Raw genomic sequence first — 72,089 nt, 5'->3', positions numbered from 1 at the left:
CGTAATTACAGGCCCGCGGCCTCGCTCCTGTGTTTCTCCATCGCTAGGTTACGGGGTAATGCGAACCAGCCGGCGTCTGCCCCGCCGCGCGCGGCCCTGTCCCGATGTGAAGGACGCCTTTGTTCCCGGGGCCCGCGGGCGGAGGAGGGCCTCGCTACCTGCCGCCAGTCCCACAAAGCCCCGCGCTCGCCCACACACCGTCTGAGCCGCGCGTTCACAAAGGAGCCAGGCGTGACGTCGGCGCGGAGACCGAGCCAGAATTAGCTTCCCTGAAGTGTGAGAAAACGATTACGCCGCCGTCGTGCATATTTGTGTCAAAGCAGGGGCCTTGATGTGAAATGTAACGCGGCACAGGAGAGAGAGAGGCTTCTTGTTTCTTTTCTTTATTGTTTTTACACGACAAAATGACATTTTCACATGGTTTCTTTGATCAGTTATGGGAAAGGTATGTAGGCAAGATTAATGACAGGTTACATATGAACTGTATGCACACAATGGTGAAAAGGGTATTTGTTATACTATGGGGGTGGATGGGGGGTGGGTTGGTTTAGGTGGTTTTTCCCCCACACACACACCCTAGTTTTGTAGAAGGGCAGCAGTATTTTAAGATAAATTGTATTGTCTTAAGATGCACAGAATAAAATGCCATCAAACCTAAGTCAGTGCAGTGCTTTACACATTAGTGTGGCCATCACATTCATTATAAATCCCCAGCATTACAGGAAGTGAAAATGAGGGATTCAGCGAAAGTACCAATCAAAACGGTGGTGCAAACCTGTCCAAAGGGAGAACTGTATTTTTCCAGCACAGTTCTTCTTGGCTGCCCCTTCCTCTCATTGGTAGAGTGGTCATCTTGGGCCTTTTTTTTTTTTCCTTTCTTTCTTTTTTCATTTTTTGTTTTAAACTGAACCAGCAGCTGTGATTGGCCAGTGCCAGATAATTAAGGTTGTTTCAGGCAGAGAGGGGAAATTGGAATGGTGGAAAATAAAATTAGAGCCTGTTCCACTCGGTCACTTAAGCTCCCCCTCTGGCTCCCGCTCCGTTTGAGCGGAGGAAGCTCGGCCTGCAGAGGGCGTTCTGCGCCCAGCGGGAGTCCAGAGAAGGGAGTGTGCCCAGAGCGGCCGGTAACTGCACAAGTGAGGGAGGGGCGTCGTCTGGGCCGGCATCAACCAGGCCTCAGCTCTCTTCCCCTGAGGAAAGGCCATCGATCTCATCCTGGTCCCCACCAATCGCCATCCAGAACGCTTTGGCAACCTGAGGAACACAACAACTTGTCACCCGGTGGAACAGAAGACGCCCCATCCCCTCCCAGAACACACCTTCTCAACCATTACTTCAGCGTTCTCAACTTTACGGCCGTCTGACTCCCAGCGTCGCCAGAAACGCCAATAAAAGTCATTTTGGGAGTCCTGGAGCCTACTTAGCAGCACTTAGCACTCCACACTGCGGCTTTCTCTGGAACACGCAGGCAGTCGCTGGAGCCAGAGACTGTGGGAGAGTATCAGGGCGTTTGGAGCTGACTGTGGAAGTTTCCACAAGGCATCTGGGGCTGACTGGAAGAGTTTCCACAGGGTGTTTGGGACTGACTGGAAGAGTTTCCACAGGGCGTTTGGAGCTGATTGTGGAAGTTTCTAGCAGGGTGTTTGGAGCTGACTGTGGTAGAGTTTCCACACAGCGTTTGGAGCTGACTGGTAGAGTTTCCACAGGGTGTTTGGAGCTGACTGGTACAGTTTTACAGGGTGTTTGGGGCTGACTGAAAGAGTTGCCAAGGGCGTTTGGAGCTGACTGTTAAAGGGCTTCTAGCAGGGTGTCTAGAGCTGACAAAGGTTTCTAACAGGAAGTTTGGAGCTGACTGTGGAAGGGTTTCCATCAAGCGTTTGGAGCAGCAGAAAGCTGTGCCCTAATGAATCACATTTGAGTGATGGTGGACATTCCTCCTGAACTTAGGTGTTTGTGTCACCGGGCATTCCTACCTTTTCGGCGTGAACTTTCCTCTGCTCGTGAGGTAAGGATGAAGCTTTATCTGCAAAGAGAGGGGAGAAGTTGGACTTTGCCCAAACTCTACAGAATGCCCTTAGGGGTTAACCATTTATCTTCTGGTTGGACAAATACTTGAGGCAATGCAGAAATCCTAGGCCCATGTGAGCAGGTACTGAAGGGGCAGTTCGGGGCAGCCCGTATACCTAACCTCTACAGCGCTTGATCCAGCTAAAGGCATCACACATAACGGGAAACCATTACCTCCAACCTACCACTGGTCACTCCAGGAAGCCATTTCAGAAGACATGCAAGAATGTGTCTCATCCAACTTCTGCAATCGCGCTTATGAAAATTGTACAATTCAGTTGCGTTATACGCGCGTCTGTTGGAGTTCGTACCCTTCATCTCTTTAAGCTTGGTGAAGAGGCGCTCAAAGTTCTCCACGTCCGGGTCCCCTGTGGTGAGGCTGGCCAGCTCCTGGATGTCCATGTCTGTCAAGGGGTCTGGATGAGAGACCATGCTGATGGTTAACTACCCAGCGCAGCTAGCACTAGCCTAATGTAAAGCATCACAAACCAAACCAAACACTGCTGGGATTATGGCTAACCTTTCACCAAAAACTACAGATCATGGTCACTTACACCTTGAATCTCTAACTACCAAATCACAGCTGGGATGCCTTACTGTTCTCAAGCTTTTTTCAAGTTGAATTTACTTGTATATCAAAATATACTTCAGGGAGATGTGAAACAGGTTTATAAAAACTACAATATTGTATTTCAGCAGCATACTTTTCATTAAGTTCTGAGTATTATCCAGTTAGTGTAATCACAATATCTTCATACAAATGGGGTTAAGCATGGGTGTAAGCGGCTTATTATAATCGATGCCCGGGTGCATGATGGGAGATTGTAGTAGGTATGATGGGAAGGAGGCGATCAGAGCACACTCACCCACTCGCGAATCTGCCGGGGAGTCGCCGTTCACTGCCGTCTCGGCCCTCTGGAGCGCTGTGCTGGCAACGCCGCCCTCTACTGGCAGATGGGAGGACTGACACACGTGGATGTAATTAGGTGAGTCATTCCGCAAGGTTACAGAAACACAATTACACCAACAGCCCTATTCCATACATCGGATTCAAAACGATAATTTAGGACAATTATTCAAATTCTTACAGCTAACAGCTGAAGACAATGACAGTAAACATTTGCAGACTTGAGTCATTTCCACCACCTCGGTATTAAGTACTTGTGCTGGTAATTAATTAAGGCACTGGGACTTCAGTAATGTACTGCTGGTGCAAAGCAGTACATTACCGAAGGTTCAGCTGTAAATGAAATTAACTCCAGAGGATATGATGAATATGTTTAAGGGGGTGCGTCTTACTGGTGAACCGTTATATATACAGCATATACACAAAATGGTGCGCACACCAAGGTTAGAGGTGTGCAGACTAGTGGAGCATAAAAATATAAAAGATCTGAGTCACACACTCAAGTTCCCCCTTGCGGTGTTTTATTAACCAGCGTTTCGGCTTTCACCCTGACTAAGGCATCTTCTGCCCTAAACGTTGGTTAATAAAAAACAGCAAGGAGGAAATTGAGTGTGTGACTTTCTGGTGAACCTTGAAATCCTGGATGGGGTGGCGCAGTAAGGCTGGGGCGGAGGTTTGGGGGGAGGGGTTGTGGGGAGTTTAGCCACTTATAAAAACGTTTGCTGGGAAGAGGGCTGTTATTTGGAATAGGTTTTTTTGGGGGGTGGGAGCAGGTGGTAGCGTAGGTGAAGTTACAGTGGGTGCCAGCCTGAGGACGAATGGATACTAGGATTCAGAGGGTGAGAAGAGGGGGATGCATACTAGGATTCAGAGGTTGAGAATTTGGGGGATGGATACTAGGTTTCGGAGGTTGAGAATTTGGGGGATGGATACTAGGATTCGGAGGTTGAGAATTTGGGGGATGGATACTAGGATTCGGAGGTTGAGAATTTGGGGGATGGATACTAGGATTCGGAGGTTGAGAATTTGGGGGATGGGATACTAGGATTCGGAGGTTGAGAATTTGGGGGATGGATACTAGGATTCGGAGGTTGAGAATTTGGGGGATGGATACTCGGTTTCGGAGGGTGAGAAGTGGGGGATGGATACTCGGTTTCGGAGGGTGATAAGTGGGGGATGGATACTCGGTTTCGGAGGGTGAGAAGTGGGGGATGGATACTCGGTTTCGGAGGGTGAGAAGTGGGGGATGGAAACTTACCGGCGGCTCCTGGCTGGGGCGGGGGTTGTTGTGCCGGGAGGCCACGAGGCTGCTCATCAGGCCGAACCCTTGGTTGTGTTCTGGGACGGACAGAAATAGAGAGAGAGAGATTTTAAATACTGCAAACCGTGCCAAGTCCCCACTCAAAAATAGCAGCACAGTATCCACATATGACCCGAACACATCACTCAGAGGTCATGACCCCAAGACGGTTCCCACTGGAAGTGCATACAACTATCCACAACATTAGATTATTAGGAATTATTATTAGACATTAGGAATAAAACCACAGTTGTCCATTCCATTTCAATTCAGTCAATTCAGAAATTAACTGACATTGACTTCAAATGTTCTGAGGATTTTTTTAATTCATGTATTGGATTTCCTAAACCAACTTAAATGAAATGGAATTGACCTCAACTGTGGATAAGCGCAGATAAATACCGTTTAAGTGGAGTAACTGCGGTAATTATCCTTTTCTGAAGTAGCGCTGCCCTTATCGAGCCGCCTGAACTTGTGTTCGCCGTTTTGTAAAGCAGATAAGACGGCGTGTAAACGGAGGTAATATGATATAAACGGAGCTGCTGAGAAACACATGGGTTCCATTGCTGTATCTCCGCGAGCATCAGTATTCATACGCTCTCCCTCTTTGATCTCGGTGAAAAGAGAGGGAGATTTGTAAAGTGAGCTATGAGCCTTTTGAAAGGGAGAGTGAGCATTAAAATGCCACAGAACTGACCGAGCAGTAACTTCAGCGGGTCGTAGCTATAGCCCGCTTCAAAATGAAAAACAGTCAGCAAGAAGTCCCCACCAGCTCTCGCTCCCACGCTGTGGTTACCACGGAAGCAGGGCCAGCGCTTTGATGTGGGGGTCGTGCAGCACCTGTGTTTGGGGACCAGGTGTGTCGCGGACGCCCCGCCCGGTGACTCTGGGGCCAGACCGGGGGCGGGAAGCATCCCCAGAAAGCAGGGGTTTGGTGCGGACCAATCGGAAAGTGAGGGGCCTGAGAGGGAGGGCCTTCTGGGAGACGCAGGCCAACATGGCAGCGGGGTTTATATTACCTCGCCATTGTGGTTGAGGAAGAATGCAGGCTGTGGTTTGCACATCCTATAAAACCTCTATTCCCAGCAGTGTGTCCCTGTACTGTTTATTAGACTGTAAAATCCTCCCATTAGCTAGGAATCCCACTTAGCCCTGGCTGTGTCCAGACCAGAACTGATCCGCATTTCTTCTCTTTCTGGATCAATGTTTGTTATTTCACACCGTCCACAGTTTACAGTACAATCGCAAGAGAATTTGTTCTGTTCTGCATCAATGGGGGCTTAACATTTTTGGATAGATGCTGCACAGAGTCCTAAGAGTAACACTAAATCAACACCAGTGTGATGAGGAATGCAGCCAGCAGTAGGTGGGGGCTCGGGGGCGTAAAGCAACACCTCCCTACCGTCTTTCATCTCCACACTCGACCACACGTTGGCATTGAGCGCCTGGACAATCCGCTTCACTCCGGTTGATTCCGGGAAGTCATCTGGGAAGACATTGTACAGAATGGAGAGAAAAGTTAAGCTTCAGTATACGGTAAGTATGCCGTTTATGAGGTGCAGCGATACAGGCCCAACCCTGTACCTGGAGATCTACTGTCCTGTAGGTCTTCACTCCAACCCTAATAAAGCACACCTCATTCAACAGCTAGTGAGTAGAATTGGGTGTGCCACATTCGGGTTGAAATGAAAACTTACAGGATGGTAAATCTCCAGCTTCTCTAAGGCCCGTGCTTCCTCTCTGTGACCCAGTTTCTGCCTCTCACCATCCTCATCCGGCAGGTCTTCAGGGTTGAGTTCCACCAGCTCAAAGGCATGAGCCAGACACCACTGCTGCGCTTGCTGCCTCCCGACTCCTGCAAGACAACCCCACGTCAGCTCCGTAACGCCCCGACAATCAGTCCTGTACTGACACATCATCTCCATAACACCTCCGCCCTGTTCAACCCCATTACACTACCACCCTGTTCAGCCCCTGTATGCAATAACATGCTTTAATTTGTTCATTCAGTCACACAGTTATTCTTATAACACCACCACCCTGTTCAACCCCTGTATGCAATAACACACATTCATTCATTCATTCATTAATTCACACGGTCATTCTTATAACACCACCACCCTGTTCAACCCCTGTATGCAGTAACATTCATTCATTCCTTCAATAATTCACACAGTCATTCTTATAACACCACCATCCTGTTAAACCCCTGTGTGCAACAGCAAGCATTCTTTCATTCACAGTCATCCTTATAACACTACTACCCTGTTTAACCCCTGTGTGCAAAAGTAACACACATTTATTTATTCACAATTATTGCAACACTACCACTGTGTGAGACACTCAGGCCTGTCACCGGTTTCCACACTGACACACAGCCCTGAAGGAGGAAGGGCACTCACCACTGTCACACACACGGTCACACACCAGGATCAGCACCTCCGGAGCCAGATCCTCAACAATGGGCAGCCATGAAGACACCCTGTCCAAACCCCCGACCTGGAAAGCACAGGACACCCAGGGTTAAAACCTCATGTTACGGACGGCACGACGGTAGACACGACGGTAGACAAGGCTCCCATGGCTAACTCACCGTGGCACTGTCGAAGTACACGATGAAGGCCTGCATCGACTGGGCAATCTCTCTGGTCATCTGAAAGGTGCTGGGCACAACACATAGGCTGACGTCGGCTGTGTAGTACTTATTATTGATGGTCCAGGGATACCAGCTCACTGCCCCCTGCTGTTCGGAGGGCGCAGGCGACGAAGAAACACCCAAGATCTCTAGAATGAGAGAGAGCTTTAATTTATATCTCAGTTACTAACTATACATGAAAGTGTTTTATGACATCACTATCCAAATTCAAGTTCGGATCTTTTATTCAATTACAGCTCTGACATTCTGTTTGTGAGCTTCGCTTCTAAAAGTCACATGGTCTACCTAACCTAACATGCTAACTGGAAATATAATTTAGGAACACTTCAATTTGGGACATATGTCTGTACTCCTAAATTGTCCAATTAAGTGCACTTGTGCCCCTTGGACATAATTTGTTAGTGCAGTGCCCTAGCATCAACAATAGTCTTTTTCTCCTCATTTGTTAATTATAATATTCAGAATATACATATTTATTTTTTCCACATAAAAATGTTTCCCTTTCTTTTCCTTTTTGAATAAAGGCAAGTTTATGGCATTTGCCATATCTCTGGCACACAGGTTCCCACAAAAACAAGCCCTACAGGAAACAATCAGGGAGGTTGATGACATCAGAGCAGTGTGATGACATTTTGTGTCAAATAGCAATCCAATCTGACTGAGCAGAAGAAAGAACAAACTACTCCTTTAAAAATAGACGCATGAGTCAAGTATCAGTTTATGTCTGCTTGTCTGTTTTTGCAGCAGTATTGGGTCACAGTGGGTTGAGTAGTGTATTTATGCTTGTTGTGGCATGGAAAGAGGAGGGCAGTGATGGAGGAGGCCAAGTTCTGTGTGGCTACGCAGTGCACATCTGGTTTCCTTCGGTAGAGGATGAGCAGATTCACCAAAATGTTCCCAAATGGGAACTACTGAAACCACTCTTCATAAAATTATTGAAATTTAAGTTTGATTATTGCAGATTTGAGTTTCCAATAAATAACAAACAATAGGGATAGGACCACCAAACGATGTAATTAAGCCCCCAAATGTATAAATAATAACCGTTGACTGAACGGAGTAATATTTAAATGAGAACGTTCCATTTCCCAGGGTGCCAACGAACTACAATTAAATACCGCCACCTGCTGGATTCCATAGTCACTTACAAATAAAAGCAAAAAAGCTCCTGTCACGTATGTAGATTTTCAAGATGATTTACAAAGCACGAATTCAGATGTTTCAACCAGGTTCATTTGCTTGAATAACGTCAGATATTCACATCCGGAGCGTGAGCGCAAACGTTACCAGGAATAGCTGATAACATGATCAAAAAACGACAGACGTGATTTCCCAAAACACTGAACAGTTTGCTAGCCAATATAATGCAGGTTGTAACGTTAGTTGCTACATAACATAATTTCCTCCATTTCTTACTTAAGTTAGCTCCAAGCTAACTGCCCAGTACCCTTCTCGAGCTAAGCACAGTCGATTAGTTAAAGTTGACCGTGACGTAACACTTAAGCAACACTTACCTATCTCGCTAACTAGCTCGTAAACTATCTAAAGTGACAACTGCTTCTCCCAGCAGAACTAAAAAGGGTAGCTAACGTTAATGATAGCTAGCTAGGCAAGCAAGGTAGCTAGGTAAATTAACGTCAACTGGCTAGCTAACACAACATGAAATAACATTAAATGTAATTTATTGGTGAGCCATTGATAATTGCAAGTAGCCGAACTTTACGAAACCCCATGTAAATATGCTACTTTTTCGTTTAAGCTAACTAACGTTAGGTTATGTATAACCCGACCATTTGTATTCGACAGCGAGATTATGTGGCTAACCTACCTAGCATATAGCATATGATAGGTATATTGATGACTACTTACGTTTGACCAGCTCTTCCTCTTTGAACCCTGGATCACAACTCGTAATAAGGACACACGGCACTGTTGCCATTTCGTCTTCCTGTGGGGTTGACATATTTTAGGCTTTCTATTAAAACGGTAAACATAACATAACAACAAAGCGGAACTGGTAAACTTTAACCGTGCGACGGCAGAGGTATCACTTCCGAGTCTTCACTCTCGCTAGCTTGCAAACACGATAGCATAGAGCTAGTCTCCTGTCTCCCTTTGTCCAACACTGAACTCTATGCTATGGTCCATAAGCTAATCTTGTTAGGAGCATTAGTAAACTAAATAAAGATAGCAGTTTCATTTGTATAAATTAATTGCAATGGAAAATGGTGGCAAATGATCGTGTAATAAAACTTTAATATGTGGCCATGAATTAGCAAAATACATCATTAGCGAACATTAGCTTACTGGCTAGTAGAGAGTGAACTGTAGAACTGACAAGCGTCTTGTTGCCATGGTGCGGTCGTTCACGTGACCTTGTTGCTATGGGGATGACGTCTGATGGAACTGACAGGCGCACACAAGTGATGCATATTTTAGTTTAATTAGCTTGCTGCTCACTGAGAACTGAGAACCCAGTGACAGGTTATCAAAAATACAGACAAAATGGGGAAAGTATTCAGTATTGAAAAATATGAATTAAGGTAAATAACTTTTTCCTTCGCTTTTCATCTAGTTGGTTCACTGAGGAGTTACAAGCATCTCGGTTGCCTGTGTAAGATGAAGTTCACGCGCAAGCGAGAAGATGTGGGCTGTTTGCTGAAACATGGGTACCGTTGCCGTAGAAGCACAGTGCATAACGTATGGTAGCCTATTTGTATGCAGTCTATGATGGTAGCTCGCTTGCTACTAATCGCTAATGTCACTGAGCTCCAAGACCAAGTTTTCGTTTGCTCGGATCCCCTGATTTTAATTTTAAATGTAAATCTTTTTGTTTATTGTTACAATTACCCTGCCTTCTAAACTACACAATTGCTACACTATTCAGACCTGAAACTAATTTGAAATGTACATTGTTCGTATTATGTCTGTGGATGTGTTATTGGTACTGTGGCACAAGAGGACTTGTGTGTGTGTTCTGACTCATTCATCGTTCACAGAGGGCTAGAGCGACCATGAATCTCCTATCTCTTTCATGACACTATTCATAGGCTAAAGTCAGGCAGTGGGCTGATTTTATTACTATCTTCTCAGACGTATTATATAAATTATTATTATTATATAACCTAACAACTGTTAGAGAAACTATTAGCAAAGGCCATATGTGTTTTAGAGATTATATTATTGGAATTACAAGGTTGTGTACAACATATGCAACATTGTTGTGTCCACTAAGATGCATAACTACTGTAAATCAAAAATGTGATGTTGTTGCTTAGAGGTACAATTGAGGCTTTGATATCTCAAGCATTGTTGTTTTCCCTCTCTGTCTGTGTCACATGCTACAGAAAATTGTGTTCTCCTCTTGCATATGAAAATGCAATGTGTTTCGGTCACAATTGTTCTTGAGACACTATTGTGTGGCTTTTCCACTGAATTCAGCTCCACAGCTCTTAGTGCTTTGATGTATTTGAGGAATAGTTTGAACAAAGAGGCGCAGATTCCTCCCTGCGCTCAAAACCTTGAGGAGTGGAAGACCATTCAGACTGCCAAATGGTAAAAAGATGTTCAGCTGGACCGTGGTATCAGTGGTGTGCAGCAGGGCATCTCAATGAAACAAATGAAATTCAGGTTCCGGCATTATATAAACCATTACCCCTACTCTGGAACTACCAATGGTGCTCATCAGAGTTGAAAAACAGCTCTCAGGTCAGCTACCTGCAAAATGAATAGAAATGCATGCAGCCTGCTCTTGTGCTATTATATTGTAACAGATCAAGCCTTTACTGGATTCTTTCATTGATTATCCAATTTGCCCCATTTCATTTGTGACCTGCACCGTTTTATTTTCATTTGCGTTTTTTCGGTCGTTTCATAGTAAGTTCTGCGTCAGAGGATGGTAGGGCTGTGTGGGTCTTCTATTACCACTGTAACACATAATTAAGCCTGACATATAGCTGCCAGAGGTCTGCGTCACAGATTGTTCCAGAGAGGCCATGCCATGGGCTGCTTACCTGGAGAAAAGGTAGGGTAACTGCTCCGCCATTTGCTCGCCAGTCTGTCTCTCTCAGGACAAAGGGGAAGGTTGGATTGTGGTGGCCGACCCTATCTTCTAACCAGAAGGTTGCTAGTTTGAATACCTTTTGGGATGGCACTAGTTTACACCACGGGGAAGACGAGCCGAACCTGAGTTGACGGTGCCTATCCAGTTGAATAACTGAACGATATGTAAAATGGACGCCACACAAGTCACCCTGGACAAGGGCATCTGCGAAGCAAATAAATTGTGCCTCACAGCAAATAAATTGTGTAATGGAGCTGCAGTAATCTGACAGCTGATGCTAAACTTTTTGAGGTTTCTGAAATGAGAGGGGGGGGGGGGGGGGGGAGTTTAACTGTCATGGACAATGTTTTTGAATGTTCTTCATTTCGACGCTGATTTCTCTCTCGTTTAGCGCGAGGCGGCGCTGGCGTCTCTTGTGAAACTCAGATCACCCTAGAAACAGAGTTGTCATGAGCCAGAGTGATGGGATTAAACTCCCAGAGCTACGCAAGAGCCTGGGAAATGCAGTGAGTACAGATGGAGAGCGCCCTTTGTGCTCCTCCTGTGACTGTATTCACAGCCTGAAAACACCCGCCGATCTTGCCTGCATTATCCACCTAATATACACTGAAAACACCCACCACTCTCCTGCCTGCATTATCCATTTAATATACACTGAAAACATGCACCGATCTCTCCTGCCTGCATTATCCACCTACCATTCACTGAAAACACCCATCGATCTCTCCAGCCTGCATTATCCACCTAATATACACTGAAAACACCCACCAATCTCTCCTGCTCACATTCTCCACCCATAACCACCTTTCCCTCTACTCACCTGCAGGCATTCACCACCCAAGAACATAATCTGTACTCCATTCCTGCCCAGTCACACCTCCTGAAGTACATTTTACAGGTGGTCAATGCCTCCTTTTCTCTGTGAGATATTTTTATGATACAGATGAAACCCAGAATTTCGTCTCAGAACACACAACTGATGTAAATCCAATGTACCTGTATATCTGACTGCGTTCAATAGACACACAATGCTGTTGCAGCCCCCAATCAGGGCAAGATGAGTCATGCACTCCAGGATGAATCGGGGTAAATAATCCTTTTATATCGCGTGAAGTAGAACCACACCTTGTGTCTGCAAAATTTGTGCAGAGTGCTTGTGTTCCCAGGGATGAGTGTGTAATTAAGAGTTTCCTGGATGTTCTGTAATGAACATGGAATCCATCTCTTCAACAGGAAAATGAAGTGAACATTTTATTTAGCATTTTCAGAATCGTGTTTTACCATTGGTGAAATTTCATAACTGCTTGCAATACGACACAGGAAATAATTTTAAAAAAACCTGGTAATTTTTTTACTTTTAATTGGGCAATTTCTGAAATAAAGGGACAAAATACTTCTCAAGACTGCTACAGCCTGCCTTTTTCCTGCAGTAAATGGGGGGAAAAAAATCCACAATACACTTCATATTTTCTGCAGCAAAAATGGGCTTTGATTGAGAGCGTACAGTGAGAAGGGAAATTATCTGGGCTCTGCCTCAGTTGAATTAAGTGTGAAGTTTGTGCCACACATGAGGGATTATTGGGTTTGCCCGCCTGTGGTCATGTTATTGGAACACTATTCCCATTGTGTAAGCTTACTGCGTGTATGAATTTTTCTATCACAGGGTATCGACTTCCTGCTCCTTCCACTTAGCTGAGTGTAGCACATCAATAGAGGCTTGTTCATCCTACCGAGGAGATTTGATTAGGAATTATTACGGGAATTATTACAGCTAACTGAGACGAATTGGATGTTATTATAAGACGACGGGCTGAAATCCGTCGCCCGGAGCCCGGGCGGATGAGCTGGCGGTCGCTGTCACCCGCGGGCCGGCAGAGACTGATGGAGGAAGTTTAAGTTAACAGATGACTACAGTCAGCATCCTCGCAACCTGGCGAAGGTCAGCCGGGCCCAGCCCATGACAGCCAGAACATTTGTTGGTAAACAAATTAATCTTTCCAAAGGTCGCCATTTGTTTCTGTGTCCCCCCCCCCCCCCACACCTCCTCCTCCTCTCTTTTCCTCCCTTCTCTGTCCCTCCCCTTTCCTCCGCGTCCTCTTCCCCCCCCCCCCCCCGCGTCCCGGGCCTGTCAGGAGAAATGAGGCGGGGGCTGTCAGTGGCGTCCGCGGGCTGCCGGGCCTGCAGAGCTGCAGATTGCAGCGTATCAGCATTCTTCAAAGGGAGCGGGCGCCTGATTGCGATGCTATGGGCTGGTGGTTTACAGCTGTCTCAGGACAAGAGTAGGTACCTGGCCCTGCATGCCAATAGGATGGGTGCACGCTTCCCCAACTGGCGCCCACTGGCCCCCTGCCCACCACGGCAGCATCCGCCAGGCTCCTCAGCTGCCTCCTGTACCGGAGGAAAGCAACTTTCACGCCTTTTCCTTTTTTCTTTTTCTTTTTTTTTTTTTTAAGACGTTTTTGTCATTTTTAGTTTTCGGGGGTGTTTTTTTTTTTTTTTCCTCCTTCTTTCCCCGTCTCGACAATCCGTAAAACAGATGTGCGCCTTTCGAAAAAAAGACAAACAACAAACAAAAAAAAAGCGAACGAGGCGACTGGCGGGCCCTGCTGCTCCGTTACGGAGCCCGACAGCCGGAAAACGAACGAACAGGCGCGACAAAACACTCAACCTGGGGAGGGACGTCTGGAGGAAAAGTGCGAAAATATTAAGGATCTGCTTTGCATGTGGTCAGCTCCTGATTCAGTTTGGTGAAGGTGTGCTCACAGCGCAGACTCCCCGGGACGAACGGCCGCGCGCTACGGAGCGCCGCGCGCTACCGAGCCAGATGCTCCAGCCAGCGTGGAGCGCAAGGTCTCCTCTGCTCAGTTACACTGCTTATCTGCTCATGTACACTATTATGGGTGGTAATTGAGAGTGCAGGATGTTTTCTGAAAGGGGCATCCTGCGGAATGTCATTCCAAGGTTATGGTTTCACAGCAGTCCTTCAGTGTGCTGTCTTCAGAATAGGGCATGTGCGGCACAAGTAAATAAACAAACCGTCTGTGCTTTGCTTAACTGGGAGAAACATTTTTGTTTGAATATGCATTTTAGAGGACGCGCTTACGACAAAGCGCTTTGGAAATGTTTTTGAACACAGCAAGGTTATGTTGGTAAGTCAGGCCAACATGGGTAGCAGGTGCATATTTTGTCGCAAATAGAAGATGATGTGCATTGTTATGCCCAAAAAACTCTACCTGTAGTCCTGAGCTCTACAACGAGCTGTGGTTTTCTATCCAATGAATTGACAAAGACATTGGTGGTCTGAAAGCTTAATGTGCTGTGGAAGGGGGGTTAATTAAGCTCCTATAGCGCATATCTCCATCTCGTATACGACATAAACCAGTGCCATCAGGAGGAAACCGCAGAAATGAAAAAAAGGAAGAAAAATAAAAATTTAACAAAATTCTGAAATTGTCCTGCAACCATAACTTACCAGAACCCAGCCAATTTATGATTGATAGCTCCGGGGAAGGGGCTTATTGGCCAGTTTACAATGTCATTAGCTGCTGTCTCAGCCTCCACACACTTTAATGAATGCAGAAAATCTGTCAGTTGTAATCATGAACTCACAACCCCCCCCCCACCAACACACACACACACACACACACACACAACAAAAAAAACACATATTTACTGACACCCACAAGCTGCCAGTACTCTGATTAATGGATGGTCTTCTCCTTGCTTCATAAGAAAGTTTGTTGGAAAGAAAAAATCCGCCCGGTGACCCGGAACTAATAGCATTCCACTTGCGCAAGCGATCGAACACAAAGTGGCGCAGTTATTTCCAGCGGTGGCCGATGGTGATGGGGCCCCGGAGGCAGGTCGTGGTGAGGCAGGGGCGGCGGGTTAATATTTTGACCTTTAGGCCTCTACCCCCAGTGGCCCTTTGCTGACCTTGCCCCAGCTCTGCCGGGACACGGGACCCGTGCCGACTCCTCGCCTCATTGCAGGGGCAGCGTCCGTTTGAGCAGTTTGGGGTTCCTCAGGCCCTGCTCCTCAGGCCCGTGGTGACCTCCCAACCGAAGGCGGCCATTTTAGCGAAATGGGCCGTGAGCTACTGTGCGCTTTGAGAAACCGCCCTATTAGTCACAAATCTTATTTATTTCCTTTTCTCATTTTCACCGTTCTCGGGGCCTAGACACTGCGAGAGGCTGAGATACCTACAGCACAAGCCTTGCTCTCAGAGGGAAGGATTACTATTATGTCTTTTAATTCCACGCCGTGTGTGAACGTCAAACTGTGATTTCCGGTGGAGGAAAACGGAGAAGATGCTTTTCTCCGAAACACGGCTGTCTATCAAACGCTGAGCTCACCATCCTGTGCTAAAGTGCCCCCCCCCCTTCCTCCTCCTCCTCCTCCAATGAGTAATAGAGACTCCGTCTCTCATGTCTTATAAAGAAACAGCAGTAACAGTAGGGGGGAGAGCCCTTTATTTCTTTTCAGTGGTGCAGTGCTTATTTATACTGTGACGGTTACATTTAGCTTAATTGCACTCAAAGACTGTAAAGCATGATGAAAAGATAAAAAAACAAAAGAAGAGTCTGGTATCGATAAAGCACTCTGGCTGGAGGCTAAATGCTTCGACCCTGAGACGAGCCTTCTGTGGACCTCGCACCACGCTATAACAGAACTGCACTGCACGTAAGGCCAACAGCACTGCAACCAAATAGGACTCGTGTTTGTATCTGCGAACAGTACAGCCAAGAAGCTTAGCCTTCGGTGGCCTGAGATGACTGCAGATTTTTTATTTGAACACACACCCCAATGCAATCAAGGGCATGTTTTGTACATACATGTCTGTATATGCTGACCTAGACTACTTTTCTGTACATTGCAGGCACAGATAAAGCCTTTGGATAACTCGATTTGATTGAGGTGCCAGAATTCGGCTCACCAGCCCCGGGAACCTCTTCGTTTTTATGTAGAGCAGAGGCATTTGAAGTGCCCATGAATATTTAATTTTAAGTTGGGTTTCTCAGATTTATCAGCCAGGAGAAAAACCTGCATTATGGGACATGGGGTAATTGGCTACTTAGTTGTCATGGAAGTGATTATGAATGTCAGTGGGGACGTTGTATATCGATGGCCGGCTATCAAGATAAGGACCCACAAAAACATTTTCCCTGGGGTGTGATGTATTCAATTTCATGGATAAAAGCAAGTGGCTACTGGACCATGAGTAGATGCATTTAGAGCAAATGAGCAAAATGAGCAATCCCGCAGTATCAGGGCAAACCTGGAGCTGACATTTCACTACCCAGGTTAAGGATGCATAAGAATATATATTTATTTTCTTTCGGAAATCGGACGATAAAAACGCTGCCTTCTAAATCCGTTTATAGCTTTGATGAAAAATGAGACATTATATTTAACAGATTTTACACACCACTCTTTATGGAGTAGCATTTATGTATATTAACTAATTACGTCAATACACAGCATGGAAATACACTAAGATTAAGTCATCCTGTGCCCAGAATTCCACAGCCAATAAGCAGTGGTTTGAACACAACATCCAATAAATTCAACCTAAATATACAAATAATCGACATTAGCCAGCACACCTTCTCCTATATACATTATTCTAATATATTCTATATATACAGTCAATGTACTGCAGTGTGCATTTACTCCATCATGTATGTGCTACAGTCACAGAACCTGAACGCTGAGGTTTCCCACAAGTGTAAACTCGCTCCATGGTGTTGTCACTGAGCCCTGGTAATGCTTGGATAGACAGGAAGAAAAAGATCTGTGCTCAGAAATTCTCCCGGCGCTGGAAGTCGTGAGGAGGGAGCTGATTCACAATGGCCTGCCCTCAGTGGCAATCAAGCGCTGGGCTGTGAGCTGACTGCCGCGACACTAACGCTATTAAACTGGCCTTCCCTTTGCCAAAATTTTGGTCATAAAATAATTGGAGAACAGTGCTCTCATTCTCTCCCCTTTCTTCTTTTAAAGCTGTGCCTTTTTTGTCCAAACCCCCATCACACACAAGCTGTATTTATTGAACAGGTCTGCAGAGAGACGGGGAAAGCAGTCTCACTTGGACAGAGACCCCCATCTGACATCAGACTGAATGATGAAGAACGATACAAATGTGTGCCTATGTTTGTGGCTGTACAGTGCACTCTAAATATTTTGACAGTGACACAATTCTTTTTTGTTTTGGCTCTGTACTGTACATAAAACTTGATTTGAATCTAAATGATTATAAGGTTACAGTGCTGCCGGTCCTGAACCTTTTTAAGCAGTCTTTGTGTAAAGTAATTGGTCAGTTATCTGCACAACTGTTTATCCGCCTCATTTGTTCATGTTCAAGAATGCAAACAAAAAGTGTTGCGGTGATTCTAGGTGTGAAATTTGTCTTTTACTATTATCTTTCAACACGAGCACCAAATAAGTGTCAGTGCCAGTAAATCAGGCCATAGGAAACATAGCCAAACCATTGTGTGTTTCAAAATCAACTATTCGGTTAAAAAACACACTGGTGAGCTTAGCAATAGCAAACCAAGGACGACCACTATAGAGGATGACTGAAAATTACTTTACTGAAAAACCCTTTTCAACTGTCAAACAGATCAAGAACACTCTACTGGATGTAGGCGTAGATGTGTCAAAGACTACCATAAAGAGAAGACTGCCAGGATGACCTGAGAGGGTTCAGTGATGGTACTGTAAGCCTCACGACTAGGTTAGTGTTTGCAAAAAAAAAACTAAAAAAAACTGTAGTCTTATAGACAAATGAGACAAAGTCTAAACCTAAGTGTTGGAAAGAGGAAAGCTGAGAAGGAAAGGAACTGCTCATGATTGAAAATATACCACCTCGTCTGTGAAGCATGGTAGAATTGGCTCACCTGTCTTTAATGTTAATGTTACAGCAGCGTCAAGATTACTTTTGAATTTTATGGAAATATCCAACCAAATCTGGATGGCACCCCGCCTTGCAGCCGGACAATGCTTCCAAATACACTGTTAAAGCCACCAGAGTTTTTCAGGACCAAACTTCAGGCAGGCAATGAATGCAAAGCATTTACAATACAAGTATTAAAGATGTGTAGCTTTATTCCATGTCATTTTAATGTGTCTTTAATTACTTTTGGTCCCGTAAAAGGGGGAGCTGGGGTGCAGTGTTCAAACAGGACTGTAATTCCTATGGGGACCACTCAATATGGATGTAAACCCTCAAAGCTGACCGTCTGCAGTTTAACCTCATATTCACTGTTCCATCTCAAATCCATTGTGCTGGATTGCGGCCAAAACAACAACAAAACAATGTTGTCACTGTCCAAATACTTACAGACTGCACTGTATGTTCTTGTGTGTATTCGTGACTGTATCAACAGGATCTCCAAGCTCCAGAAAGCCATGAAGAAGAGTGGAAACTCAGTGTGGACAAAAGAACAGTCATGATCCGCCCTCTACCCCCCCGCCAGAAGCACTGAAAACTTCTGTTCCCACCGTATGTTCTGTCCACCTTCTCACCTCCACATGTAGCCATGTTGTTTTCTGCAGGTTTGCCAGAGCATAACAATGTCAATGTTTAAGAAAGCTTGATGAAGAATATACTGTTTGTGACAAATGTTGTTTTTGTAGCAGCTTCTTGACTTTAATTTATTATTATGACACAACTCTATTGGTCATATTGGCTCTTCGGGGTGTCTTTTGGCTTTTGTTTAAATTAAAAATCAATTCTCTGTTTAAAGTGAGTCCAAAGAGCTGATCTGACCTTTAACCTTTGTGCCGTAACGCTCGGTTTATTGGAGGAGATGGCTTTGCGGCTACCTTAGGGCCCATTTAACTGCTTAAGTAGCCAGAGCCATTTTGTAAAATATAGAACGCATATATGAATACCTTAGGAATAATATCTGACTGCTGAGCCTGAAAAATTGCTGAACAGTACAGTATGTGTGGGGGTACAGAGAACAGATTTACAAAGGATATCAGCGCAGGGAGGCAATACACACTGACGTTATGTGGCCTCCGTTCAAACAGCAATCCTGGAAGGCACGGATATTTACAAACATCGCTCCCTTTCACAAAGGCTTTTAAACAGGTGTGTTAATCCGGCATTCCCCTATTAATATGTATTTGTCATGTGCGGGCTTTGTTCTCGGGAACGGAAATGAGGACAGCTGAAACATAATGGACCCTAAAGGCACTTGTTCTCTTGTCATGTAGCGAAGTCCTCTATCTGTTTCTGCCAGCTGTTTTATGTTTCCGCGAATACACGGAACGCATGGCGAAGCAGGACACAATAGCCAACGGTCATGCAGTTTATGATGATCAAAGGAGAGTGCTGACAGCAGGCTCCATTCTCCGTGCCGGCCACAATTGCCGGGCTGGCAAGGGGCACAGGTCAGCCTGTGTACTCCTGGCACGGTGGAGGGACGGGCATCTGTAGTCTCTGTTGTCCGTATGGGGCTCCTATAATTGAATAAACCGTCACTTAGATACTGTTGTTTTTTTTTTGGTCATTGAAGATGTGATTTCAGTTCTGTTGCCAGCTCCTGTTATTTGACAGAGATTGTCCACATTCAAGTGAATGTTCTATATCAGGGATCATGAAATCACGGTCCTCAAGGTCCAAGAACTGCTGGTTTTCCACCCTCCCTTTACCTGAGAGTCAGGTGTGAAGACAGTCTGGACAATCAGTAGCACTAATTGTTCAGAGAAGGGAGAAGGGCTGGGTTTGAGTTTGAGTCCAGATTTCAAGATTTCTGTTCCAGATAGTTGAGGCACTATTGGTGAAAGCAAGCAAAAAAGTGGAGCATTGGGCTAAGATATACACTCAGTAACCACTATTAGGTAGATCTGTACACCAGCTTGTTAAAGGAAATATCTAATCAGGCAATCGTGGGGACAAAGTATGCATAAAAGCATGCAGACATGGTCAAGAGGTTGTTTTTCAGACCAAACATCAGAACTGGGAAGAAACATGATCTAAGTCACTTTGGCCGTATAATGATTGTTCCATAGGGGGTGAAAGGAGCATCTCAGAAACTGTTGATCTCCTGGGATTTTCACAGTCAACTCTATAGAGTTCACAGAGAAAAGTGAAGAAAAACAAAACAAAGCATCCAGTGAGCAGCAGTTCTGTGGGCAAAAGCCCCTTGTTAATGAGAGAGGTCACAGGAGAATGGCCAGACTGGTTCATGCTGACAGGAAGGTGACAGTAACTCAAATAACCACGCCTTACAACAGTGATATGCAGAAGAGCATCTCTGAACACACAACATATCACACCTTGAAATGGATGAGCCAAAGCCGCAGAAGACCAACACAAGTCTGTAAGTGTATAGTGAAGAAGTGTAAATTAGGTAGGAAACAGATGATGGGCATGCGGGTACAATGGCACCACCTGTCTCTCAGACAGCTCAATGCGTCTACAGCCTCTGGCGAAAAAATGAAATTCTTTTTCGACGTCCCAGAGCGGTGGATCAACCCAACAGATTCCACGTCACCGTTTGCTGCTTATATCTCTTTCAGCAGCTCTGCCCCCTGCACCGTGGGCACAGTGGCGGGGTGGCCCTGGTGCCTGGAGAAGCTGGTGTGGGAGTGCTCTGTGCCCTTTGCTCCGGTGCGCGGGCCCTGGCTGGTGGATCCGGAGCAGGAGTTGGGCGTGTCCGGGCCTGGCCGCGTAGCGGTCCCGGGAGCCCGGAGGCGGCGTGGGAACCGCTGAACCACCCAGACCGCCGTTCTGAGGGGGGCATTACGGAGGATCCGAGTGGCGGCGGCTACCGGGCGGCCGGCTAACGGCTGAGCCCTGCCGAGACGGCCCGCATCAGGAAGGCCCCGCAGGCATCACGCCTCCCACACCTGGAGAATTTCGGCAGCGGGGCAGAGGTGAGCGTAGCCCGCCAGCTGTCGCACCGAGAGCCGTCTCTCCGTCTCTCTCCACTTCAGCAGACACGCGGCTCCGGCCCCCCGCTCCCCCCGCCTCCCGTAAAAGCCCCTTCCGCTGAGATAAACGGCCCTCTCTCTGCCGCGAACACAGCCCCGCAAACTTTACTTCATCCTCTCCCTCTGCCGTTACTCCTGCTTCAGAAAGTCAGACTATCCTAAATCCTGCATAGGGACCCTCGGGTGGAATATCCGCCCACGTGTCCTCTTGATATTCCGGGCGACGGCGTGAAAAGCGCTCGTACGTAGCCGAAAGAAGCTCATTTCAGCGTGTCAGCTTTCACTTGTTTGGAAATAACGGAAACGCGGGCGGCACGTTCTTGTCAGTGCTGTCATATTTCCGCTCGCATCTTTATGAACGCAGGCGGCGTTTTAATTAGTGCTCACAACTTCGTTATGTTTGCCTTCGCTCTCTCACTCTGTGTGTGTGTGTGTGTGTGTGTGTGTGTGTGTCCTCGTGTTTGTGCTTTAAACATTCATATTCCGTTAATTAATCCCTCTAATCTTCTCCTGCCAGTAGCATCATGTACATGGCTAATTTAATTAATTGGGGGAAGACGCTTCTAAGTATGTAATTAATTTAATTAATATAATTTATGCTCGGTTCGTTCCTGTTACAGCGAGAGAGAGACAAGCCTGATTTCAAATTTCCTTTCTTTATTTATTTATTTTCCCGGTGACTTGATGAATGCGCCTGCCGTCCTGTCACTGATCAATGTTTGTCTTGATTTCCAGCATCTGGCAGCCAACTGGAAACACATCAGGTCTTCCAGGAGGACCGTAATCCTCATCCCGTCATTAGGTAGTTCTCTCCCCCGCCTGCAGATCCATCAGCCTCCGCCATTAACCCAAGCATTACAGCTCCTTTATTGAGTTCAGGGAGGGCCCTCTTGTCTTACTCAAATTGGTCTCGGCAGGAAAATGTTCTCGAGATGATGAGAGTAATAATACCGAGGCGAAAAAAAAAAAGCGCCTCTCGCTTCAAACGCCATTTAATTTGGAGATTAAGCAAATGAAAAGTCGTTACGCTGGGACGCTCCGGATGCAGGCTCCGTTGGCTCGGCGTAATTCCCTTTCATTTATAGGAAATGAACTATAAAGGATCGGGGATTTTTACAACCCAGAATTTTTATGTGGACATATTTCCCCCTCTTCATCCTGTCTGATTTCTGTTATCCCTTTTTTGTGTGCCGGTGTCAGGGGCACGCCGAACCCACGGCACCTCCGTGAGGTGAATCCGCATCTCCCTGGCTCCCACACTGGCTTTAATCAAATGTGCAGTCAAAATGATAAGCTACATCGTCTGAAATTATTTAGATCTAATTACAAGCAGATGGGATGCTTTATTTGCACTTAGGGCGGCTGAGTGAAAGGAAATGCTGTGTGAACAAGAATAATTAAGAAGTTGAATGGTGTTTTTTTTTCTCCCCCCCCCCCCTTTTTGCGCTTAAATAATCAACACTTTCATGTTAATTAGCGCTAATTTAATTATTTAATTACATTTATGAATTTCGAGCGGCGGATCCTCCCCGAGCTCGAAGGTCTCGAAACCGAAGCACATTCATAATTCATTTATTAGCGTCGGCGGTTTGTTTATCCGCGACCGCGGCAGCGCGGGGCGGCGGTAACGGCGGGCCGGCGGTACCTGCTGCAGTCGCGGTTGCCCCCCTCGCGCGGGGGCCGCAGGACGCCCCCGGACTTAATTAGGCTCAACTTAACTTCTGATGGCGACGCCGCGTCATTAGCGCAGTGTGTGCCCGTTTCCTTCGCGGGAAAAGAGGTCTCCTTCTCTCCGAGTCATCCGGGGGATGTGGTTCTGCGGTGGCGAGCAGTTTTAGATGAAGCTGCAACGCTCCTGACGACTGGCTTTCTGTATTTGTTTTTCTTGCGCGGTGCTATGCCGCGATGAAACCGCTCGGCGTTTGATTCCTTTTCATTGCCACGTGGGCTCTTTGTCCTGTCCGTGGCCTTTTGTAAGGGCTGTGTGAAGTGCAAATGTATGTGCAATTCCCTGCATTTGCATATCAGAAAAATGCATCCCTGATTCTGTTTGAACTGCGTATCTAACATGTACACAAAACCAGGTATTACAACTGGTTAGCACATATGAGGGCTTCAGCTGTGTAGAGCCAGAGACTGTTTGGTACAGTAACAGCGCAATATAATATGAATAATTACATAATAGTTTTTTTTAATAATAATTATAATAGAATAATTAATATCATAATAATTCATAATTATATTACAGTTATAGTGCTTTCTAATGAAATTGATTTTGAGGTTGTTAAGCATTCAGGTGCATGAGGCCACTTGTATCGGACTACATTTATTTTGCAGCCTTATCTACAACAGTTAGCAGTACCCATGGCACTATATTTATCATGTCCACTGATTTACTGAACATTTCCCCTGGTGACAGTTTCTTTGTGAAACTATTTAAGCAGATATTTAGTAGTGCAACCTGGAGTGTTCAAAGTGGTATATTGAGCACAGAGTGTGTTGAGTATGTAGGTGGAATATAAAATACAGACCTGGTGTTCATTTTTTTTCTGGGATACTCCTTGTGCTGGGACCACCCAGATATTATTACCAGCTTGGGCAGTTGCATTTTTGTTTTTTACCCTCTGGTAATGGAAGTTTACCCGCAATAGTATTTCCCTCCTGTATATGCACAAATGTTTTTACAAATATTTGATGCACCACCTAACAATTACAAACGGTTTTCCACTGGACAACCCACACAGGGGGCCTCTATTGAATGAAGAGCGTTTCTGTTTCTGCTGGAATTGAGTTGTTATTTAAACAAACAGAAGTTTCCTGTAGTGACTGGACTTTGATTTGATTTCAATTTTTAAAAAAATTTGGAGCTCAGTTCTGTCTATTCAGTGTTCAATGTTCAGTATTCTAGTGTCAAATTCTTTTAAATACATACCCCTTACTTATAGTTTGTGTCTCTGAATGTATGGGGCTGAATGGCTTAACCTACCTGGCACTATGGAGGGCAACAGACCTGCAGCCATTGAATAGAAGAAAATGCATTTATTTCATCTTGACTCAACTCTTTTCTCAATTGAAGATGAAATACGTTTTTTCTTCTGAAAACTTATTTTTAGTGAGCCTTTCTTCTCGACATTGACTACTTTTTCGTGGACGCACCACAATCTAAGGAACAATCCGAGCACAGGGCTTCCAGCCTCTTCTGTGTGATTGAAAAAGGTGTTCTGTATGTAGTGAAGGTCTGCTGTGTGATTGGAAAAACCGTGTGTGTGTCTGTGTGTCTGTGTGTCTGTATGTGTGTGTGTGTGTGTTTGTGTGTGTGTGTGTGTGTAATGAGGGTCTTTGTGATCAAAAACTGTCCTGTGTGTTGTCGGTCTGTATAGACTAACCCAGAGTACTGTGTGTGTAATTTTGTGGGTCTGATTGGACTAACCCAGCATTCTGTGTTTTTTGTGGGTCTGAATGAACTAACCCAGCTTTCTGTGTGCGTTTTATTGTGGGTTTGAATGGACAACCCCAGCGTTCTGTGTGTTTTTTTGTGGGTCTGAATGAACTAACCCCGCGGTATGTATGTGTGTTTTTTGTGGGTCGGAATGGACGAACCCAGCATTCTGTGTGTGTCATTTTGTGGGTCTGAATGAACTAACCCAGCATTCTGTGTGTTTTGTTGTGGTCTGTATGGACAAACCCAGCATTCTGTGTGTGTAATTTTGTGTATCTGAATGAACTAACCCAGCGTTCTGTGTGTTTGTTGTGGTCCATATGGGCTAACCCAGCATTCTCTGTGTGGATAGGGTACTCCCAGCCACAGCAATCAAGCACAAAGCGCCGGGATATTCAGCAGAAGACGCAGATGGGCTGGCTATATGATGTGCAGGGTAGGTGCGCTTGAAGCTCCCTTCTGTTCACTGTCAGACTTGAGAGCACACACACACACACACACACACACACACACAGACATGCATACACAGACACACACAGACACACACACACAAACAGATACACACAGACAGACACACAAAGCTATACACACACACACACACACAGATACACACACACACACAGCTATGAATACCCCACACTCAGACACACAACTATACACACACACACAGATACACACAGCTATACACACTCGCACAGACACACAAAGCTATACACACACACTCTGACACACAGACACACACAGCTATACACACCCCACACAGCTACACAGACACACACAGATATGGACACACAAACACGCTGGTACACATGGACACACAGATACACAACTCTATACACACATGCACAGACTCACACAGCTATACATGCATAGACTCCCACAGCTATGAAAATACACACACAGGTATGCACACACACACACACGCGCTCAGGCACACGGACATGTGCGAGCACACATGCACAGACATGCACACACACACAAGTACACACACACTCACACACACGCAGGTACATGGACACACACACATACACACACACGCAGGTACATGCACACACATACACACACACACAGATTTCGACACACACACACACACACACACTCCCACATGCTCCATTTTCTCTGTTCTGTGACATTTTTAAATCTCTCTCTAAATCTATTCTCACCAGGTAGCATTTCCACTTCAAGGTACTTGGCTTCTCTGTGCTGAATACAGCAATGTAATGCTCTGTTTACAAACCTGGATGCAACACACCATTGCAAAATGTATTTTGTTTCAGCATTTTTGATTATCTTTATCACAAATGATTTCATTGATTTAAGTGGCGTAGGCAGTGCTGTAACTCGAGGTAGACCCTCTGTGGGGCCTATTAAAGACTCTGTAGTTGGCTGTCCCCTGATTGAATATTGACTGGCTATTGATCTAGGTGGATAAGGCATTTTGGAAAAAAAGTATTTTGAGTTCATATGGAAGTGCAAGGTTTAAAATAAGGCAGTTTTATTATCCATTGCCATCTGGGGACAGACTAACGTTCTTTCGGAACTGACAGACCATTTATACAAGGTTTAAAAAGTGTAGTCGCTTTCTATCACCGTCAACGGTGTTTTCTCCTGTGCTCCCCTGCCTTATTGTAGCCGTCTCCATTTTGCCTCTACTATTTCTACCTTGTAGAGATATAAATATACAGTATCTGCTTTTGTTAAAATAGGTTCCTCTTGGTACTCCTGTAACCCTCTGTCAAAGAGCCGAAGGATGTGATGTCTGATATTAACGGACCTTTATGATTTATATCCTGTTTGTGAATTTGTGTGCTTCTGAGTGTGTGTATGTGTGTGTGTGTGTGTGTGTGTGTGTGTGTGTGTGTGTGTTATGCATGTAAATGACATGACCTTGGTAAGCGGGCCCTTGCATTCTAAACTCAAATAGTATTAATCTGCTCTGCTGAAGGCTGTTCTAGCCGAAAAGCGGTAGCCTTCTGTTATGTTTAGTATATTTAGTATATTTATATTTAGTTTTAAATGAAATTAGTGTAAATATAGTTACTTCGATGTGTGTTCTACTTGGGGATGTGCTGCACTACTCGTTGAGTGAGAATGTGTCAGCACTGCTCCTTTTTAGTGTTCACCTCCCCTTCAATATTCATATTTTTTAGGGGGGTGAATTTGAACCTACTTCCCCCAAAATGCCTCAGATATGTTGAGAATTTGTGGAAGTCGATCAGAAAGAACCCCCCTCCAGCCCCCAAAATCCAAATACACATAGAAGATCATTACAGGAAAACTCATTTACCTACCCCCCCCCCACCCCCCAAAAAAATGGCTTTTAACATTCTCATTGCTTTTTGTGCGAATTAATTCCAAGATATGCAACAATGGTTTCACTTCATTTGGCTAGCAGATGAGCTAACATTACCAGCAGTAACATAGGATTTATCAACCTCAGATTGATTTGTCTACAGCCTCTTGTATACAGAATTATAATGGGAATGCAATTTTTATCAAAATTAATTTAATCGTTTACCTGTTAATCCTTAATTAATTTACATCCCTCAAGTCTTCATGTCTGTAGGGAGGAATGTGCATGCATAAAGTCTGAGGGACCCTAGATGTAATTCATATAAATTAGGTTTTCAATATTTTATTTTTTCTGCATTGATGTGTCAGTTGAGATTTTCGAAAATTCTTTTTCCAAAAAAAATAAATGCTACGGTCAATTTTTTTGTATTTTGTTTAATTAAGTGAAATGAAGTAATAGACAACTGGGATTTATCTTTTGTTTGTTTTTTTTTCTGTCTGGGATTATCTGTACAGCCAGAAGCAAGCGAGAAGAACTGTGGCATGTTCTCCATTATGTGTACATAAGAGTTGCTTTAAAGGTGAAGGGTGGTCACAACAAATATTGATTTTATTTAGTTTTTTAGATTTTATTTAGCTCTTTATAGTATTTACTTCGATATCTATGTATTCTTCGTTTTATGGATTTTTTCGAACGTGAGCCTAAGACCTTTGCAGAGTACTGTACATGCCGGCGTGCGCATTTGTGTGTGGCGTGTGATTGGCTGTCATTGACTGTGTGTGTGTGTGTGGACGCACGCGCGCCCACGCGTGTGTATGCGTGTGGGTCATGTGACTGGCTGTCATTTCATTCAGGGTGTAGTCCTCCTGGCTGTCCGTACCTGCTGAGATTGCCTCCCACGACTCTCGACTACATGAAACATTTCCACAGCCATTAGGGCACGTTTCCTCTGGTCACCACTGTGCCTCATGCATCCACACAAGGAGCACTCGTGAGCTATATGCCCATGTGCGTATGTCCCACTCGACAGAGCACGCAGCCGTAGTGAAGAGTACGCGGTCGAAACGGGCGGTGGCTTGCGCGGCGGTGTTCCGCTGCGTCTCCAGTTGACCGCGGATACCATCGACCCGGCCCCAACGCTGCTCGGTGAGGACCCTGTTCAGGGTTGCGCTCAGCTACCGGGTGTTTTAGGGCCATATGCAAGAGGGACTCCAGGGCCCCTGTTCCAACTAGCCCCTGCAGCCAGTGCTGGTGATTACATGTGTCCTCTCGCAATGACTTGGTTTTTATGGGCACACATTGATGAAAGACATAAATAACGGCAGCGATAATTACAAGAATAAAGTGATTTGATCATTGTTTTTGGGCCCTGGGAGGCCCAAAAGCAAGATGGAGCCAGTTGGCAGTATTTTATAGAAAAAGGCTGCATTTCTTCACTAGTACTGTGGGGGGCAGCAGAGGAGCCTAGTTTTGCAGCATTTGAGCCAGACGCAACGCAGTGCGCCGCACAAAGTCCATCTATAACAAGCTTACTTTTATCTATTATGAATGGCAGAGAAAGAGATTTTTTAAATTAAATGTTCAATAATAAAAAAAAAATCCCATGGACTTTCTCGAGCTTTCAGAAGTCCTTGCAAACAACTTTTGAAAGTATTTTGTTCAAATTATTCATTGCTAGTAATATTGCAGCACAGTAACTCCAAATGGCAACCAACCAATTACTTTCTATATAGCCAATTAATTCTGCGAGTCATATAAAATAAATGTCACACATGCAGCACAATCCAATATCTAATACCAGATATTCTTTACAAAAAAATGAACAGCCAGGCAGACTGACATGTATCTTCAATCTCACCAATTTATTAGCAGCCTATCGATATTGCGACTGATTCGGAAAAAGGGAGGGAGAGGGCGCGGGCGCGACGGCTTTATTTATGGCGGCGCGTTTTATGCGGGCCGTTTTCTCATCGCAGATATGGCAGGAGCCGGTTCCTTTCCTTCTCCGTTGTCTTCTTCATTTTTTTCTATTGATTTTCTAGCTGCTTTGATGTTAAACTACGCCAGAAGTGTCACGGAGATGAATCGCTGTTAGCCCAGGCTGGCAGCGCCTTTCGCGAGTGACAGAAGGATAATTCCGTGCGGATCAAATAAATACAGATGTGGAGTAATTAGTTGTATTCCCAAGGAGCTCGTTGCCGACATGCTAAAGACGTGAAGGATCGGGCTGCCTCCCGCCCGCACCTTATATCAATTTAAACTGCTCCGCTACAGCGTAGGTCACTACCCATTCGGCTATTAATAATGTAAGTGTTGTGTGTACAATGTAATAAATTAGGGCCCGGGACGGGTCCTGAAAGAGACGGAAATAATTCTGCTCTCAAGATTGGACCCATTCGTCCACTGGCAGCGGACCCACAGCACGTACCGCTCCGTTTCGGTAGAGCCGGCCAGAACCGCCTTCAGGGGAACCTGAGGGGAGCGGGCTGTTTGGCGTGGATGGTCCGCGTGTGGCTTCACTGGGACCGAAGATTGAAGTGGGCCAGGTGCACAGCAGCAAATCTGAGATTTCAGTCTGACGCCTTGTACCACCTCCTGCCCAGAGCTAGATAATACAACCTATCACCTCAAATACTCTGGTATTACTGGACTCTACTGAGGCTGTTTCAGGGGAGAAAGGGGTGAGGGGTTGGGCTTTACTGTGACACTAATAGTGTCTATATTTCTTGGAAACCAAATTTCTGTGTTCCATCTATTGTTCGAGGCTTTTATCCCGTTCTCATATTTGTTGTCATTTTATCACACTGTGGGATTCATGGAGTAGTCAGAATACAGACTCAGTGCCCTCCTCCGTCTCGGTGTGGATTAGCCCTCCATCCTTCGTGGCAGTGAGGTGCTGGGCCGCGGGTTTAGCAGATAGCGCACAGATGATGCATCCCGCATTGTGAGCTGCTGAGCCTGGGGCCGGCAGGAGGACGACCCGGCGCCAGGTCCATCAGGTGCCTGACGCCTGTCACTCTCATCTCCGAAGGCTAGGCTAAAGGGAAATTAGCCTAGTTTCTGGTCACCAAAAGGTTATAAGGTGTTATAAGAGGTTACGCAGGGTTATAACACAGCGGGGGTGTGGCGGGATTCCCGTCCTGACTCACCGCCCCCTCGTCTCGACCCCTGGGGGCCGTGGGACGGTCATGTCCGGGTCCTGCTGGTGTCTGGAGGGCAGTCCATCACACGCCCGCCCAGAAAGCGGGATTAGCCCTCTCTTCGCTGGACACTAATCAAAGCTCAGCGCTCACAGGCCGAATGTGCCCTCCCTCCTCCGCACCTCCCGTCAAACGCACACTAAGTTCAGCGGCGCACGCCAAGAAACTCCAGTGTGCCTCAACCCAAAAGTGTTGTTCCAAAAAATGGCTGTCTTAACAAGCGTTTTTCTTTTTTTCTTTTTTTCAAGCAGAAAGTATTAGTTTGATTTCAGTTACTGTTTGCTTTTAAGAAAGGTTTCTCACCCGACTGGCAGTTTTTTTGTCTCATTTAGCAAAAAAGTACTCAACGTACAATTTGAAGTCTAAATATAAGACTTAAGATACTTGTTAAGACTGACTTCTTTTTTTTGTAGCGTAGTTAGTTTTCATAGATACCATAGATGTATTGCACCATAGATGCGTATTCGTTTTTAGATTTCTAAATGTCCGCTCATTGGCTGCACTGTTCAGTTGCCGTGTCAACCCTCTCCGGGGCGGGAGGCCGCAGCCTCACTCAAACTTATTCTTGGCGGTGGCTCAACTCTGGTGACAGGAAACAGTTTGGTCATTTAAATATATTTGTTTTCCCGTGCTGTTGTTGTCATTGTAAGTACAGTGAGGGCGAATAATGAGAGTTCGTGCAGTTCGACGGCGCTGAGGTTCGGAGCCGAAAGAGCAAAGTGCATGCACACTGTTGTTTGTTTTCAGAGGGGAGAGGAATTAAGGGTATTCAAAGCTCAATGATTCATCAGTCAGAGCGGGGCAGGCTTTGATCTCCCGCGTCTGTCATCACATCAGAGTGGGCCCCTGAAATTAATTCCAACGAGACGAACAATGTACAATACGCAGTTATGGAGAGGCTTTTTTCCCCCCGTGCGATACTGTATGCTGAAATTTGTATAATGCTCTTCGTACCTCTTTCACTCGGCCCTCCTCAGAAACAACTCGTATGTGCTTAGCAGTTAGCGACGCATTGATTTAATATGCTTGTAATCAGTACCTACAGCTTCGGGCCTGCAGTGTTAATTTTTCATACACTTACAAAGTAGCCTTTGATTTTCTGTCACGCGTTAATTACTGTGTTTTGCCGGTAAATAGGGATCTTTGTGTAAACTAATTACAAGGTAATCATTGTGTCTTCGCGAGCACGCTGTTTTCAACCCTTTTTATTTTATTCCGATGCACCCATCTTGCGGTCTGTAGTTCCCCGGCTATAGCTCGCAGCTATTAGCCCTCCCCTAATTCACGGTGTGGCTCTGTTAAGATCAGGGCCGTAATTGTTGTGGTATTGGTGCTGTTAATTACTGGAGTAAACGGTTGAACCGCGGCCAAGGCCCATTGTGGTGGCGAGGCAGAGGAGTATAAATGGTGTTTTCACCATCTGGGGACCCAGGGAGGGGAGCCGCCGCAGAGGCCCCAGCGCCAGAGCCTGCCCCCGGGGCCTGGGGGCCATATGGAGGCAGCACTTTGGCTTGCCTTTATTGTACACCTTGCTGTTTTAATCAATGGCAAGCCTGTTCACAGAAGGGAGAGACGCCGAGGTTATGTCGTCGCATCCGTGCATATTCTCCTTTTCTCCTTTTTTTCCCTTTTCTTTTCATTTTTTACCTCTCCTGCAGTGTCACCTTACAAGAAAATAATTGTGTTTTTCTATTTTATGTGTAGATGTATATAATCTGTGTGTGTGTGTGTGTGTGTGTGTATAGAGAGATGGATATTTTCAAGTACACATTTAAATGCCCCCTTTTTCTTTAAATATTTTATATGATTAATTTCCTCTCTTTTTATGTAAACAGATCATTCTAATTAAAATACAAATGCGTGTTCTGGAACATTCTAATTGTATTTGCTGCGGTAGATACAATAGCATTTGTGCAGATACAAGTAGCAGGCAGGCAGGCAGGCAAAAACAGCAGATCCATATTCATAAAGCAAATTATACTGAGAAACATTACCACCTTGATGGAATATATTATCGTGTGTCTACATCTGCCGTGCGGGTGCGCGTTGTATTTAATATCTAAGACTGAGTTAATTCCACACTTTATATAAATAAAAATGTATATTTTGAAATATACTGTTCGCCTTTAACAGTGAAATATCACATTCTTTTCATGGGCGCCGGTTGCAAAAGAAATAATAAAAAAGTGCACAAATAATAATAAAAAAAGGTATCTTTTTTTTGTCGTTGCTGGGACACTTATGGCCTAATCAGCTGAGCGGGTAATTATAGGCGGTGTTTGCTAATGCTCAGGTCTGTGTGGAGAGAGCGGCCTCTCTCCTCCGTCCTCCCCAGAAAGCAGTGCGGCGGCGTCCCCCTCTAATCGTCCCTGACAGCCGCGGCGGGTCTGTCCCTCTCCTCAGCAGACTGCGTGCATATTGTTTAATTATTGACTGTGCTGGGGGGCCCAGCGTGAACCTGGGCCCCGGCTATCACACACACAATAATACAATACCCCATGCAGTCCCCGGAAAAGAAGGCACAGTCGCTCCGCAGTGCCGGAGAACAGGGGGACCGGGGGCGGAGGGGGGGGGACAGGGGGACAGAGGGGGGGGGCGCAGAGGGCGTGTGTCTCTTGTCGGTGTGGCCTTTTCGGGGGGCTCCCCCCCCCCCATGGTCCCCAAACAGCGTTCCAGCCCAAAGTGGTCTCCACGGCTCTCGTGTTGTAAAAATATAAGGGGGTAAAGAGGTGCAGATCTTGCCACTAGACACTGGCTTTTCATTTCCTAGATGCGGACCTACACACGTACATATGCACGTGCACTCACACACACACACACACACACACGGGGAGGCAGCCGACACAATGGATCATTAGGCACAAGAGAAAATTACGCTTAATAGCATCAACAGATGGAGCGAACATTTTTTGGGTTTGGGTTTTTTTGCACATTGTGTTTGCGCAAACAAAATTAAAGTGAGCCGTAATAGCTGGTTATTTAGGGGACTGGTTGTATCCAGCGGTTCTCCATCGCAGGGTTGAATGAAAATGGAATAAAGAAAATTCGCTAGCATTCCGCCCTAACCCTGTCTACCCACTCCCCCCTCCCCCCCCAACCCACCATAATATTATTCATAATTCTATTATTTCACTTGGAATGCCAACAGGATTGAAAATGTTGTTCTCTTTCATGTTTTTGTTCTTAAATCTCAGCTCATAAGATGTCTCAAAGTGTTTTCTCTCCCAGTGCAGCTGTCACCTTTATAAGAACTATGTTTTTTTTTGTTCTCTTCTTATGATCTTTTCTCAGGTGCCCCGCAGTTCGTTCCCCTCTAATGTAAGACTCTTATAAATTCTCCATCTCCCCCCCGCCCTCCACTCCACAGACAGGCTTTTGTCCTGTCCAGCAGCTAATCATTCAAAGGGGTTTGTGAGTACACTAATTCATATTGGGATCTTTCATTGGCAAATTGAATTGAGTCAATCTCAAAATGTACTCCCTGTGCTTGTTAGAGGTATTGAAACTGAACCCAGCCTTCTGCTGAAAGTGTCATGTCATAAACAGTGCTTCAGAACGTCACGCCGTCTGACGGAGAGATCAAATAGCGCTCGCTCTCCATGTGTTCAAGTGCACAGCAAATATCCCTGCCATTTATCGGTAGATAGCTCAGATCTGCGCCCAAGCCAAGCCATGCTGGAATCCTCTTACAGCAAAGAGCACGCAGTTTAAACCTAAATAAATAGTTGCAAATTCCTGCCGTTTATTTTTTTTCTTCCCCCGTCCTCGCCCCCCAACCCCACCGTCCCTGGGCATAGCCGTGAAGTGCCCCGGCATGTTCTCGAAGTGAGGTTGCTCTTCCGTTGAAAAAGACGACAGTTTTCTTACACTTTTTCCCGCACCATTGTGTGCTTTATGGCTCGTGGAAGAGGCGAAATCGCCATGCAGCGTTTGACCTCAGCTCTTACAGTACTTCAGTATGATGATGGCCATTTCATGACTGGAATTTCAACAGCCCTGGATTTCCTCAGCGTGTCACTCCAGCCCGAAAACCGAATCAAACGCACTCGGCTACCGCCCGGCACGCGCCTGCTACTCCGTGGGGCTTGGCCAACAAGCACCTATGCAAGGTCGGGGGGAAAAATTCATTTGTGTACGCATTAATGTCACCACTTGAAATAAGCTTTTTTCTTCTGCTCGACAGATAATTTAGTGGAATTTCACCTGCCAGAGGTTATAGACATTTAATAGCTCTCTGTCTCTGCTGACGGCTGCAGGCTATAGATCACAGGGGCGCTGGCTTAATTGTTTTTTTTGTGTAATAACAAAAAGGTCGTTCACCCTCAATTTACAAACACTTAGTAATATCTTAGAGCGGGGGTGTCCGATCCGACCGGAAAAGGGCCGGTGTGGGTGCGGGTTTTTGTTTCAGCCCGGCGCTAACACGCCTTATTTTACTTGCCAAGGTCTTGATTGAAGATCATGATTTGTTAATTAGTCGAATAGCGCTGGGCTAAAACAAAAACCTGCACCCACGCTGGTCCTTTTTCGAATAAGATTGGACACCCCTGTCTGAGAGGAAAACAGCCACATTTGCTGTGGCAGCACTAAAATCATTAAGCCTTCCCTTGTTTTAAGTAATTGTGCTCTTTACTATTTAAGTAATCTGCTTGTATTCATTACCGGCGTTCTGTAAATCCTCGGTACAGAGCCAGGTTCCCGGGACCCAGGTGAGACCATGCGAATTTGGAGAGCGAACTCTCATTTTTTAAAAACCGATAATAACCATGGCGATTGACGTGGGAGCGCGGCCGTTCTCGATTACGAACCTGTTCGAAGGGACAGCCCAGGAAAGTGTAACTCAGCAATTAACGACATAATTAAGTGCCAAACCCATTATGGCATTTTCTAGTTCCAGAAACAAGAGCGCCATTGATCAGCGGATAGCCAGTCAACCCCTGATTGATCGGCCGATTGATTGGCTTGCATAGGCATTCATCAACACCCCAAACGGGAGGGAAGGGGGGGGGGGGGGTAATGGAGAGTGGATACAGGGCCGGGAGGAGTGTTAGTGGCTCTGCGCTAAACCCGTTACTGTTGCTGGACACGCCGATAATGGCCTGTCAAGCTCTCGTCTGGCCACTTCCTGTCCTGACTGCCTCTCACTTCTCTGAGACTCGTATCACAGCGCGGTCACGTGACCCTCCCAAAGGCCGCGCAGTGGCCGCTGAATCCTAATTAACGCCGCCGGGCCCCTTGAGCATACCTTCGGTGATGGGCCCTCTTTTAGGTGGGAAGAAATGCAAAGGGCGCTGCCTGGGTTCTTGTTGACGTGTCGGCCATGTTAAATGCATCTCCTACACCGGGGGTGGGCAGCTCCACTCCTGGAGGGCCGGTGTGTATACAGGTTTTTGTTTCCACAAATTTCCACCCTGTCTACATTGGCTGTATACACCACCACTGGTTCACTCTTAAATGGCAGACACACAACTAGTCATCAAATGTCATTCATGCACTTATCAAGAATGTAGCTAAAATTTCAAATGCTAAGTAAACGTTCATGCTAATTAAGTCATTAAGGCCAGAATTTGGCATGAAAACCAAATTCTGTCCTACACAACTTATCCACCATCTTCACAACATTAGTCGTAAAGTAATTAACACTTGTATGTCCTTCATTACTGTAGCCTTTCGGCCTCCATCCAGCTGAAGAGCAGCAGTCCGTACTGCAGCGCCGCCCTGCAGGGCCCAGGCTGCGATGGCGGGCGCTCTGGCCCCAGCAGCGGTCTGCAGCCCTGTAGGGCGGTGCTCGGCTCCTCCACAGCCCCACTCGGGGAAGGAGGGCTGGAGGTTTTCCCGTCCCTCGTCCTGCAAGGACGACTGCCCGCACCAGCTGCGGCGATCGCCCGGCGCTCCGGCACGATGGCTGCTCGTCTGACGGACTGCCGGGGGAGAAGAACCGCTGACTGGCTCTCTCACCCTCGTCACACCGCTCAGACAAGACCGGAGACCGCACCGAAACGAGACGGGCCTGCGCCAAATACGGTCCGCCGTTCCAAATTGGGAAAATACAAACGGAGATGAGTAGATGTTAAACGTAATCTGTGAGTATAGAGGGCCCCCAGTTATAGTGTATCCTGAATAGCCCAGACCAGGAAAGGTGCTCCTCCCAAAACAGAGTTATACAGCCTAAATGAACATCATTAGCTGAAGTCTAGACTGTATCATTAGCCAACTGTGGTCAGGAACTCATACCCCGTTCAGCTAGACTAGGCTTACATCAGGTAGAGTTCCTCAAGTTACCACTGTGCTGTGCCAGCACCCCCTATCTATTTGGCAAGCCCTTACATGTTACCAGTTAGGAGATGATTAGAGCTGTTTAGATGTGCTTTTCTCCTGAAGTACACTGTTTTGGTATGCTGGTGGCATAGTGAGTGGACTGGAGAAGTTTGTATCCACTGCAGTGGTCACTGTGTAGATAAAGGCCTAGCTTTGATGCATATTACAAATGATGTATATGAACATATTACGAATGCCAGGGGGTCTGTTTATTTATATACATTGAAAAATGTATATAATCATGCAAAATGCTAATTGTTCAGTCAGTAAATGTCTGCTTTCATTTCTGTTTTGTTTACTGTTGGTCTGCAAGTGTCTCAGCTTTGAAAAACCCATGCCCATGTCTCTTGGTGGGAACCGGTTCAGATAGACCCTTCAGAGTTGACCACAGAAGTTCCCGTCCACCGTACCCAGCCAGTCAGCATCTAATGCTGTAAAAACTGGTGCAACATAATGGAGAAGTACCTCAACCATATGGGTACTTTTACTTTAAAAAAATATATCTATTCAAATAATGAGCAGGCATTCTTAAAGCCTACCGTACATCTTACTCACTGTGTTAATTAGACAAAGGACACAATGTGGCTTATGAAAGTGGTTTGTACTGAACCGGTGTAATTACCCGGTGTAAATGTTGCTGATTGGACAGATCAATCCCTTCCACTGCAGGCCCCTTCAATTATTAACCAGTTGCTACGAACAGCATTATTCTGCAGAATCCAAGGCCAACGCACTGCAGGGGTCAGAGGAGACCCGCACTGTGAACTGGAGCACGTCTTATATCAGGGGCATTGATGCTTAACACATTGTATTCCTGTCTCTTGCTCCTTCTCTTTCTCTCTCCCCATTTCCCTTTTCATCTTTGCCTGTCCTTCTCATCCTCTTTTTATCCCTTTATCTACTTCCCCCTTCCCCTTTTCTTCCTCTCTGATCTTTCTGTGGTCTTTCTCTCCTTCCTTCTCTTTATCTCTGCCCTTGCTGTACCCTCTCTCCTCTTGTCCCCTGCCTCACCTGGATTCAATCAACATTTTGTCCTTTACTTTGACTTTTTCGTAAACAAATTCGGCGCAAACAAATTCTCAATACGCAATTCTTTTTTTTTCCATTAATTTTAGTGATGATTGGAACTCGGCAAACGTTGTTTTTTAAGAGAAACCCATTGCTGGGATTTAATTGCGTGTCAGAGTTAAGGACGAATGCTGATTTAATCCACGCCTCTGTTTCTGTCCTCTCCCTGGAGACGGTGATTGGGCGATCGGGGGAGGAGTTGCGTGGCGGTCCTGTCTCCAGCGCTGCTGAGACCAGGTTCCTCGGCCTAACCAGTCAGAGGCTGCAGGCTCCTCTTTCCACACACACACACACACACACACACACACACACACACACACACACACACAGACACAGACACACACACACACACACACACACAGACACACACACACACACACACACGAACAGACACATACACACATACACACCTACACACATACACACACACACACACGCACACACACACACACACACAGACACACACACACACACACACACACACACGAACAGACACATACACACATACACACCTACACACATACACACATACACACACACACACACACACACACACACACAGACACACATACACACACACACACACATACACACACACACGCACACACACATACACACATACACACACACACACACACACTGCTCCCCAGAGCCACCTGACCAGGCACACACCTCCCCACCTCCCCCCTGCCCTCCCTCACCCCTGTGCCCCCGCTCCTCGGACCGGTCCCCGCTGCTCCTGCGTGTGTTCGTGTGTCAGCGCGTGTGCTGGTGCCCGGCCAGGCCCACTGGACTGCGAGCGCGTTGGGGAGGGTTTGGGCAGTGCGGTGGGGCCCTGTGTGAGCCCACAGATAGATGATCCCTCCAGCACTGCTCCCAGGGGGCTGTGAAACCCAGGCAAACAGGGAGGGAGGGGGGGTGCGGATAGCCATCAAACAAACTGCCAGGTCTTATTGTGTCAATAAACTAATTCCCACTTTAAGGCTTGACCTTTGACCTTACAGCACTCCAGCAATGCAGGATGCCTTGTCTTCGGGGCGAAGCGGGGTGGTGGTATGGGGGAAATGGGGGGTAGTCTCTTTCTGAAAACCCGTGAAAGGTTACATTTTTTTTCCCCTCTCAGCTTTTCATTTAGCACGACTGCAGCTGTCTCCGCCTCTCCGCCCGCCAACTTAAACGCTTATCGTTTTTGTCACCTTGTCCGAGTCCTTTTACAAATCGAACGTCTGACGGCAGTAGCCACTAAAATCGTCGGATAAAACACACGGCAGTCCCCCCGCTGGTTACCCTTTGGTCTGAGTATAGCGGTACCTGACGGCACCGCTGAACGGTGTTCTCTTTGAAGAACACTTTGTGTTGGAGATTAAGGCAAACATAAGAGGGCCACAAGAAAGAGAACAGCAGACACACACATCCCCCCCCCACCCCCACCCCACAGTCACACGCTGGTTTCCTCTTCGGAGCAAAAAACACACACTATAGGAATGACTCCCCAATGGCAAAACACTACAAACCCATTGAGTTAATGAATCGGCGGCCATTAGAGGGGAGCGCGGCGAGGGGGCTGAGGAGAGAGGGTTTCAGCGACGGCGTCGGGGCGAGGGGCTCCTCTGACCCCTCGCACGGCCGCTCCTGGCGAGGAGGTGCGCGGGCGGGCCGCGGGGAGAGGGGCCGGACGCGGAGCGGTCAGACGGAGCCGGGCGCGCGCGTGGTGTGTGTGTGAGCGCGTGTGTGTGTGTGTGAGCGGGGGAGCCGCGGGGGTCTAACTGAAACTCCGCTCTGTGGGAGCCGGCGCTCGCGTCGCGCGGCAATAAAAAGGGAAATGTGCGGAAACATTTAAGCGAACATTTGAAGGGCCCGACTGTGTTGGAGGGTGCGAGTGTAAACCGGGAGAACAGCTGCCACGCGCGACATTACCACTCTCGCTCCAACCCTAAGGTTTATGTCCACAGACTTTTGCGTTCGGTTTCGTACCGCCGGAATTTACTGGATGCCGTCGCTTATAAGGCTGAGCAGTGCTTACTCTTCCTCATCCTACTCTTCCTCCTCGGCTGTGCCAGTGCGCCTGGCGCTTGTTCTGTTCACTCCTCTCCGCCTCTCCGTACACAAACGCACTTACGCCTTCGCCCACTAGAGGGCAGAATAATATGTACAGAGTGCGGTGAGAGAAATTGGAATTAAGCCTTTGCAGCCGGTTATAAATTCTAAAATTGTATAATTACGTTTAAAATTGCTACCAGTGCTAAATGAATGTTAATAATGATTTACAAATTTGACTTTGTACAATTATTGTATCATTTCACACCCTCGCGATTCACCAAGTTCGTTCACACTTCCTCCTCGCTGACTGAGAGCCGGAGTCAGGGCTTAGAGCAGGAGCAACATGGCTGGCACGTGGGGGGTCTCTTTGTTAAAGGTCTTTGTACTGACTACATTGGATCTTTAATCTGATCCTCTTTAGAGCGTGCAAAAGCAGCTTAGAGCAAAGGGCTTTTCATTGTCCTGTAGCATCCCGACAACTCCGAAAGGCCAAACCAATCCACCCCCCCCCCCACACACACACCGCACACACACACACACACCACACACACACCCCCACATACACACACACCACACACACACACACACACCACATACACCCACACACACCCCCACATAAACACACACACACACACCACACACCACACACACACCCCCACATACACACACACACCACACACACCACACACACACACACCCCCACCTACACACACACACCCCCACACACACGCACCACACTCTCACCACACTCTCACAGATAGCCAAGCCAGTGGTATTGTTGCCCGTCCTGCATACTCGGCTGTCCTATTAAAGCGCGTTTTTGAGAACAGGGGGGCACGGCGCTCCCTGCCTCCACGGCAGAGGTGCCCTCACCTCACTTCAGCGGAAGCGGAGCGGGAAGATTTGTTCGCCGCGGCTTCAAGGGCGGCGCGGCGGCCGTGTCAGGCAGTGAGTGACGGCGAGGCTCTCCCGCTGAACTCCGGCTCTGTAATTACACCGCCGTCCGGACCTTGAGCTGCCGCGGCCGCCCCAACACCTGCGCCGGCCGCACGCGCTGTAAACCAACCGCCGCTTCAGAGAGGTGCGGTACGCAGGCGGGCCTTTCCATTAGCCCCAAAACACATTGTGTCCACTCCACCCACACCCACGCCCACGCCCATGCCCACGCCGGCCAAACAATAGCGGTAGCAATAGCCGGATAATGGGCCCGGGCGTAGCCCGTTTGGGAGGGAAAAACCCAGATTGGTACGCGATTGAGCCACCTTAATGACGGGCATAACTTGATGTGATGCGCGGGCGCGTCCCTTTGAGATTAAACAGCCCCCGAATATTAAAGGCAACAAAAGGAGTGGAACAAAGTGGTCCGGGGCATTATGGGAAGGGGACCCTTGCGGTCCAATCCCGAACCGGCCACTCGCGCGACGGCCGCCGGCAGGGGAGGCGTGTGTACAAACCTGTCTTGGTTTGAACAGCCATTTACATTAAAAACCTGTTGCTAAAAGCCGTCTATTTTTTTCTTATTTTTTTTATTGTCATTATTTGAAGGGGAGAAGTGGGTCACATATGTTTGCCCTTGTAGCCCTGCTTCACATTGTAGAGTAATGGAGCCCCAGCTGCTGGATTGCGGCTTTTAATGAAAAAGTAGGGCTATAGAAAACAGGTACAATCCGGTCTCGTATTTCAGGCGGCTTTGTTACGTCGGACAATGAGGCAGGGCTGCTTGATTCTTACAGACTTGGTAAATGGGGCTCTGGAGCCTGTGCGTGGCCCAGCCCTGGATATTAACTCCGGCAGAGCCACCGCAGGATCAATACGCCGCTAAATCAGGCCTGCTCTGCCTCATTTCTGCGTGGCTTTATGCATGTGTGTCATTTTTTTTTGCTGCTGATTTTGTGGGCTCAAATTTAATTTAGATGCAGGAATGTCCTTTCGCGACTAGATTGGGCTGTCGGATCGTTATTGTAATTGTGTGTGTGTGTGTGTGTGTGTGTGTGAGTGTGAGTGAGTGCATGTGTATTGTGTATGCGTGCTTCCATGTGTCTGCGTACATGCCATACCTGTCTATTGTATCTTTGCGTGTATGTGCATGCTTGTGTGTGTGCCTGTGTACGTGCGCCTAGGCGTGTTTGCTTGTTTTATTGAATTTAGCAGTTGGACAATTTGTGTGTTGTGTTTTTTTGTGTGCTGTGTTTTTTTTTACTTAAGTCTATAAGTCTTTCTGTGGAATCCTTGCTGCCATTGAGGTGTGAGTGAAAGAGGCTAGGCGCTGTGGGGAGATACACTGCAGTGAGTAAGTATTTGGACAGTGAAACCATTTTTGTTGTTTTGGCCCTGTACTCTGGCAGATTGGATGTGAATTGAGACAATGACTATGAGCTCAGACAGTCAGCTGTAATTTGACGGTATTTAAGCTACATCCATATCAGGTGATCCAAGTAGGAATTACAAGCCTTTTTATGCATAGTCCCGATCCCCCCATTTTAGGAAAGCAAAAGCAATTGGACATTGCTTAGTTGGCTGCTAAGCTGTTTCTTGGCCAGCTGTGTGTCTTTGCATCATTAGTTAATTCACAAAAAAAGCTAACAAAAAGTCTCGAGTTGATTGTCTGGAATTTGCATTTCGTGTTTGTTGCTGTTGTCTCTGGAGAGAAGGACCAAAAATGTGTCAGTGCCAGTAAAGCAGGCCTTCACCCGGCTGATAAATCACACTAAATCAATCAGAGGAATGGGCAAAACATTGGGTGTGTCAAAATAAACTGCTTGATACATTCTTTGCGAGCTCAGCAATGGTAAACAACCTGGTAGACCACAGAAGACCACTGCAGTGTTGCGGATTCACCACAAGATGCAAACCACTGGAAGGCCTCAGGAATAGAAGGACCATGTTAAAGCTTGCTAAAAAAAATTATATAAAAAACTGAGTCAAGGTAGAAAAGTCAAATGGACAGATGAGATGATTATTAACCTGTACCAAAGTGAAGGAAAGAGGAAAATGTGGACAAAGTAACTGCTCGTGATCCAAAGCACCTCCCCTCATCTCAACACTACCTCCACCCTCAAACATGGTGGAGGTGGTGTTATGACTTGGGCTGCCACTGGAACTGGCTCACTTATCTTCACTGATGATGTGACTGCTGATGGCAGCAACAGGATGAATTCAGAAATATCTTATCTGCTCAGATCGAACCAAATGCATCAAAACTCCTTGGTGGGCACTTCATCTTGCAGCAGGACAATGACCCCAAACATACTGAAAAAAGCAAACAAAGAGGTTTATTTGGCCAAAGATTTGAATGTTCTTTACTGGCCAAGTCAATCAACTGACTTGAATCCAACATGAACTGAAGATGGCTGCAGTACAGGCCTGGCAGAGCATCACCAGGGAGAATACCCAGCATCTGATGAGGTCTATGGTTCACAGACTGCAGGCTTTGCACTAAGTACTAAATATGATGACTTTATTTCAGATTATGTTCATTTGTCCAATTACTTTTGCTTCCATAAAATGGAGGCACTATGTATTAAAATGGCTGTCATTCCTACATAGATCACCCAATGGATGTAAATACCCGCAAATTAAAACCGACAGTCTGCATTTTAACTTCACATTCATTGTTTCAATTCAGATCCAATGTGCTGGAGCCAAAAAAAAAAGGAAATGGTGTCACTGCCCAATACTTACACATTGCACTGAACATCAGACAGCAGAGCAGACACACCAATTAACACTGCACCAGCTTCAAATATACTGCTGTCTCAGTCGACAACAAAGCTCTCCATCATACATTCACACCTCACTAAAATATAAAAGAAGGATTATATAACATTTTATTTTCATTCTAATCATAACAACAACAACAACTTGAATAATAATACTAATAATGATAACAACTATAATAATAATAATAATAATAATAATAATAATGTTGGAATTCTCTCAGATTCGCATTCCCGGGCTCAGACTCCGTGTAAAAAGGCTGTGACAGATGGTGAAATTTCCCGGTGTAAAATACAGTTAAATTATCGGGTGAACAGAGCAGGGGGTCAGGAGGCAGGCCACCATTTGCGTTGGCTGGCAGGAGCGTTTAAGTTGACAAATAGGATCTGCAGGGAGAGCGCAGCCACCTGCCACTTAGTTATTAACAGCTCTTTCAGCCGTGATTTATCTGGCACTTTTTAAAGAGGGGGCACAGCTATTAGAATATTATTCAGAAAATTAGCCCTGTTTAAGCATAAGGCCTTGGCTGGGCTGACCCCTTAATATACTTATAATGATGCCATTTACCAAACCGATCTTAAGTCAGGGAGCCAGAGAGGGGAATGCGGGGCTCGGAGCGGACTGCCTCGCTTAGACGCAGAGGTGAGAGAGGCACCTGGGGGCGTGTGCCGCCACGCACAGCTCACAGACAGCGCTCGCTCGGGCTGTTTGTTTGGTATGCGCCCGGTATGTCAAACTGAACACGCGCCCCAGGGAGCTTGTTTTCAGGTATTTACTGATGCTTTCCCCCCGGAAACTGGTTTCGGACATTCGGAAGATTACAATGTTTGAATTGTGGATTGTTTTCCCTTTAACCGGTGCTCGCTGCTACTGAATTTTAGGCGGGGGCTGATTGACGTTGGGTGAGAAGTAGCTGGTATTTTGGCGTTTGTGGAGCTAAAATAGTTGCAGCTCCATGAACAGCTTAGTCTTTTCTTCAGGTGTCTTTCCCTTCCTTTTACACAGTTTATCCCAGATCATTAACTTACCTTTATCTCGATTACCCTGCACACATTGGAACAATATCATTAGAATTAAAAATAATAATGAAATAAACACATTTTGTGCTCCATCCAGTTCTATGTGAATTGTAAACACTATGAGAACAGGCATACAACTGTGTAAGCAACGATTACTGAAGCACAGGATATGGTGTTCTTTCATATTCCAGGTGAACAGAAGCACTCTCCGAATGTTGAACGCACTGTACAATACATGATGTGCTTTTTGTTTTATACATTTATTTTCAAATATGTGTCTGTGGGTTATCAGAGCTTTTTAGGGCTTTTTAGTTTCTTATATCCCATAGGCAGTATTATAGGCTCCTAATCTGAGTAGTTCAAATACCATTTGGGACTTCTGGTGCTGTAGCCAGTGGCAAAGTTCTTCTGCCACATTGCTCCAATGAATAACCTGTCTGTGCAAAATGGAGAGTTAGTCTTTCATTCCGGGTAGCCTTTTTTGGATATTTTTGTACTGTGTTATTTAAGAAATAAAACTCCAAATGTGAGAGTTCTGAGCTGCAGGGTCGTATCCACTGCTAAAATGTGGTACCAACTAAAAAAGAAACCAGCAGACTCCAGGCTGTAACATGGTTTGGATTTGTAAATTAGACTGGTGTACGCAAATGAGTCCTAGTTTCCACTGTCCCTTTTAAATTGCCCCACTAAAACAACGAGAGGCCCGACAAGCAGAAGATTATCTCAGTAGATCACGCTATCTTTTACAGTTTGTCTTTTTTTCATTTTTGTTAAATACTACTAACTACGGTAATTATGCATAAAAACCCAGTTGGTGGCTAGATGCAGAATACATTATCATTCTGATAGATGAGCCTAAATAATCAACACATTAATAATTCATACGGCAATTCATTATGCATGTGTATGCATACTTTTCAGCCACAATAAGCACCTCATCAACCTGATGCCAGCCCTTAAACAATAGAGTTCCATTATTAGCGGCGAACCCGAGTTTACGCTTGTTAATCTGCTACTTGTATTATTTTATCAAACATTCATTTAGTCTGCTGCTCAGCGCAGTAGCGCTGCATTTCGGCGTCTCCTCTGTTTTTAAAGTTAATGGCTTGAGCCGTGGCCATTATTGAGAGCCGGAATATTACAAACACAATTAAATCCCAGCCGGACACTTTTTATTGTTGTGTAAGGACACCAAGTATGTCAACTTAAAACGTGCCACTATCAAAACTAATTACGAGCTGTCTCCCCAGTACTCCTCTCTACCTTCAGGGCACCCACAGTCCCTCTCCACACATATATTTTTTTCAGTGGCGTGCCACTTATAAGTAATCAGATTTTTTTTAGGGTACTTTTGGTCCCAGTGTGCTTTGCTTAGCTTCTTGTGCCTTTCGCTCAGTGTGGTCGGGTGCTGTATGTGCTGTTAGTGGTACATATTGCCTCAGTGCAAGGCCATGTTGATTAACTATTCCAGACTGCACTTTTACCCCTGATACCCAACACGGTCTGTGAGTCAGCCATTGTGTCCTCTCTCTCTCTCTTTCTCTCACTATAGCTCTCTCTCTCGCTATACCTCTCTCTCTTTCTTTCTCGCCTTCTTCCACTCTCTCTTTATCTTCCTCTCACTCCAGGTAGGCTAACCCCTATGACCAGCCACTATGTTATTATATCCAGTGGACAATACCACACTAAGATCTCCGTAGCCTACACACATCATACGGTACTGCATCTGCAAGACCCGTGGCTTAGACTTCAATGTCGAGGATAAAATGCAACCCATATGATTACTCATCTAACTATGCTGATATGACAATTCCTCAGCTCTGGCTTGATAATGATTAATGATACAGTGTGCATATGACATGTACATGCATGAATCACCAACACAGGACCCGAGTCTCCTCCAGCTGTTGACGCAATTTGACCTTACTACTAACCTTATGAATTGAAAAGCAAGAAACTAAAATTAATCCACAGATGCACAAATATCTTTTTCGGTGCAGTCAGAGCAAGAGCCTTGCTCTTCACCCATTCCTGAACCTTTCTCACCATTCATAAATCATAAATTGCTTCAAGAATGCCGACTCGCAATCCATTATTCACCCAAGATGCACCTTTTTAAATGTCCTGGGCAGTTTTCATTTTTTGAACGAATATCCAAACTCACCTATATTTACGGGAGGGTTTCTGGAGTGGCATATCATATCGGGATTGAAGATGGGTCACTCCAGGTCATTTCACAGTGCCTAGTGTAAATAGTGATCCATTACATACTGCATAAGTGATTTTTAGACCTTTTGTGTTTCTGGAATGACACCAAAAATGTAGTTTGCAAATTATATTGTGCAGTATGATTAATTAATTCCAGTATAGTATGATGCCGTTTTTAATATGCTGTAGCTTATTAAAACTGAAATATATCAAAGCAGATACACTTGCCTCCCCCACAGTCCTTTCTAGAGGGATTTATCAGACCTAGGTGTTAGGGAAAGCTTACGGTCACACCCACACTTTCCATTCTTTTTCTCCTTCCCTCTTGTCAACGATTTAAATATATGAACATATCAATGCCAGGGGACACAAATGGAACCATACCTCTGTAATTGAATATATTGTGCCACAATGAAGACGTCTCCCAAAGAAGGAGGTGGTTGGTCAAAAAAAGAGGAAGAAACTCCATGGCGTTACTAACCCCCACACTGAAATCCACGGCGTTACTAACATACACACTAAAACTCCATGGCATTACTAACACACACACACACTGAAACTCCATGGCATTACTAACACACACACTGAAACTCCATGGCGTTACTAACACACACTGAAACTCCATGGCATTACTAACACACACACACACTGAAACTCCATGGCATTACTAACACACACACACTGAAACTCCATGGCATTACTAACACACACACTGAAACTCCATGGCGTTACTAACACACACTGAAACTCCATGGCATTACTAACACACACACACACACTGAAACTCCATGGCATTACTAACACACACACTGAAACTCCATGGCGTTACTAACACACACACTGAAACTCCATGGTGTTACTAACACACACACACTGAAACTCTATGGCATTACTAACACACACACTGAAACTCCATGGCATTACTAACACACACACACACTGAAACTCCATGGCATTACTAACACACACACTGAAACTCCACGGCATTACTAACCCCCACACTGAAATCCACGACGTTACTAACACACACTCTGAAACTCCATGGAGTTACTAACTCCCACACTGAAACTCCATTGCATCTTGGGAGCTGACCAAGCAAACAACAGAGATAGAGACCTGTTGCAAGGACTCAACCTATTGTCCCTTGTGCTTTATACAATTCTTACAGAAAGAACAAAAAGGCTTATAAAGGTTTTGATGAAAAGGAAAATGAATTGCATTGTATGCTTATTCAGTTTTTTTTCCTCTTGATAATGTCTCATAGTAATGTATTTCTCTTTGCAGGTTTTAAAGTATATGCTTGCCTGAAGCATCAACTGATTTTCAAAACCAAGAAAATTTTCAGGAGGTATTATTAGTTTGTTCTCTTTGTTGTGAATGAGCACTGCCCTTGAACTGACTTTAACTACCACGATCCAACATGGAGGGAGAGCAACATTACAAAGAGGAAAGCAGAGGCAGGAGAAACTAAAAGAGGCTACAGAGAAGAAAGGCCTTTTTCCAATGGAGACAAATACTCACATGGACTTGAGCAAGTGAAAAAATTCAGCCTAAGATACCTCTCAACGAGGGAATAGGATGCTAAGCAATGTCCAATTGTTCTTGTAAATTACTCAAAGCATCGGCATGTTGTGTGGAGTTGATTAATAAAAGATATTTATTACACAAATCCTTGGGTTGACAAGTTAAAATACTACCCCATCTTTCATTTCTCCCCAAAGATCGCTGCTCTCTCAGGTTGAAAATACTCATTAAACTGCCTCCAGTGCTGCCATCCAAACCAGGAGGTGATTGTTTTTTTTGTTTTTTTTTTGAAGCAAGCAGGGGGAGTCATTAGTAAACTCGTTTGTTTGGGGGGTATCATTAACAGAACAATCGCGGGGAGTCTCTGGGGAGCTCCACTGACCTTTGCTCGAAATCTTTTGGTCATTCATCAGGAGATATCAGCTCCTAATATGCAAGGAGAGACCAATTTTAAGGTAAGGCCTTAATGAACTAACGATTCTAGTTTATTTTTCCTTTCTTTTTCTTGCACTTCAGAAGAAAAAGCACCTTGGATTATGCAATGGCACTAAGGGCTGTGCTACACAATCTTAATGCACCTTAATCGCAGAACTGGGATTCGTAAGTTGCGTAAAACCTTGGCTAATTATACAATTTTGTTATATTCTGCTATTAGCTCAAGTTCTGGATGAGTCCAATTTATTTTCTGCAGTTTTGGTTGCCTGTTTTATGTAACGGAGGCAGGCACATCACTCTCTGCGCCGAGAGGGAAATATAATTCTAACAAGCCAAATAATGGGACTTTTAAACCAGGGAGCACACACTTATAAGAACACTTTATTCACTCATTGTTTAACCACTGACCAACACCTCTCTCTCTCTCTCTCCTCCTGTTTTCTGGGACTGTGCGTTGTATCTTATTCACAAGAAATGCTTAAAGGTTTTATGAGGGGTGTTGCTCTCAAGGGACATCTATGGACACAGGAATGAGCAGATCTCGTTTGCAAACGGCGGCCATTTGTGACTCCCAGCGAGTCGTGGCAGAAAGGAACCCGTACAGAGTGTGGGCTGGGACGGCTTTGTAAGACGCAGGCTCTGCGAACCTGGCACACCTCGTCCACTGAGACGTGTTATTTATTGTCCGGCAAAGCATTAACTGAACCAGTGTCAAGGTCCATCTGTAGCCCTTCTGCAGAGGCAGGCTCAGTAAATCACAAGCTAATTGGCTGGAAAGGGTCAAGACAGGGACAGCTTTTCTTCTTTATTAGAAACTAATAGTTATTCCGAAGGAGAAATAATAATATGATAGGCATAGATGCAATAAAAAAGGAGGGGAAACGGGAGGAAAGCAAGCCCTCTCACCTCGAAGGATGGCACAATGTTTGCGCTTTGACTGAAGGAATTATACACTCAGCGGTGTGGTCTACAGTTGTTAACCTAACCTATTATGTTCAAATTTTATGGCGGCTTTACATTTGGGGTCAAATTGAGCCCAACAGTTGAAATAAACACAAAACTATTTATTCATTCATTATCCTAACCCGCTCATCCTGAACAGGGTCGCAGGGGGGCTGGAGCCTATCCCAGCATACATTGGGCAAAAGGCAGGAATACACCCTGGACAGGCCACCAGTCCATCACAGGGCACACACACCATTCACTCACCATTCACTCACACACTCATACCTACGGGAAGTTAGACTCTCCAATCAGCCTAACCTGCATGTCTTTGGACTGTGGGAGGAAACCGGAGTACCCGGAGGAAACCCATGTAGACACGGGGAGAACATGCAAACTCCGCACAGAGAGGCCCCGGCCGACAGGGATTCGAACCCAGGACCTCCTTGCTGTGAGGCGGCAGTGCTACCCACTGCACCATCCGTGCCACCACACAAAAATATTGTAATAGGAAAATATTGACGTAGACTGTCACCTTCATATTGTCTCCCAAATGCTACTAGCCATTTGTTGAAAAGTTGGGCACCTGTATGGGAAAGTGCCACCAGAATCAGTCATAAAGAAATCTGAGAAAATAAATTTCATGGTTGCATATTTTCTTACATTTTATACAGTTACCGAAGGTCAAAATAACATTGCACAAAACATTTGTATGCCAAGTTGGTACAGGACTTTGCATAGCATTATGTTTGTTGCATTTTTACTATTTAATCCCACCAAATTTGAAAATTTGAGAAATCAATATAAAAAAGGGTTAACTGGTTTTTAAGAGAGGTCAAACACAGAGTGAGGGTAAACTTGTTAGTTACTATAAAGATCCCGTAGTTACCCCCACTGAGTTACAGAGTGTACTGTCCATATAATGACTGTGATAACCCTCATGTACAGTACTCACGCTTCTCTATATAGACTGACTTGAAAAGTAACATAGTTGTTGCTTTTCAATGGACATATTTGTGAATATGAGTGAAGTGTGGGTCTTAGATACAAAGGTAGTGTGTGCATGCCTGCGTGTGTGCCTGCGTGTGTGCCCACACACCCGTGTGTGTGTGTCCACACGTGCGAGAAAATAATTCACTTTGCCAAAGGTCCCTGATGCTATTTTTCCTGATTAATGCAGTTAAGAGAGCATCAGAACAACCAGCTTTTCATTTGATGCAATGTCCCTTAATTACTTTATTTATCCGGTACTGGAATTACAGTGATTGATGGAAGTTAGAGTTGCAGTAGGCAACACTGGAATTACCAAGGTCACTTCTGATACAGAGTGGATAATGGAAACAGGGTAGAGGCATCCACATTCCTCACCATAATGATATGTAGTTTATATTTATATGTGTCTTCAAAGCCTTGTATCATCTTCATGTGACATGTAGAGTTTCAGTTCTGAAACACACATCAGGTCTGAATTCTATCCATCTTAAAAACCTTAGAAACGAGAATCTGCCAAGACCACAGCAGAATTTCAGCCCCTGTGTCACATTTAAATAATAGCTTATAATGAATTTGCCAGGTCAAAACACAGTATTTTCCTTAATTTCAAACAGTACTTCACAGAGTTAACCATTTAATATGGAAATATATGAACTTTGAGATCTGTTGAGGTTTACAATTTATTGGACCGATAATGACATTTAATTAACTTCAGTAGCCAGTGTCATACACAAAAATGTACATGGGATTGGTCAAGTTCATTTACATTATTTATCGTATCGTATATATAATTCCAATATACTTGGGCTCAGCAATCACATTAAAGCTGTGAATGTGCATGTTGCCCTTTTCTTTATTAAATTTCAGGGGTCCAATGCAGTAAAAACGGACACTGACGGAACGGAAAGTTTGCGAACCTTGTTTCCAGTCGGAGAAAGTGAACACAGGACACCAAAAAAAGCATTGATCTTACACAAGAGGTACAAATATTTTTGCCCTTCGCATTTGATACTGGAGTTCATATTTTACATTCAATGGTTGGACGTGGGATATTTGATCTTGCATCTACTCTTATTGACTAAGAGCGCATTTACCATGGGGAAACAACGAATTTTCCGCCTCCTTGCTAACTAGTTAACGCTAGCCAATTAAACGTTTTATTCTTTCCCAACAATCTGCTAAAATGCCTAATGCTACATTGAATGTGAAGAAATGAGTAAACCCTCTATATGCTGTAGCTAATGGAAGTGCGCTATTGCTAACGTTATGCTTAAAACAATTTGCCTAACCAGCTCGTTGTTTTGGTAGCGAGCAAATTATAATAAGGGTGCTCTGTAGTCTCCGCTTTTACTGAGCCGGTTTCTGGCCACACTTTTGTTGTTGATTTGTTTACGACTGAGTTTTAGTTTGGCACGTTAACTACAATAAATGTTTCCGTTATTAATTTTCATTCAAACATTTTCAGTCGGCGTTGCAGGAGTCAGAAGATTGCCTTCTATTTCCTGATGGTGATTCTATCAATTGGATTGTGTGATGTGGTCTGACCTCAATATTAGTTTGAGTAGAGATTAGGTGCACTCTAACGTGACAAAAGTTAAATCGACAACAAACTGAGAAAGCAAGCCATTGGCAGCAGATTTGTGTATAGCCACTACAATTTTAAACGGAACAAATACTAACGAATGCAACGTATTGTTGCTAGCCAGATGCTTAGCTAGATAGATCACATGCATTGTAAGACAAACTCATTTAGCTAATTACAATCACCGCCGTTTATCTTGCTAAACAGCAACTTGCATTCATAAGTATTTAATGTGCGTTACAGCCACAGTTAATGGCATGAAGTATCGACTCTGAAAATGTGTTTTGGCTCGATGGCAACGTTCACATCATTTCCTTTGAACACTTGACTGTGGTCTTTGAAGTAGTCAGCAAACGTAAAGGCTGCATCACTTCACGAACCAATTTGTGTCCAAATAGCTTGCCACTTACAGCAGGACGTATCGGTGCAATATAAAGCACTCCATATATTTTTCAGCTTCTTATTTATTACTTCTCAGATACAGAGCTATTGATACAGAAAGCATAAAACATTTTATATAAATGTACATATGTTCTTGATTACAGTTATGAGAGAGATTCTCAAGCGGATACACGAGACCTTTGTGAATGTTCTATTGTTCCGTGGGATATTTTGGAAACCAGGACCACGTCCGGCTGCCTCTGAGGTGTTAACGTGCCACCTGCTGCAGCGCAAACGCCCGCCCTGGACTTCCTTCTGCGTGCGCTACAGCGCCGTCTCCAACGACCAGTTCGGACTTTCAAACTTCAACTGGGAGGTGCCAGGCGCCAACTACCAAATTCTCCGAACAGGTTGTTTCCCGTTCATCAAATACCATTGTTCCAAAGCACCCAGGCAAGACCTGGCATGGGAAAACTCCTTCTTCACTGCTCTCAAAGTAATCAACCTGGGTTAGTAGCGCAATCTTCTTTAATAACCGTCCATTCCAACAATTCTGATTTAGGCTAGTCAACGTTTCGGTTTCTAATGCAGGTGTTTATAATATGTCTATGTATTCTATTTGTGGACATATGTATATGGCATTTTACTTAAGGTGCAATGTCTTTTTCAGGTATTCCTACACTGGCATATGGGCTAGGCTCTTGGCTCATGGTTGGAGCAACAGAGATTGTGCACACCAGTGTTGGACCTGTCACTGTCTACTTCCTGTACAAAGAAAAAGAGGGGGCGCAATATTAATACTTATTGATGACATGCTAATTTAGCATCTCAGGCCGCTGACCTGTATTGCAAGCCAGAGTTTGCTTCAAGCCCTTCAGGTTACTCTCCAGTACAGACCTCCAAATGATAATCTCCAGGTACAGGTACTTTAGACTCCACCCTGGTCTTTTGTCTTGTTGGTTACTGAAAGCACACAGGGTACCTCTGATTGTATACTGTATGACCGCATGTAAATATGTTTTGTAATTTATTTTTAAGTGTGGCAACAGATATTGTTGTACGGTTGCATTTCCTATGTGCACCAGAAGCCGTCTTTATTTGGAGAATGTTTCAATGCATGGACAGTAAACGTCCAAATCTCTTATGGGAAACTGCTATATCCTGATAGTTTTGTTGTAATTTGGGGCTGTACAGCCTCCAGAATTCAGTCACATGGAGTAGCTACATTAAAAGTGACAGAGAATTTGCTTGAAAAAGCAAAAATGAAGTCAGAAATCTTGTCTTTATTTCAGTCTCTCGTCCCGTTTTAATTTAGTCCTGAAAGCAGGAAGTTGAACGGTCGCGGCTCTTCGGTTGGAAGCCGTGCGGCGTCCGCGCGCTGCCCGCCGGGCTGTCGATAGTGAGCGAACGAGGGCCCGGCGTGAGCACAGGACTGATAAAATGGTTTTTAATTACCAGACAGCGAGTGTGGCCTTCGTTCAGGACCTGTCCCTCTCCGCCTCCCCTCCCAGCAAACCCGGGGGTTTGATTTCTGATAATGCGCATTGCTGACTGGGCAGGGCTGTTCCTCCTCAGCCCCGGCCCCGTGCGGCTGCCTGCGCGGGCTTTGACAAACTGCCGTATTGATCCCCCTCCCCGTTAGCGCCCTGCTGCTGGAGGCATTAATCAGCGCCCTCCAGTTTCTCCCCCTGTCTCCTCCTCTTTCACTAACAATTAGGCAAAAGTCATAATTTCTTGTATTACATGGAAATCAATGGACCTCTTGGCCCCGCGCAGTTGATGATTATAAGGGATGAGCCTGGAGAGCAGACAGTGGGTCAGGGGGTTTGGGATTTTAATGATCATGTTTCCGTTCGCTGCGGTCAGCGCTGACCCAGGGACTTTCCTGGGATCCGGGTGGCTCAGGGGGTATATCGCAGAACTGCTCTGTGGGGTATATGCACGTCTACGCTTGGAGAGATGGAGTGTGATGCTGCAGAATGGGGATACGGTATCACTTGCATTGCACTGTTCAGTGGTTCAATTTTTTTGTCCACCTTGCATTTTCATGCAGTGTCATGGAGTCCCCTTATTCTTCGTGTAGTTGTAAAAACAGGCGTGCAGCGAAATGGCCAAAGACAAGGCCTGCTGGAAGGAACCGGGCGCTAAATTTGATGGGTCAGTCACGCCGTAGCCTCGTGGGGAGGTGCACACTGCATAATCTCAGTGCCGGTTAAATTGTGAGCGCGACCAGATAAATTCTGATGTCAGCGCTTCTAATCCCATGTCATCATCACAGATAGCCACTAATCATCACTAACGAGACTTAATAGCCGCTAATGGGGATTGCTTACAAACAGGGGAGGGGAGGGGGGGGGGGGGCCTGGAACACTATCCTGCACATGGAGCTGCACGCGTGCTCCGCTGTACGTCAGACATTGCTCTCCTCTCATATTTAACCTCCGCGTCTTTTGTGGAGCGAGCTGGGCGTGGGGACGGCCCCGGTCGGCACGCCTTAATCACCCGTCGGCCCTTTGGCCCCCGCGCGCGGCCCCTACGCGCGGCCCCCACGCGCGGCCCCCGCCAAAGGGCCGGCGCGTGGCGGCGTGCGGGGGCTTTGTTCCGTTCGTTACAGGCCGACGTGAGGGGCTGAAACCTGAGCCCTGACGGCAGCGATCGTGTTGCTCCGGCGCGGAGAGCTCGGTGTTCCTGCCCGCTCTGGAGCTGCAGGGGGACTGCATTAGCCTAAACAGCTGCTTAGCGTTACACATAACCCCGGTCAACGGGTTTAGGTATCAGAGCTGCAAACCTGTTACTCTAAATTAACGGAAAATGCAACTGCACTTTGCTGACAGATCAATGTCCTGTAAGGGCCGCGCAATCAAACCTCGTGTCTGTAATTGAGTGACTGAATGGCCTCCCAAAGATAAGGTATTAATCAAGCAAGGATTAAATGCTCTTTCTTGCAAGTTCAATTACATGTTAATGACTTGTGCCAAGCTGAAATCTTTAAATACTAATACTGTTTAAATCTTAAGTAATGAAAAATGACTTGAACACGGCAGTGGATTGCTACAAGACAGAATCACTGGGCTTCACAGATTACAGAAGATAGTTTGGTCACCTCATACAGTGAATATCCTTGACTGGCTGCTTTTTTTCATTGTCTTATTTCATACGGCTTCCCTTTCCAAAAAACAATCTATCCCACTTTGATCAATGGTGTGGTAAAATTCTTCACAGAGCCATCATATTAATAAATGTATGGCAGTACTAGGTACTTCCTGTAAGTTTATATCCGATAAAAAAATATTAGATTTGAGTTTTTTTATAACAGTAGTAACATCTCGTGAGACACTAGCTCCTTAAAAAGGCCAGTTCTGTCAGTGCCTGCTTTGACGACAACAGTACCGTCTATTCTGACAGAGTGCAGAGTGTCAGTAACCTCTGGTGCGCGCAGAGTGCGTCTGTCCTCGCCCGCTCTGTCGTCACCAAAGATCACGTGCCCGCACGGCTACTTTTGTTCTTCACGTCTTCTCTTTCGCGGTTCCTTCCAGGTGATTTCCATCTCCGCGCGCAGGCCTCCTGTCCCGTCCTTTCTGATCATCTATTATTTAGAAGGAAAAATCACATTAATTTTGCGGTGACACAGAAATGTATGAGGTTGGCAGAAACAATTATTGTATGCATAACCCCTGCGGCTAATTCGGTGGAGGTTATCACCGACTTTTCAGACTAAACCGCGAGTGCAGCTCGCGAAGGTATCGCGCCGTGTGCTCGAGTGGCAGCAGGTGTTTCAGGGGTAGTCGAGGATGCCGAATCCATTACTGACACGGAGTGAGTGATGGTCGGGAAAGTTGGAATAATTTTAAATGCATGCTTCGTGATATGTGTAGTGCTCTGTCTATTGTCAAATTGTCTGATGCCAAGATGATATGAAGGGCTTGTAAAAGACACTATCAGCTGCGCAATATGCAAATCTCATTATGTATGGATATTAAATGTAGTTTGAAGGAGATATGATCTCATACATGGCCTCTATGCTCTGCTTTTGCTTTATTTTAATGTTTGATATGAAAGCTGTGCCTTTTGATTTAAGTGAAGTTCTCATGTTTTTTTTTATGAATTATTCATCAATTGAAGCACATGATGTATACCAGTGGTTTGCTGTATACATGTAATACATATAGAAGTCTGAAAATGTTTTTTTTTTTTTTTTTTTGTGCAGACAAATGATATAAAAGGCACTATGCCTTGGATTTTACCTTGGCAAATATCAATGCAGTTCTTTGCAGATTGAAGTACGTTCAATAAAGCCCTGGTAAATACCACCCCTTGCTTAACTGCTGTAGTCTACTTTGTCGCAGTGCTGTAGAGAAGCCAACTTTGTTGGGTTACTTCTCCATTGTGCTCTTTCCTTCCTATATTTCCTATCAACGTCTGCGAGACATACTTTACATTGAAAATAACGCTAAAAAGAGACTTTTGGGATGGACTTTTAACATGCTACATAAGGGGCAAAGTTAAACATACCTAAATCTGCAGTGTATAATCTGAAATGCTTGTGCTTCTAGTTTTAAATAGCTTTTTTTCCGCATTGAGGAAATGGTGAATTCAATGAAGACATCCAGGGTTTGGTGTGGTTTTGTAGTGTTATGCGGGGTGAAGGCTGGGCTGTTGTTCCACAGTGGGGTGTTGTGTATTTTATTATTTATGATATCTATCTATCATCTGACGGATGGGCGGGGGTATCCTTAGGGCGGAACGAATCACGAGAGAGGTGTGGGTTGGTGTCCCCCAAAAGCATTTTGGATCGGTAGCTACAGGGTGGGTCGTGTCTTGCTTTTGTCAGAATAGCAGGGCTCTTTTCCGCTAGTGTAGCGTGAGCTGGCTTGTTGTACGCCGAATGGACATGGGCGGCCAGTGAAAAGAGAGGGAGAGTCACGCTTCGGTTAGGCACAGCGAGCGTAGCTTTAACCAAGGTCGGCCTCGTCCTCCAGTGAGGCCACTGCGCACCCTTCTTTACCTCCTCAGCCTGCCGAAGACTGTTCCTTTTTCCCTGGCAAGAACATCTGTAGTAATGGAAAAATACAGCGTATTTTTAATTGAGATGTCTCTCTTTGTGTTGCATGAGCTTTTGCAAATAAATATATAAATATATGAAAACGGCATCAGGCAAATAGATTTGCTGTTATAGTTAGGTTTGATTTTTATTTTTTTTTCCTTTACCATGAATTATGATTGCTGACCCCATACCATTGAAGCTGGAATTGCAACCTTTTTTCCCTCATTGTGCTATTGAGTGTTGGAAGTGTTTTTTGTTGGGTGTGTGGTGTGTGTGTGTGTGTGTGTGTGTGTGTGTGTGTGTGTGTGTGTGTGTGTGTGTGTGTGTGTTGGGGGGTAGGGGGAGAAAGCTATTAAAAATCTATTATAGCAGATCTTTTCACCCAGGGGTAAAATGTTCTCATTACTAAGCAGATTGGTAGGGATTACAAGTGGCTACATATTTCTTTTTTCCTTTTTCCTCTTTCCATCTTTTTTCTTCTTTTTTCAGAACGGCTGAACAGAGAGGCTGCCTGCCTGCCTGCTGTGCCAATCAGGGTTGCCATGGCAGCGGGCAGCGGGTGGTTGAAGTGTCTGTCTATCATAGCATAGCCCCACCCCTGGCAGGCGCTAACCCCTCCTACCTTTAAATCGGACAGCGTGTTAACCCAGCGCAAGGAATAAAGAGATCAATAAACAATCAAATTGATGTCTTTTAAGGGTCATTCTTCGCAAAGTGTGTCCTGTAACATTGTTTACAAATTTGTTTTCCAAAATCATTTTCGTGAGATAAAATTAAGATGTGCAAAATATTATGCAATTGTATGCAAATAATTCTAAATATGTTAAAATGAAGGTTTTGTATCGGTTAAATTACATGTTTAGTTTCTCAGAGTAATGTAAGATGGCGCTGTGCCTGGATTGTTAAAATTTCAGTGCTGTAAAATATCAGTAAGACGTGTTAAACTTCCAGAACATTTCCGCCCTTGTACATTGAGTCCTGGTGTTTTTTTGTTGCTGTTCATGTTGATTATTGTTTTGTTTTTTCCCCCCTTGGTGCCAATATTATGTTTACTTCATCCATACTTACTGCTCACGCCACGGACATTAAGAGTAATGGATCATAATGGGTTCACCATGAGGTACAGTGAAAGCTAAATGAACTATCAGTTTTTATTATTTATTATGCAATACTTAAAGTTTCGCCTCATTAAAAAAACAGACCCCCCGGGCGGGGAAATTTTTCAAAATCTACTTTCATCTGGGGATGTCTTTTACCCCCCATCAGCTCACAGTGATTCTTCAGCCAAAGGCTCAATTTCCTCTTGTTTTTACACATTAAAAAAGATGCTTAGAATTATTTATATTTTGGATTTTTTTTATGTTTTTATGTTTTTTTCCTTTGTCGTTGGTGTTGAGCGTAGCGGCTCTGGGGGAAGGTGGAGGTGTCGCTGATGGGCCCTGTAGGCTGTCTGTTTAATGCCCTCCAGCAGGACACTGGCCCTCCCTTTGATTTATAGCCCGTGTCACTTCTCTCCCAGAGCTGTCTTCGACAGGGGGTCCCTCTGCGGTGCTGTGAAGGATATGCCCAAAAAAAAAAAAAAAAAACAGCTCTCCCGTTTCCGACGCGGTTTTTGGGGTGTCTCCGTGTGACAGTCAGGCCCCCCCCCCCCCGGGACCCTCACGTGGACCCTAATGGAGTACACCGTGCCCCCGCACGGTTCATCTAGGACCGGGCTGACGAGGTTCACCTTGAGCGGGTCCCCACCTCGTGTAAATTTAGGGTTGTGGGAGGTCAGGCCGCTGATGTTTGTGAGGTCACGTGCCATCCGGCTGGAGGGTCAACGGCCTCGACCGCGGAGTCGCAAGTCAAGGGAGAGGTCGGCGTCTCCATCGCCGGCGGAAATATCGGTTTTGTGTCACGCCGCTTGGACACGCGCTGAATGCGGTGAACCTTGCAGAAAAAAGCGCCCCTATTGTGGGCTATTTCTCCGCCGTGAAAATAATCACATATTAAACATTCTGCTTCTTTTGCTGAAGTCCTGAATATAAACTGGAGTCTAATCTTTGAGGGGGGCGGCGTGGGGGGGGGAGAAAGAAATAAATCTTCCCTTGCATTGCTTCGTCTACATTTTTTCTTTCGGATGCTGTGTGATCTCCAATCTTTCTGCAAATGAGTTGTGGCTCCCTATAATAGTTTCCTGCTTCTCGTGGGAAGGCCCTGTCTGCAGAAAGCTGCTGATTGAAGGTGAAAATGTAATACAGGTGTAAAACGGACGTGATGGGGGTCTTATGCAAGGGTTATGCATTTCTAGCAATTATTATATTCATATTCAAAGCATATGGATTTCGCCAGGGTGGCTGTTTACCATCCGTCGAGACTGAAAGATTTCTGCTTGGGTGTCGTTAATTCCAGATGAGTGGATAGCTATTATGTTGAATTAATAGGAATTAAGACGGGTGACGTGAAAGTGGTTAAGCAAGCAATTCATTAGAGCGGCGAGACGGTCCTGCCCTTGGAAACCCGTAACTTTGTCGGCCGCCAAGCGCAGTTTGGGCTCCGACCGGCCCTGACCTGACTGCCCTCTTCAGACAGGGCAATACTTACCCTCCAAATCCCCCCCCCCTTCCACCTCACGCCCGCTTTTAGTTCCCCGCTTTTTGTGGTCAGCGATGCGGGATGGTGTTTTAAGAGTTCATTGGCCCTCATATATTTGATGCATGGGGCTTTCCGTTCCGTTCCACTGGCCCCCACAGTCAGTGCTGCGTGAGGTCGTTTGCTCACCTCCCCTTCCGTCGCTGCTCTTGAGCGAACGGGACAGTCGCCCCGCTCCGCTCCTTCTGGGGGACGCACGGAGCACGGCACGCGATCCAGAGGACGTTCTCACCATTCGACTCCGCCGAAAAATAAAACGCGGTAACGTGTGTACGGGCAAACATTGATTATCGCCACGGCGTAAGGCTGCAGGCAGGACGGACCCGCGGAAAGTGGATAGACTGACCCGTGTCAGATGTAACCATGTGACCTCATTCCCCTCCAATCCCTTCGCAGCAGCAGGCTAATTGAGGAGCAGTCCTATTCTAAGGCTGCTAATGATGATGAGGGTGCGGGAGGGGGGTATTTTGAGGGAGGGGGGGGGGGGGGGGGGGGCTTGCCGTCCCCTCAGGCCAAACGGTGGCGTTTCCCGTCCGGCCATGTTTAGTTATTGTCCAACAAAGGAAGGCTTTTTTTTTTCTTCTTCTTCTTCTTTTTAATACACTGGTGCAGATTAGTGGGTAATTGCAGCTGTAATCAATAGAGTAGCGGAGTGGAAAATGAAAGGTGTGCTGGAGGGGTGTTATATGCGTGTGTGTGTGTGTGCGCGCGTGTGTGCGTGCATATGTGTATATTGGAGGGGGGTGAGCCTCATTGTTCCTGTGCGGCCTAGTGACAACGCTCCCGGGCAGAGAGGGATAAAACCAGAGATGGGGTGACAGTGATAAATAGCCCTTTTCATCACAGCTGCCCCACTTGGCCAGCCAGTCTGAGCCAGCCTACTCCACGTATATATTCCTGTATTTAGTTATGCATCCGCGCCATAAAGGAAATCGCCACCGTATGGGCGCAATATTCCTTGATTTTTTCCGGGGCGTTGGGGCCAGTGGGGGTGGCGTATTGAATGGTACTTAAAAAATGTTGAGGAGTTAGTCCTTCACCCCTATTATTCCCGCCCCCCGCAATCGTCCATCTGCGCCTGTGGTTTGAAATCTGTCCCATCGTCCATGTCAGGCCCTACACTGATGCACGATCCCCCGGTCCCCAGCCAGCAAAGTGCAGGGGCAGCCGTATCCTTCCACCAGATGGTTCTGTAGAAGGGAAATGTCAGTTGAAACATTTTTTGGGCGATCTCAAAGGCTTGAAAAGAGTATGTTGATATCCCAGAGAGTGTGGGGTTAATGCCCAGATCCTCCCTGCTAGGGCGGAATAGAGTCAGTCCTGGGGCACACTGCTCACAGTCATCTCCGCCAGGCCCATCTTCTTAGTTCAAATTCTGGGTAGTTTTCCATTATTGTAGTCGTTTTTAGGCCCTGCCAAGTGAGCGCTAGCTGTGAACTATCTTTGCTGGTTCTGGCCTACTTACCGTACTACCAAGCTGTGGAGCAAGCAAGCGAGCCACATAGGAACATTGCCTCCCTCAGTTCTGTGATACTGAGGAGAGGAATGAGAACATCTCCGTTGGTGATCGGATTCAGTGGGTCTTTCCAATCGCTTTTTCTTCACCTCCTTCCATCCCTTGCTCCTTTTCTTGCTCCTAGCTCCACCCATCGAAGGGAGACAAAAAAGGAAGTGAGAAAAGGAGGCGAAGACAGGGGAGTGGTGAAACCGTGAAATAGGCAAATGGAATGTCCTCGCTCCTTCAAATGTCAGTTGGAAAGCCAAGTCAGTGTCCGATGTGGAAAATTTGTTGCAGATTAGGAGAAGTGGATCCGCAGGTCGGTCATTTATACATCCCGCATTCAGAAAAAATACTTCCGCAAAAGTATGCCCTCAGGTTTCAAGGAAACATTTGGGAGCCTCCAAACTTCAGCTTCTCTAGGAACATTTAACGGTTTGAAGGAACATATCCTGGGTTGGAATTTCCTAAAAGATGGCCTCGATCGATGAGGAGATGGGAGGTGGAAAAATAAGCGATTGGAAAGAGATCGATAGAATCACTGAAAAGGGTCATGTGACATAGCACTCATATGAAGCCACAGGTTGAGGTCATCATCTTCAGTTGAGTGCACTTTGACATTCATCACTTACCAGAGCCCCTGCCTTGTGATATGTATCTACAGTGTAAGATCTGTTGTTTGGGTAATTAACACTCTCAATGGGTGACCACCAAAACCGTTCTAATGTGCAAAATCTTTCTGTGCGTCTGCCTTGTTGTTGATGTGTTGCACGTCTCAATGACACAACCAAGCGGGCGCTGCCCCATAAATTAAACTTCAAATTAAAGTGTATAAATGGGGAAGACGGCCAGGAAGTTTATACCAATTAAATGGTTATTGTGCTCTTAATAACCTACTTAAAGCAGTCAAATTTAGCTGCAAGAGGCATGTGCTGTCGTGCCAGGCAACCTTATTGCTGACTGTAAGCCCTGCGAACAGCAGCAGCATACAATAACGTCCAGGAGCACTGCTGTCTACACTCATCTCAGAATTACCTAATGGCTAATTCAGACAAACAGGCTTAGGGGTCATATTAAGTGTAAAAATGGGTTTGAGCAATTGGTTCATACAATACAAGTGGTTTGTGAGGACAAATTCTACAAATTTATCGGTGGTCCATAGCATGTGAAAATGGTTGAGCTTTTTTTTTTTGTCTTTTTAGTAAGAAACTCTGTCCTTAGGGTCGATTATGATTAATCAAAGGTTTGAAAAGCATCAGTCTTCACAATCAGATTTAATCAAGGTGTTATGAATAAAGCTTGGTATTAAATACATTTTTTTAAACTCCTTCCTCACACAGTCCTCTGACCTGGTGCTTCATCTTCTTGCAATCAAGCAAGCTTGAGTAACCCAGTGTGCAGAAATGGCACTTGAATGGCTTTAGCTAGGAAAGGGAACAAAGCCAATGACTAAAACTACTTTTGCCTGTATCTGGTAGAACTGATGGAAACATATATTTCTACGGTCTCTTTTTAAATGGCTTGGACCATAAGGTTATCGACATAGTATGTGTAATCAGCACTTGTAGTTAACCCTGAAAATACATAGAGATATCATGCCTATTCCCTGAATTGAAGTGGGGCCTGCGTTTTGCAGTGGCCTGGAAGTTTATCATTTCATTCGTAGTTAGCCAGCGGTTGGTGGCGCGCGATGCCTCTGCCTGGTATGAGGTTCCGGAGGCTTCCGCCCCCCCGTCCCTACCAGGAGGCATAGCCGCGCTCCATGATAAGGCGCACGTGGCGGCCATCGGTCCCGCTCCCGCTCCCGCCACCTCTCCGGTTCCGTGTGTACGGGCGCGGCGGGTGCTGATGTAATCAACAGGAGACGGGCCGGCCGCGGCGGGGCGGGGGGGGGGGGGGGGGGGGCGGCATGCCATTGCATCGCGCGGCGGAACGCAGAAAAGCCTTTTAATGGTTCTGACAGCCCAGTGATTGGAGTGTAGCTGGCAGGCATTACAAGCTGTGGATCAATAATGTGGCAAATTTTCCATTAAAGAAAGATTACCTGGACAATGCTCTGAAATAGCCAGTGGCTCCGCTCATTTCGAGGGCCGCCCTTAACAATGGTGGACATGCCGAAATGAAAGTGTTTTATGACATTTATATCGATATTTCGGTCCGTCTGTCCGTCCGCGCCCGGCCCTCTCCGCGTGCTTCTCCGCCCTCTGCTCTGTGAATACACTGGAACGGGCCGACGGGGCGTTTTTCATTTGCGAAAATGAATAAAGCGTCCGGTCCTTTTGGAGGATGACAGGCACAGTGGGGTAAGCACGCTGTGCGCATTAATTCATACCCACTGCAGAAAAGTCAGAAAGGAAGTTGTTTTTTCGCGGGGTTATCTGTGCCAGCTGATGTTCCCCAGCGCAGTGCCAGATGGGCCTGCTGTCTGTGCCACTTCACATCTCATGTGCAAGTGTAAGTGTGCGTCACTTTCTTTATGTTCCACTTTCAAAATTACGCTTACTCTGTTACTTATTCTTACACTCTCTGCTGTCCACCATTACCCCATATTATGCATTTTCTACATTATCCTCTATTAAATCCTATACCATTTTCTACACTACCCTGAATTACACTCTATACCATTTTATACACTACCCTATATTTCACTCTATACTCTTTTATACATTACCTTGTATTACATTCTATACCATTTTATACATTACCCTATATTACACGCTATACCATTTAAAACATTACACTAAACATTATTCTATATTACATTGTATCATTCTGAAGATTTCTCATATTTCACTGTGCTCAATTGTGAAATTGTCCTGTGTTGCGCTCTGTATAGCATGTCTCCGGTTTATCCCGGCTTAATCCCTGGTCACGGGGATTTGGCGGTGCCGTGTGCATGACTATGACAGAGAAGCTACATCACTAAATGCTGACTGTGGCTTTTTAACTCATCGGAGCGACACTGAGTCTGCAGGGAAACTGCTGTTCGGTCTAAAACAGGGGCCAGCGTAACATCAACAAAAATGTGATATCATCAAAGTGCGTCATTTGTAATTAATTGCGAGGTTGATATTATAATTGAATGCCGTTTTAATAGGCATAATTCATTGATTCTGATGCAAAGAATACATATGAAAATACACGCGAGTATAATCTGGGATGATTGTCATAGAGCATTATAAAGGGGAGGATTGTCATAGAGCATTATAAAGGGGAGGATTGTCATAGAGCATTTTAAAGGGGAGGATTGTCATAGAGCATTATAAAGGGGAGGATTGTCATAGAGCATTATAAAGGGGAGGATTATCATAGAGCATTATAAAGGGGAGGATTGTCATAGAGCATTATAAAGGGGAGGATTGTCATAGAGCATTATAAAGGGGAGGATTGTCATAGAGCATTATGATCAGCGGACGTGTTGTGCCCCTGACTGCCGTGATGTCACACTGTTAGGACACAAGGCCAGTCAGCAGCAGGCCCCAGGACACCCAGGAAATCTGAGACCCAGATGCCACGGTGGCCGAGAGTAAATCATTAAACTCATCATTAAATATGAATTTGCAATCCACCAGAACTTAGCACAGTTGATGGGTTTGATAATTACTGCTCATTGGCGGGGAGGGCTGTGGAGGAGGGTGGGGTGGGGGCTGAGGGGGGGAGGGGGGGCGGTGGGTGCTAGGAGCCGCAAGGATGGGCGCGGGGAGGGGGGGAGCCGTGGGTGGCGATGAAAGGCAAAAATCAACACAGCCTCTGCAGAACAATCAATCAAAATTGACAGGCCCTTTAACATATAATTTGTTGGTATTGTACTTAGGAAATGAGTACAATCTGTAACGTGTTTCAAAGATCACTTTCTATTTTTCAAACACCTTGCAGCAGTAAACACTAAAACCAATTTAGGACCGTGTCCCCAGATCTGCTACATTGTTCCTGTTTCTTTGTGTTTGAAAGAACTCCCCCACTGACATCGTTCCTTCTGGAAAAAAGTGTTGGCTTTTGTGTCCTGTGCCTAAAACACGTTTTCCGTTTTTCTAGAAATGGTTGGTAGTGCATCCGTAACCACGTCTAAACGGAACACGAGCACACATGAAAAGTACTATTTGCTATTGTTTTCTTTTCCGCCGTTCTTTTCCCTCGTATTTCCACGTTCTTTATAAAGTTATGTGGTGTACAAATGCTTGCAGATAAAAGCAGTCAGGAGGAATTTGCACTGGGCACAGTAATACATCAAAGACTAACAAGTTTAATGCGATATTAAACACTGCTCTGCAGCTATTTTGAGAACAAGGCTCCAGACAGATAGACGTCTGTAAATGCCCTGATAGTGTGATCTGAAGGCACTCTATGCTCATCCTCATCCTGGCTGTGTGTGTGTGTGTGTGTGTGTGTGTGTGTGCGCATGCACGTGCGAATGCGTATCTGAGCGCTGTGCGTGCGTGTACATGCACTCACACTTGTGCATCCGTGTGTATTCTTGTGTGTTCTTTGGGTACAGGTGTGTGCGTTGCGCACCGTATGTGCGCACTTTAAACATATGTGCGTGTGTGTGTGTGTGTGTGAGTGTGTGTGAGTGTGTGTGTGTGTGTGTGTTTGTATCCGGTGTGTGTGTGTGTGTGTGTGTGTGTGTTTGTATCCGGTGCGGTGTGTGTGTGTGTGTGTGTGTGTGTGAGTGTGTGAGTGAGTGTGTATGTGTGTGTGTGTGTGTGTGTGTGTGTGTGTGTGTGTGTGTATCCGGTGCGGTGTGTGTGTGTGTGTGTGTTTGTATCCGGTGCTGAGTGTGTGTGTGTGTGTGTGTGTGTGTGTGAGTGTATCCAGTGCGGTGTGTGTGTGTGTGTGTGTGTGTGTGTGTGTGAGTGTATCCAGTGCGGTGGGTGTGTGTGTGTGTGTGTGTATATCCGGTGCGGTGTGTGTGTGTGTGTGTGTGTGTGTGTGTGTGTATCCGGTGCGGTGTGTGAACGCCCTGCCCGCTCGTTCAGCGTCCAGTCACAGACACCCACTCCTGCCAGTTTGAGAGCCAGCGCCTCTAATTCCCAGCCCTGGTCTCCCAGGCCACAGCTCAATCATTTTCCCTGCTAATTTCAGAGTCACCCTCATTTCTTTTTAAACGATTCATTTTGAGCAAATTTGTAAATGGCCCTGATGTGTTCTACAATTTAGTCAATTACTGTTTCAGCCGGCGAGACTCTGGGGGACTCGAACATACATGGCCTGAAGGCACCCATTTCAATAATTGTTTCAGGAAAGCTGGGAATGGATTGGTAACGCTGTGTTCCACTTATTGAAATGTCAATTGAAGCCAGCGCTCCCTTTCTCTCACTCTCCTCTTTATATCTTTATATTTCTCTCTTTCTCCATCTGTCTCTCTCTCTCTCTCTCTCTCTCTCACTCACCCTGCACTCCCTGTCCTCTCGCCCTCTGACGGAGTGGGGTAGGCAGCGGAGAGGGGCTATTATTCTGTAATCTGCCCCCAAAGCGCCGAGTGCCCTTGATTTTCGCACGTTTGATCGGGGGGTAGAGGATGTAGACCAAACCAACTCAAGCATTTCCTTACTTCTCTGCGTTTCTCCTCTCGTTCAGAACGGGAGATAATCACCACCGGCCAATTCACGCCCGTCGTTTCATGTAAATATTGAGTGTGTGTTGATTATTTAAACCGCCTTTTTTTTTCTTTTCTTTTTTTTTAATCCGGGGGAGGCCCGTTGTTTCCTACTGTCATGGGTCATGACTCCAGAGCTGTTCTCTGAACTGCATCAGCATTTCAGTTTTACTTTCTTAGCATCCTTGTGGCCTGTGTTTTATAGAAAATCCTTTAGTTTTGATGTGCCATGGTCTTGCTGTACAAAATGGCTACGCTACATCTGTGGCATTGCTTATATAATGCGGTAATGCAGTTCACCGATGCATACGGCTTTCTGTATGATCAATGCTAATGATTTAATTTTTCCTTATTTTCAGCAGTTGTGCGTTTGCATTGATGATGTGAAACCCTTGGCACTCCCCAATTCTTCTTTAATTTAAAATTAATTGGCTTGGAAACCAGGAAGAAATTATATACATTTAAATGAGGTCTTTATGGGCACTAATTAAGGAGAGAATCTTTGCTTTACTGGACCAAACGGTAACGACCTGTAGACCTCAATTAAACAAGTTATTTTTAGTCAGTTTTCCCTTTTTGCCTGTTTTTTTTTTTTTCTTTTTCAAACGTGGGTTAAATATGATTTCATAAACAGCCTCGTCGGGGCAGGCCAGAAATAAAACGGGCCAAACCAACAGACGATATTTATTATTTTTTTCTTTCTCCACATTTATGTTTTTCCCAAGGATGTTCCTCAAGCTTCCTTAATTTCTTTTGTGAAATTAACCCCCCCCCCCCCCCCCCCGCCTCCCCACACCCACTTCCCAGCCCCCCCCCCCCCTCCGCTCCCCAGCCCCGCCAACCTCTCTCCTCTCTCTCAGCAAAGCCAATTAACCTTCAAAATGAACTGAGGAGTTAGGTGGCGGATCCCAGGTTAATTAGAGCAGTGGCGGTGTGTGAGTGATTGTGTGCCTCTGCCCGGCGGTAAGCGCACGTCCCGGACCCCGGTGCAGCCGCGGCCCCTCCCTGCCCAGCCGCTGCCCGACAATAGGTGAGGAGCCTGGGGTCGCGTCCGCCGGGCGCGGGGCCCGCTGATGGAAAAGAGATCGTTTTAGCGGGAGGAACCGCGCAGAATACATGAATATTAGATGATTTTATCCTGTCTGATTTTTTTTTTTTTTTTTTTTTTTCCTGTGTGTTGGACGCGTTGCGTGTGTGAATTTTATTCCAGGCTGTCGTCCGTGTGTATATGAAAAATTAAATGCTTAAAAAACGCTGACACTGAAATACCTGTCTGCTTGTTTATTCATATTCTGGGGAAGTACTTTAGGGGAATCCTTCCTTGCACAAGATAGAAGGATGGTAGGGGCCGGGGGTGATGTTTCAGGTAGATGGAGGTAGAGGAGGTGGGGGCTCAGGCAGAGGGAGCTGGCGGCGGGGGGGGGTTCAGGTAGAGGGAGGTGGAGGGGGTGATGGTTCTGGTAGAGAGAGGTGGAGGTGATTGTTCAGGTAGAGGGATGTAGAGGTAGGGGGCTGATAGTTCAGGTTGAGAGACGTAGAGGGGGTGGTGGTTCAGGTAGAGAGAGATGGATGGAGTGATGGTTCTGGTAGAGGGAGGTGGAGGGGGTGGAAGTTCAGATAGTTGGAGGTGGAGGGGGTGGGGGTGGGTGTTCTGGTAGAGAGAGGTGGAGGTGATTGTTCAGGGAGAGGGATGTAGAGGTATGGGGGTGATAGTTCAGGTAGAGAGAGGTGGATGAGGTGGGGGCGATGGTTTTGGTGGAGGAGGAGGTTAGTGGTTCAGGTTGAGAGGTGGAGGGGGTGGTGGTTCAGGTAGAGAGAGATGGAGGGGGTGGGGTTCAGGTAGGTGGAGGTGGAGGGGGTGGGGGTGGGGGTTCAGGTGGAGATGGAGGGGGTGGGGGTTCAGGTGGAGAGAGATGGAGGGGGTGGGGGTTCAGGTAGGTGGAGGTAGAGGGGGTGGGGTTCAGGTGGAGGGAGATGGAGGGGGTGGGGGTTCAGGGAGGTGGAGGTGGAGGGGGTGGGGGTTCAGGTAGAGGGAGGTGGAGGGGGTGGGGGTTCAGGTAGAGGGAGGTGGAGGGGGTGGGGGTTCAGGTAGGTGCAGGTGGAGGGGGTGGGGGTTCAGGTAGAGGGAGATGGAGGTGGAGGGGGTGGGGGTTCAGGTAGAGGGAGATGGAGGGAGTGGGGGTGGGGGTTCAGCTGGAGGGAGGTGGAGTGGGTGGGGGTGGGGTTCAGGTGGAGGGAGGTATAGGAGGTTTAGGTGGGTGGTTGGTGGATTGGCAAGATTGGCATGCAAGTGCGCACTGTTAAACAGGTTCAAGACCTGCTGTGTGTCTACTTCAGTAAACACAGCATTCAAGACACTTAAAATTTTAATTTCCATACAAACTCTGAGTCAGCTCGGGCTTTTATTGTTTGGAGGGATCCGCGTGTCTGCGAGCTAATGCCTGTCGACCGGCACGGTCTGTCTAAACAGTGCTTCGAGGACGTGTTTAGTTTCTTTCGGAGCGAGGAATGGCTGAATTAATTGTGCAGTGACAGTTAATTAGTGAGATGACAGTGCAGCGGGCCCGTTTTACTCCCGCCTGTTTAGCCGGCCCTCTCTGGGGCCTGCGGTGTCTGTCGTCAGGTGGGGAGCTCCAGCCCGGGACAATACCTGCGGGAGGGAGGGCGCCCGTCCTGGAGAGGGCTGCTGCCAAATGCCAACATGAACAAACAAAAAGAGTGGCTAAGTCTGCCAAAGCGCTACACAAGCCCACACTACGCAAAACTGTTCCTGGCTGTCACCATATTCAAAGTACTATACATATCCTTATCGTTCTGGGAATCTGTTGTCACTAGAGTATGATGAAATGTATTTCTGCTAAATGGATGGAGTTTACAATGCCACTGTTAATACAATTATACTGTAAATGTTATATTTTTTTATGAAAGTTTAAGCTAAAGTTGTGCTAAAGAAGCTGTTGACACATAGTATGTGGTCCTTACAAAGCAGGCATTTTGTCTGTGTGTGTATGTGTGAGCATGTGTCAGTAGTGATGACAGGATTGTGGTCCCCACAAAGCACTCATTTTGTCTGTGTGTGAGTGTGTGTCAGTAGTGATGACAGGATTGTGGTCCCCACAAAGTGCTCATTTTGTCCCCATGCACATGTGTATGTGTGAGTGAGTGGGTGTGTGTCAGTCATGATGACATCAGTACCGTGCTCTGACTTTGCTCCACAGGCCCCTGTAGTTTGCCTTACTCTCTTACTCTTACTCTCTAGTATGCTTGAGTTTGAGGCCCCTTCAGACGGAGTGAGTGAGAGAGAGAGAGAGGGAGGGAGAGAAAGAGAGGGAGAGGGTTGAGAGGGAGGGAGAGAAAGAGAGGGAGAGGGAGAGAAAGAGGGGGAGAGGGAGAGAAAGAGAGGGAGTGAGAGAAAGAGAGGGAGAGAGGGAGGGAGAGAGAGAGAGGGAGAGGGAGAGAGCTGTCCCTAGCAGGCCTGTCGGCCGTGTTCAGCCCAGCCTATTAACTCCTATTGACTGTGACATGCGTGTCCCCTGGAATGAGAGGTGCCTTATTGATTTTTCCTGAGCGCTGCTCACTTCCCCTTTCACGCCAGCCGGAGTGAGATCTTTATCCTGACCGATTGTATATTTTCACCGTCTCCACGCTCTGCCACCACGCTGCCACCCCCCCCCCCCCCCCCCCCCCGGCCCCACCGCCACCCCTCCCCCATCCAGCCCGCACGGCTCGGCCGTTTAGAGGCAGGAGTGTGTCAGTGAGACAATTAAGAGCGCCAGTTCCCCCGTGTCACCTGTAACATGGTGGACTAATGGAGCCGCAACCCCTTACCCCCCACACGCACGCCACACACACACACACACACACACGACATCACACAACACCTGACAGCCCCCCCTCGCCGCTCTCTCTGACCCAATCACGGGGCCATATTCTCCCCGCCCGGCGCTGTCCCTCCCGCCTCCCCCGCCTCCCCCAAACGAGGCCTGACAGGGCCGCATCGACTCCACGCACGCGGGACGGGGGAGAAAAATGATTATCCGCCGGTAAAATCAGCTATTGACAAGCAGTGGGATTGCTTCCCTCCCTTCTCAGCTGCTTTATTGATACAGGTTATGTGATATAAATATTTATCTAATATCTGTCACTCAGTTTAAATGGCAACCTTTGGGTCTGCGTGAGGGGGATTGATAAAGTGTCAGAGCGTTAGAGTGGCCTGGGCTCTGTGTCTAGATTAGGTCCCCACTCTATAAAGAGGGATTCCCGCTAAAGCTGCATTCTCCCCCGCCACTGAACTATGACTTTCTCTCATTTTTCCCCTCCTCTCTCTCTCTCTCTCTTTCGTTCTCTCCTGCTCTCTCTCTCTCCCTCCCTGTTTCTTCTCTGTGAAGCTGAGTGAAATTGCTTTACTGTTTCTATGACAGCAAGGCTCTGTTCCTGTCGAAAAGTGAACATTACAAAAAAAAGAGGTTATGATTACATTGAGTTCTTTCCCTGAAGTTCTTGGGTCTCCTATATACTATTATTTTAATACAATAGATGCTACTCCATTACTGGTACAAGTTAGTAAATGGCGATTTTTAATCACCCTCTGCTTAGATGGGTTTAGATTAAATCAGTGGGAACTAATGATTGAGCATTGAGTCAGGCCATGTAATTTACACTGGGGTTAGAGTGATTAAAATTCAGCCAGTTCAACAGGACTTTCACTTTCTGCATGAAGGTTAAACTGACCCACTGTCATTTTTCATGAGTTTTTATGTTTTCTTATTTGTACTTGATAAGAAAGCCTGAATATGTGTTACACTCTGATTTGGGCTAATTTATATTCATATAGTAGCCTATTATATAGTATTTATAGTATTTACAGTGAAACCTTCTTTTTGGCTGCTGGTCCTGCCCCCCCCAAACAGTAATTAGCCATGAAGTGTATTTTTAAGATCACTCAGCCAAAATAGCCAAACTGACAAACTTTAAGCTCGTATGAGCATATTAAGAGATTTTATCATCCTGTTCCAGGCAATCTGCTGAGTTCACAGAGTGTGCAGCTTGCGCTAAGCAGAGAATAACCTCATGAGTCTCAGCAGATTCCCCTATAAACCCTGTATCTGACCACCACCCCCCCGGTAACCCTCTCCACCCCACCCCCGACCGCACAAATCCTCCAACCCTCCTCCAGCCCCTTTGAGAGCTGACCTCCGCTCCCTTCAGTCACCCTGCCTGACC

General features: G+C 46.0%; 2 protein-coding genes across 2 annotated transcripts; one reads left to right on the top strand and one right to left on the bottom strand.

Annotated features, from left to right (window-relative positions):
• Positions 1–367: 367 nt before the first annotated feature.
• On the bottom strand, positions 368–9,061 carry aagab (alpha and gamma adaptin binding protein). The gene is made up of 10 exons (XM_061221873.1): positions 8,800–9,061; positions 6,868–7,058; positions 6,677–6,773; positions 6,040–6,129; positions 5,677–5,760; positions 4,233–4,312; positions 2,934–3,030; positions 2,379–2,483; positions 1,974–2,023; positions 368–1,254 (listed from the first exon to the last, which is right to left on the bottom strand). Exons 1-10 carry the CDS (start codon positions 8,891–8,893, stop codon positions 1,177–1,179), a joined length of 966 nt encoding a protein of 321 aa, XP_061077857.1. The 5' UTR covers positions 8,894–9,061; the 3' UTR covers positions 368–1,176.
• Positions 9,062–51,010: 41,949 nt separating this feature from the next.
• c15h15orf61 (chromosome 15 C15orf61 homolog) lies at positions 51,011–53,361 on the top strand. The gene is made up of 3 exons (XM_061221877.1): positions 51,011–51,111; positions 52,259–52,603; positions 52,765–53,361. Exons 2-3 carry the CDS (start codon positions 52,261–52,263, stop codon positions 52,890–52,892), a joined length of 471 nt encoding a protein of 156 aa, XP_061077861.1. The 5' UTR covers positions 51,011–51,111; positions 52,259–52,260; the 3' UTR covers positions 52,893–53,361.
• Positions 53,362–72,089: the final 18,728 nt, after the last annotated feature.

Source organism: Conger conger, chromosome 15 (assembly GCF_963514075.1).
Source record: "Conger conger chromosome 15, fConCon1.1, whole genome shotgun sequence".
NCBI lineage: Eukaryota > Metazoa > Chordata > Actinopteri > Anguilliformes > Congridae > Conger > Conger conger.
This window is presented reverse-complemented; position numbering and strand designations above follow the sequence as displayed.

What these genes read in the sequence shown, in the direction of transcription:
- aagab (XM_061221873.1), bottom strand. Translation starts at nt 8,893, where the DNA reads ATGTCAACCCCACAGGAAGACGAAATGGCAACAGTGCCGTGTGTCCTT. An exon ending in TGACCGTGTGTGTGACAGTG is followed by an intron (nt 6,130 to 6,676) that starts GTGAGTGCCCTT and finishes GTTGTCTTGCAG; the next exon opens with GAGTCGGGAGGCAGCAAGCG. An exon ending in GCCCCAGCCAGGAGCCGCCG is followed by an intron (nt 3,031 to 4,232) that starts GTAAGTTTCCAT and finishes CACGTGTGTCAG; the next exon opens with TCCTCCCATCTGCCAGTAGA.
- c15h15orf61 (XM_061221877.1), top strand. Translation starts at nt 52,261, where the DNA reads ATGAGAGAGATTCTCAAGCGGATACACGAGACCTTTGTGAATGTTCTA. An exon ending in TCTCAAAGTAATCAACCTGG is followed by an intron (nt 52,604 to 52,764) that starts GTTAGTAGCGCA and finishes TGTCTTTTTCAG; the next exon opens with GTATTCCTACACTGGCATAT.